A 70,015-nucleotide genomic window follows, 5' to 3' on the forward strand; every position below is an offset into this window, starting at 1 on the left:
GAGCCCCATGGGCCATGCCCAGGCTCTTAAAAAAGCTACAGCCTACGAAACTAACAGGCAGGTATGAAAAAGAAAGGACAAAAAACAAAAGATATGCTAGGATAAAAATAAGGAATGGATAGTGATTCTTTCAAAAAACAGTACTGATATATTCATTGACACACAAAAAATTGTTCACACAGGGACTCACCCACGAACTCAACTATTACATTTTCTACTGCTACTCCAAAATACTACTGCGGTAGCTCGACGACATCGCCTGAACGTCGCCGGACATAACCACCTCCACTGGGGCCCTACCCGGTTCCGCTCCCTCGACTTCGATGAGCGCAACGGGTACCTCAAGGGCATCGCACCCATAGATGCTTAGTAGAAGAGCATGGAGCTCCTGACCTTCTCATGTAGTTGAGGCAGCTCCTAGTTAGGGACGCTGCTACCGAGGTACGGCCGCCATGGCTGGAAGAGATCTCATCAAACTTTATGGACTGGCCAACCTGAGCAGCTGTAGGTGTGGAACCCTCCATCGGCATGATCTCGAGCAACTTTCCCCCCGACAAGGCTCGCCCGATGAAGATCCACCGGAGAAAGTCCACACGCGGCTCCATCCCGAAGAAGGTCTCGCAGATGAATCCAGCACCGCCCTAGGCAGACTTTAGCTCGACATTACGCTCCAAATTCATGAAAGGATCTATAAGTCCTCCCCCTCGCTCACCCCCTCTCTCACTTAGGAATCGCTGCGGCATACAGGCACTCTCGGAGAGGAAGAGGGAGGAGAGACAATAGTTGGAGAATAGACAAAGGACTACGACAGAGAGCCCTCTCCCTCCCCCTATTTAAGGAAGAAACGCGGGAGCCAAAGAGGGGCAAAAGATCAGAGTGAAAAACTCTCTCCCTTCCCCCATTCAATGCGGAGGGGAAACGATGGGACGCACCCTGACCGATGGGACGCACGCTGGCCGATGGAACGACGCCAGGTCAGACGGAACGCCGCCTGGTGAGACGAAATGTGGCCTAGGTATGGCCCACCACTATCGCATGACCGGGCACGAAAACCAAAACATCGCCACACGCAGGCAGCTCTCCGCACCCCCAGGCGGGACTTGGAAAAAACCAAAGCAAGATCTCCACCGGGAGAGACCATTGGGCTTCCTAAGTTGATTGAACGGCTTAGAAAAACACATCGAGAGACAAGTAGGAAGCAAAGGGACGCCCCATGTAGGCCATGCCGACTCTGTCACGAACGACGAGCACGGGTCCCGATCGGATGTTTTCGACTGAAGCTTTCCAAACCCTGTCACTTAAGTCATCAAGGTAAACACTACCAACCCCCTCTATTTCTTTATAATCATTTCACACATCCATACGCGCATTCATTCCATATGCCCGTGCCTCCCGGACGATTCGGGCCCTGAATCGCCCGGGGGCTTGGGAACTAAACATCACACGTGCAGCGAAATGCATCACAATGCTCCATGTTGCATCATGAAGCGGCGGTTGCCTTATTCAACATGAGCAACCAACAAAGCCAGGGGAGAAAAACGTAGATGAGCCCCGTGCGGCCCTTGCCCAGTCTGGCAGATAGGGTCATCTCAACCTTCTCGTTCGATCCTGAACCTCTTGCCAAGTCCACAGAATCTCCATCGAGGGGAGGCCGTTAGGCCACCTGGGTCGGTCTCCAAAACGACCCAGGCATCTGCCAGGTTGCAGGTAAAGGAGCAGTGGAATGTCACAAGAGGGCTATGCTGACCCCATCATGAACAACGGACCTAGATTCCACTCAATCATACCCATTAGCGAACTCACCAAGCGCGTCACTCGAGCCCGAGCGATCTGGACAAGCGACAAAACTCAGCCTCTCCGGTTGTGAGGAACCGAGGATGGAGTAACGCACACAAAACTCACACCGACCCCTACTAAGACACAAAACGCCTGGGTCTGCGACCCCGAACTTGCCCATCTGGCTATGCTCTGAATGTGCTCAAAAACTACCCAGGTCTACGACCCAGAACTCGCCCCATCCGGCTATGCTCCGACTGCGCTCCAAAAACACCCGGGCCTGCGACCCCAAACTCGCCCCATCCGACTATGCTCCAACTGCACTCCAACAACACCTGGGTCTACGACCCCAAACTCGCCCCATCAGGATCCACGAGCTCTGGCTCGCCCGATCCCAAACTAACTAACTAACTGCCTTAGTTGCGTGGGCCGCACCGAGGCCAGGATCCACGACTCTGACTCGCCTGATCCCACGACGCGCACCAACGCTAGGGTCCACAAGCTCTATCTCGTTCGATCCCTAAAAGAGTAACTATCTCGCCCGATCCCACGGCGCGCATCGACGCTAGGATCCACGAGCTCCGTCTCACCCGATCCCTAAAACAACTAAACCGCCTCAGCTGCACAACGATACCTTGGTTAAACAAAACTCTATCTCGACTGAAGAACATGCACACACGCCCGCTAACAAACACCCCCCAGATGGTTCTGCCCGAACCGCCCGGGAGCTCGGGGGCTACACCCGTGGGTGCGCTCACGCACACCCACCGACGAAACGAAAATCTCCCCCGCTAGCAACACGAAAAACCCCCCAGACGGTTCTACCCGAACCGCCCGGGGGCTCGGGTGCTACACCCGCGGGTGCGCTTGCGCGCACCCGCCATCGAGGCAAAAATCCCCCAGACGATTCTGCCCGAATCGTCCAGGGGCTTGGGGGCTCCTGTTGGGTTCATAAATCTAACGAGGAGAATATGAATTATGGTTTCAGGATGACTCTAGGGAGGAGGGTACATGGCCGTATATATAGGGGGTAGCGTCAATTCTGGACCCTCGGATCAAACCGATTTAAAAGGACGGCGTAGATGCAATCTAGGAGGCGGTGGAGAACCGACATTTAAAGCGGAGGCTAACCAGTGGGCCCCATAGGCCGTCCCGCCTAACAGTGACTGGTGGGCCCTATCTTCGGTGGTTTGCCCTCTGGAGCCTTCTAGAGTCTTCCTGCGTCGGTTTCGTTGCGGATAAACATGATTTGCTTTGACGAATAGGTCCACCTTAATGGTTTTCTGATTAAACCCTGCCGAAAACATAGATTTACCAAAACTCGTGGAATTTATTAGTTGAAACCCCTAGACCTATGTTTGGTGATGGAATTAAGTATATATGCATGTTATATTGATGGTTTATAATTGATGTTAATGATCGTCAACAGGATGCAACCTTACCTAGATCTAGATGAGGGCGACGACGAATGTCCCCACGCTGCGAAGAGATCCAGTGACGTAGCAGGTGCAGATCTCGCCCTGACATCTCCGATCTCCTCGGCAAGCGATTTCAATCCCCAGCGGCGAGAGCAGAAGCAGCTAGGGTAGTGCAGGCTAGTGGAGCATCTCACATCTATCCCTAATAATAAAGAAGCAAAATTTCTCTCCACCTTTTTTTGATCTGTCCATTTTTTTTTTTGTCCGTCTCCCTCTAACTACCGGACAATGGAGAATTTCTTCCATTCGGACTTATATGATTATCACAGCTCTTTGTCTAATGTGATACGAAGTTTGATTTCAAAACGTATTGGGCCGTGTATATGTTACCCGAACTCATAAGCCACCAAATAGATTTCCTCTCATGCTAAATAACTTGAATAGGAGTCTTTAAGGCAAATAGTAAAAGATAATAAGAGTTTAAATCTGCATGTGTAGTTTTTCTCTAGGCACGTAGGCCAGCCCCTACTGTGACTCGCACCAGGAAGTGACAAACTCTGACTTGGACTCCTCTACGTGATGGACTAAGCAAATAAACTACGTGACCAACTCAAAACCAGCCACTTACGTGTACATGGCATGCAAGAATAGAAACAATAATATAAACCGGCAAGGATACTGATCACGATATTTAGGCTTTCTAAACAAATAAAGCCAAAACACAGATCGGACTGCAGCTTCCTTAACCTGCTTGATTGACATCGATCTCATCATTCACGAGAAGGCACACATGAAAAAAAAATGATGATATATTTATGTGTAAATATTTTTGTGCCTTACAATAGAGAAAAAATACCTATCAAGGTTACAGTTTAATTCAATATAAACTTGATAGGATATCGTCATATTATTGCCAATAATAACTTATAGAATATTATTATACTATTGGCAATATTAATGGCTCTAGCACCAGAGCAAGCGAAGCCACGTCAAATGAGATCGTAGGGAGGAACGCTTCTACACTCTCATACATGGAGCCAAAACGGTTTTGGTTACCAGAGTCGGAGCGCCAAACGTTGGCTCTGCCTGAAGGCCTTCGACTCCGGTTCCAACTCTAATAACAAGCACTTGGCACATAGCCGTACCAAATACGTGCACCCTTATATTATGGATGATATAGTGATCAAAGAATAACTTACGGCTACTAAATTTTCTAGAAAGGATAAAAAATATATATATATTTAATATTTTCTATTAAAGTTTCATAGTTTTTTCTCTCCTGTCGCAACGTATTAATATATTTGCTATAATTTGCTATAATATTAAACTGGCAAAATTTCTGCAAACTTTAAATTTTCGTCCAACATAATCCGTGTTCTGTCCGCATTACCAGCGCCCTATTCGTGCCTTTTTTTCTATTTCAATCTCTGCTTTTTTTTCCTTCTCCGGCCCGTACATGTTCCGTATTGTCCATCGGGTGTATCATCCTGGATGTGCTGCCCCGCTCATGCACGGTGGTGTCCGTGATTGCCTCTTCCGTGATTTTATTTTGTTTTTTCTTTTCTAATAAAGTACTATGTTTTTCTTATATAAAGATAAAGGTAAAAATAAATACAGTATTATGTTTGAAATTATGAACCTTAATAAAATTGTTAGTTTTAATTAAATATAAATCATTACTATAATATGAATCAGTCAATGGTCTAACCAATTAAATCGTAAACTAAAATATTAAGCAAATTTTCATTCAATCTAATCAAAATAAATATTCCTTCAAGTTATCTGCATATCAGTGCAAATCTTTAGGTTATCCGCATATACCAGTGCAACTCACGACAAGTGCTGACATGTGAAAATCGAGACACGATGATGACCAACCCATGTCGACTTTAATAAGATATTAAAATTACATATTTTTATGGATTTTCAAAATAAGTCACTGAACTTTGATATCTAACTCTACCAACACATGGATAGTATGAAAACTAAAGTTATGATACATTTGCGAGTAAATATTTTAATGCCCCACAACAAAAGAAAAAACCCTATCTAGGTTGTAATTAAATTCAATACATAATTAATACAACATTGTCATATTATTGTCAATATTAACTTATATTGTATGGATACAATGGTCATCATACAATAAATAAAGTATAGCTTTAAAATTTTATAAAAAGAATAATACATAAATATTTAACATTGGCATCCTTGTTTCTATTAACAAACCCGTTCGTTTGTAATTGTTGCAGCAACCACTCACGGCATCAAGTCACCTGTACAAATTAAATTGTCATGGCCGCTGCAGCTGTGCAGCAAGCTAAAGCAAACAAGTCGAACTTTTTTTCTCCCGACGCACGGGCATATTTGATAGTAATTTATATGTGATGTGAGTAATTGGGTCCTATGGAGAGCGGAGGTCATGCCATGGGCCGGGCTGGAGAGGTCGACCGCCCTCAGCTTGGGGCCATGGGCCCGGGGCAGATTGATGGGCGAAAGAAGGATTGTATGGGCGTGCTGCTCTCTTGGTAGGCTAGAATTTTTTTAATATCAACACATGGCTCTACGACCTTTCAATTGAAACAGCTGGCTCAGCTCGATCGTGAGCAACCATATTAGTTACACATACCGGGAGGACGTGTCACCAGACACATGATGCACCACGGGTCCCAACTCATACCTAGCCTCGCTAGTTCATGCGCAGACTTATTTTAGACTCGATGAATCAACAAGACTTCATGATGACTAAAATGCTCATGTAATAGATAACAAATATCTTTGGACAGAAGGCCATTGGCCGCCAAATCCATGGATGATGACTGGAGACTGGAGAGCCTATCAAAGCAGAGAGGAGTCCATTTCTAGAATTTTGGAAATCCCCATACTCATTGCCGTATCGATTGCCTTCAGGCCGGCAATGGTCTCTGCCTAGGGCATCGTGAATCAATAGCCAACCTGCACCCGTAGCCACCGCCTCACCAGAATGATCTCTGATGACAAAACCCTGCCACCATAGAGTTTGGGCTGGGCTGCCTGCGTAGCGCTACGCAGGACTGGCTCCACGGCCTACCGACATTGCCCACTACCAACTAAATCTTTGGCTTGCTCTTCTCTGCTTCTTTAGGACCATCTTGTTTGCGCACTGAAAGAAACAAACAAACTAGTTCATACAGTTTTTTCATGTATCCTTTTTCCTACGTGTGATTTAGATACTTTGTACTTATATTTCCCATGCACGGAACCTATTACCATATTACGGCTATTGGTATTTGGTAGTGATACACCAGGTGTGTAACGTGCTCACAATGTTGGATGACTACAACTGACCGCAATTTTCCCCCTCTTTTTTTTTTTTTTGACCTTTTGAACTGTGGGGAATCTTATTTATATTAGTTCTGCTTCTTCTGGACTCTGTGCACCTAATGTACTTATCTTTTGGTATATATAAAAACTATAAAAGGTCCCCTTCTTCCCAAAACTTGGACCTTGAGCATTTCTTCTGAAAGAGAAAGAAAACCAGAAATCTGGCCTTGGTCAAGTGGAATCATATGGAACCAACCACAACAATCAATTTGCTGCACGCGGAAATTTACATCCCCCTTCAGTCCAGCCAACGTGACTCTACAAACTACAATACAATACACCGCCATCCTTTCCATCCCAAACTGCCTGAAATTCAGTTGCATCCATGTTTTCTACTATCTTACAACAAGAACGAAGACGTATACCACCAGAAGACGATCGACTGGGGTCCAGGTCAGCTTGTGGGAGAAAAAAAAAGAACCAGAGAGTCCCCGGCCAATCTGCGTGCTTGTGTTGTCACTTTGCCTAGTCAGGTGGGAAACAACCATTGCATATGCACAAATTTCCCAGAGGTAATTCTAGGGAGTGTTCCTGAGCTGATTGATGATCATCACCGGTAACTATCTCTTGCCTTCTACAAACTATAAAGCCTGCCTGGTGATTACTAGGTCGGCGAGTTATCTCGCAATTTGGCCCTGGCGAAAAATACTCCTGCTAATAGACCTGCATGCATTGTGAAGTGTCCGAGATCGTTAGTGGTATAGGGTACAAAAAAGAAATAGTAACAATAGATTTAGCCTCGTTTGTAAATATAACCTACCAAACAGAATGCTCAAAGAATTCTGCATGCTTGTACGAACGTTGAAGAGAACGATTCCAGCAATGGAAAGAGGGATCTTGTTTAAGGAGCCCACAATGCTGTATCAGAAGCAATATTGGCATCAAGAAAGTAAAAAACAGATGAAGATAGAGAGGACAAGCAGCAATCTTTTAGACGAGTTCAGTGGCAACCCTTTATGGATTCACATTTAAGCAAAGCTGGAAAAGTTTTATATGGAAACCTATCTTGTTCACATGTATATTTCAAATATCAAATGCATTAGGTACCTATATGTTGTTGCACTTGTCTGATGAAGAAACCACATGGAAGTAAAGCTGATTCCAAGCCCCAAAACTCCACTGGCAGTGATGACCAGCCAAAACTCAGGCATCCTTAAGAGAGGTCTGCAGATTCAGATGCAAATACAAGATGGAGTGAACGTGTAAATTTTCAGAAGAAGCCTAACTAATGGAGTAATTAAAGGTTCAACCATAGAAGATACATCAATTAGTGGTTACAGTTTCCATTTCTTATCTTTTGAATGGACTGACAGGAGCTCTGCCTTTCATTTAAGAAGGGAATGAAAAGTTTATGTACAGTTTCCGTTTCTTATCTCTGGATATGCTTTCCTATCCAGTTTTCAGAAGTGGTAACAATACATGTCCCACCAGACTCGTATCATGTTTACATGTCTAAATGTGGTTTGCAGAACAAGAAAGGGCAGAAGAGACTGCATGACAAGTCATTGAAAAATGATTATTGATATATAAATGGAGATCGCAGCAGTTTGTGTGTAGTACCATAGGCTTATGATAAAAAAAGGGCGTACCCAGTGCAGAGAGCTCCCGCTCTGTGCGGGGTCTGGGGAAGGGTGTTAGTGGCAAGCCTTACCCTCGCCTGTGCAATGCGAGGAGACCGCGACTCGAACCCGGGACCTTCCGGTCACATGCGGTAAGACTCTACCGCTTGCACCAGGTCCCATAGGTTTATGATAGAAAAATAAAAAAAAATAGTGAAGATTGAATCAATAGCTTACGTCTCCAAAAGATACTCCACTTCATTCAAACCAAGCACAAGGATAATTCCCAATGGCAGTGAAAGAACATTATTCAGCAACACCATTGAAAGCTCATTCAAATTCCCAGACTTGGTGGCTTGCTTAGCACTGTCCATTACATGCCGCAGTGTAAGCTGAAAGGAAAAGCTAATTAGTTGAAATAAATGTTTAATACCTTTGCAACTAAATGCACTAGTCTTGTAAACTGAAGTGCCAATCTAAGGGGCTGGAAATAATAACTAAAATCATTTGGCTGGACTGAAAATTCAATAGCTGACTGCATGTACTAAACTATTAATCAGCTTGTCATTTGTACTTCGGAAAGCAATACCGAATATGACGCCGTCAGAAAACAGTTTAAGGTCTGCCAGATATATCCAACAGCATGGAATGACAGATCCGTTATTCCTCCCGCAACTGCAGAGATTATCTGCACAGACGTATCAATGGCTCAGGTGTTGAAGGGTCAATACATAATTATTGAGTCAAAATTTCACAGATTATTAGATATTTGGGAGGGAGCAGGTGAATCAGGCAATCAACTAGTAGCATGTGTACTGAAAGTTATTTGGTGGAAAACACTTGAGAAGGAAATGAACTCCTCGTTCCTCGAGCTTTTCTAGCATATGAATATGACATACCATCAACATAAGAGCAATCCAAACTTGAGTACCATGCTGCTTCTTGAAAAAATAAGTTTCCCCAGAAGCAGTCAGGACATTGGCGACATTCTTCAATATAGTCAGCATTGCAACATTAATGTACTTCAAACTGAAAAGTAAAGAAAAATATTAAGAAATGAAGTAAATAAGTTTATAAAAGGCTTCCAATTTCAGTCCGAACTTCCTTGCTACAAGTACAAGGTTGAGTGAGGAACTGAGAATCGTTCACAGCTAATATGGAAAACATCAATACAAAATGTTCAACAAAACTACCAAAAAGGTTCAGGTTCATTATTGTACAAGGCACTAAATGAACCCTGAATAGAGCAGATTCATGAGACAGGCAACACATTTTCCAAAATTTAAAATCAACCAACTGTTAGCCAAATGAAATTCCTTGGTATTTTTTCAAAGAGAAATAGCCTAAGCATTTTAACCCAGAATATATCGAACTTCAATACTGATTGTAAAAACCACCATTACTACTTATGTGATCTGTATTTCTAGACTGGAAGGTGAGAAAACACTAGATGCATTCATAGTCCTTACCCTGAAGAGGGTAAACTCAAGTGCATAGAAAAATAAAATGACTGCTTAAAGCCAAGAAACAATTTGATACTCCATCAACAAATAATAAATCAGGTGTACAGATCTAAAAATAGCACAGCAAACAGTACTCAGACCAAACTGACGCTGAAGATCTGCTACATACCTAAACATGCTTGTGATCAGCATTGCAACAAAGATGATATTCACAGGTAACCAAACTTTGATTAGATTCCATGTCAGTGGTTCAGTTGGAACAGCACCGGACAGGGATAGTGTAGAAACTATGGTCACTGATACAATGTTCTGCAGTAACAGAACATGGAAAAGATGCTTTAAGGCAGGAACACAACTGTGTTGCATGAGAATTGGAAAGTAAGCACTAGTACTATACCTGGTATAACATCAAAAATACTGGAGCATTGAAACCATAGCCAGATAGAACAAATTTGTTGACTAAGATCATGCTGCATGATGATATACAGTAAGCCAGACCAGATAGGAAAGCCTGATTCTGAATCTTTGGGAGTCCGAGTGACTGTATAGAGCTCTCCCTTTCTTTTGAGGCCTTACCATCTTCCAAGTCATTGTCATCAACACAGAAGGACCTTGTCAACGATCTGGAGAACATGATACTCCATTATTATCCAGAAACATAGCAGATTGTGTTAACTTCCAGAGCAGTTGCTGCGGAGACATTTCATTAGATACTTAGATAAACAAGGTCGTGTTTGTGAATGTTTTTTTTTCTTTCAGTTATAACTATCTGTGGAGACATTTTCATTCAGATAGAGAAGATCAGTGTTTATGGAGTTATTGCGAGTTTCTAAGTTTTAACCAATTATCTATGATGAAGTAAACAGATGGGAAGGAAAAAGAGAGAGAAAAGAACAAATCACACCAATCAAGGGTCGCATACATGCCTGTTTCCAATTTCTCTCCTCACGGGACTTGCAAGTGCAGTGAACCCTGCATTCTGATTCCGAAATAGACTCTTTTCACCATTCATGAGAGGGCTACTTACACTCCCTGGTACATTTCTCCTAGGAGAGGCCTCAGAATCTGCAGGAACGTCTAACTGAAAGACTCTACAGGACAAAAGAGAATGGTTGTAAGTTGTAATCAATAGTAATCGAATTTGTTTGCAGGAAGCCTGCATCATCACACAGTGTTGTGTTAACATTGAACCATATTAGCTATGATATTGAAACTAAAATTTGAACATAAGGATCAAGTCAAACCAAAATTTGAACATAAGGATCAAGCCAAATAATGAAACAGCTGACTATGATCCCAGGAATTATCTATGTGCTTCAACTCTGAATCACCAAGCTATTTCTAAAGCCAGGTTATTTATACAAAAGCAATAGGTGTGCACACGATTTCCATGTATATGGGCGGTTCAAGCTGTTTATTGCTGAAACTAAAAGGAGGCATGAGCATGATCCATTTCCATTTTGCTAGTCACTGACTTTCAATCCACTAATTTACCAGATTTGGATGATGACTCCGATGTTACTCTCATTAAGCAACATGGCTAAAACATTCTTAACTGCAGTCATTAACCTCAAGTTGTCAACAATTAGTGGTAATCTATTACCAAAACAGTTAGTAGTAACCTCAAGCGAAACATTTGGTAGTAAGGTAAAGATGCAGACAATTACTGTAGTAGTAACCTTGAGTTCAGAGCAGTTAGTAAACAGTTAGTAGTAAGCTGATTCCATGTATCCCACAGTCCAATTTGACTACAGTTATTACAAGTGTATCAGAAATCGAAGCCAGTAGCTTCATCTGTTTCAGTTACTACTATCAGAGGACCAGGTACGGGACTGTACGATGCCATGAAACAAAGCTGAAACGTGCAAGAGCAAGCAACTTGTGAGCGGCCACTGGTCAGCACAGCTGCAATTGATTGTCGTTTTCTGTGGGGAGGTAGAATCTATTTGCACCACCTGATGGCTGAGGTGAACCCGAGATCACCCACCCGGAACTAAATTTGACCCGCTGCCTATTCCTTTTGCTTCCAGTAAAACAGCGGCAAGCACGGAGTGAATCAATCAACAGGTAAACACACGAGACGAGCTGTCCGAGTCCCAAGCAGAGCAAGCGGAGGCGAGCGAGGAGCGAACCAGCAGGCTCCCCCAGCTGCAACGGAACCAGCAGCGGCCCGAGGCAAACCAAATTTCCTGATCGGAAGCAACGCGCGGAAAGGGGCGCACGGGGGCTTGGGCTACGAGACGAGGCACGGGCGCCGCGAGAGGTTGAGCTGAAGGCCTAGCAAGCTGGCGGGGAAGGAAGGGCCGGGCCGCGTGGTGGTGAGGGGAGGGAAGGAGGGAGGTCGATCGGGTGCTGACCTGGAGCCCATGGCGGCGGGGCTTTGCCGGCGTGGGAGGCGCCCCCCGTGGCGCGTGCGACGGCTCAGGACGGCGGCGCCGGGGAGGTGGTCGACGAAATGTCGCGGCGGGCCGGAGGCGTGGAGGCGCCCGGAACGGGCAGCGGGGGCCAGGCGACGACTCGGAACTAACGGAGCCGCTTCACCTGTTCCCTTCGCCTCCCTTCGCCTTGGAATGCTGGTCCTAGTAGTACTCTCCGAGAGGACGGCTCTGACTGGACGCGGGTCCCACCTGGCGGGGGCTCCTCTCCAGCTCAGCTCAACTCGCTGGCTGACTGGCCCGCCCAGGCTTCGGCCGTTCGGTTGCTGGGGGTCAACTCGCGGGTAGCGAGCAGTCCAGCCGCTGAGTCGTAGGGCCAACAAGTGTGCTGGCCCACGTGGCATTGAGGTGGAGAGGCGTAGCCCTGCTTCAGCTGCTGGGGCTTCGTACGAAAAATCCATCGGTTTGACCACAACCAAATAATCCAATCCACACATGGCATTCGCAGGCAGCCTTTGCGTGACTGATGTTCGACCGTGCTTGCTTCCCCTTCCTCTCGAATTTGAACCGTTCTTCTATTTTGCACGGATGCTACTGTTGCGTCCGTGCTTCGTTTTGATCCAATCTGATGTGGTTTTGGTTCTTGGACAGCAGGTACATTGTGGAATGTGGAGGTGTACAGATACAGTACTTCCAAGAAGAAATGCTCGTTTTCAAAGGACAAAGGAGTGTATTTCTAACTATTGTAGTGCTAGGTTAAACCACCTTTTAGTTTACAATTTTTTAACAAAAGTAGTTTAATATTTGTTACATTAACATAAATATAATTTGGGCCGCGTTTAGTTCGCCGAAGTTGCCGTCGCCTGGTTTACTGTAGGTACAGTAGCATTTTATTTTTATTTGATAATAATTGTCCAATCGTTGACTAATTAGGCTCAAAATGTTCGTCTCGCAAAGTACGATCAAACTGTGCAATTAGTTTTTGATTTCATCAACATTTAGTACTCCATGCATGTACCGTAAATTTGATGTGACGGGAAATCTTCTTTTTGTATAGTGCCAAAGTTTGTTTGGTGAAATTAAACATGGCCTTGATTCATCGTAAGAATATGTTATTACAGTACATGTATATTTGTTTCGTTTGTCTAGGAATGTTATTATTAATATCTAGGACGGAGATAAGGACTTCGACACACACCTATCGAGGCTCCACTCCACTCCGGCTCAGCTTGTAGCCCTGGTACTGAGTTGTGGGTTAAAAAAAGTGTTTGGCCCATGTGGCATTGATGAAAAAAATGAGCCGGATTAACGGACATAGCCATTTGCTTGGTCCACTGGGCTTAGAACGAAATTCATTAGTTTGGCCACGAAACAATAACTTAACATGGCAATCTTTGCCAGAAAAACACACTTTGTCTATGCATTTTTTTCTACCTTCTATCTTTGAATTGTTTATCTTGTTCCTACGAAAGCATCGACAAATAACGTAGGCTGATATCCACGTCCCTGATCTTGCCCCAAAAACATGATACACGTAGGCCAAGATAGATTTAGGTGGTTTTAAGCATACAACTCTCAACGCAAGCCTTGACTCATCATTTCTCCTTTCTCTTAAAGTGATTCTTCTCTCTTTGTTTTTTCTTGCAGCTATAGCTTCACCGACGGTTCTGGAAGAAACGCTGAAACTCCATAGAACCATCGTCTTGTCGCATCTCTCCTTCGAGTGGTAACCAAGCCTATATGACTACTGGGCTATAAATCGCGTCGATGTGATGAGCCCACTCATAGTACAAAAAGCTATTGTTGTGGCTGGTCCATGGTGCATTTTTGGCCCAACTTAATGTGTTCTTTTATTTATGGTTGCAACCAACAGGTATATTGTGGAATGTGGGGGTATATGTGTCCTAGCACTTTCAACAAATACAAAATACGTATATATATAGGTGGAGTGACCATGGGATCTTCCATGTTTGACCTACAATATTTTACATTTAATTTGTTGTTGTTATATGTGTGCCTTCCTTGGTATGATCCGGATAATTGGATGACGGTGGACATGATGTCACTGTTTCTTTTATTCACAATCATATCCATGGCAAGGCAAGAAAACTATTCACTCCGTCCTATTTTTTGATAACCCACTCGGTCCTTTTGAATCTCCCATCTGCCGTCCCACACAAATTTGTCATGTTCGCTTGAATTTATCAGCCTGGCTTATCAGCCAGTCATGATACAACGTTTTTCTCTCACAACAAATCAGTTTCAGCCGGCTTATCAGCCGCAAAAACATTAACCGAACATCACAATATTTTTTTATTGGTCATGTTGTTTTCACAAAGCTGATGGATATCGGTTATATTGTCTAAAAGAATAATGTACTAGTAGTGTATACATGTTTTCAAACTCTGTTGACTTTTTTAATCTAAACTCTGGTGACTTATAGAAGAATGTTGCAAGGTACTCTCTTCGTCCAAAAAAAAATGCTCGTCTTTTGAGGAATCAAATACTTTTAAGTCTAGTCAAATTTATAGGAAAAAATTATGGAATGTCTTTTCATAATTACCCGATTTAAAGACACAAATGTGAATACTATTTATTGTAAACTTGATCAAACTTGAACTACTTTAACAAACAAGCATGAATACTGTAGTTATATCTTTTTTCGGACAGAGGTAATAATAGATAAATAGCTTTACTGCCTTCAGTACGAAAGCGAACCTAGGGCAAAAGGAGCGGCTGATAAAAAAACAATGTGGAAAATGAGTTATCCTCGTTGATCAATTCGTGTGTGCACGAATAATATCACGGTAACCAACCTTTAAGATTATTATATATAGTATGCTCTAAGATTTAGGTTGTCAATTTAAAATTTTACTTGACCCAAAGTGAAAGAGTCTGAGCAGACCAGAGAATTTACCAAATTTCTTCACCGTTTTTTCTTCTTCTTTTTTTCCTAAAAAAAAAGAGTGCTTCTCAATGCTACTTGGGCCACATCGCGTACATGGTACATGGCCCGATCCGTCTGTGCCTTCCTGCCGCTGGATCGAGAAAAAAAAAGCAACTCGGTTCCAATCGAACCGTCTGACGCCCGCCGCCGCACGCGCACTCCGCCGCCGGCCCTAGCCCCCAAATCGAAACCGTCCCATTCCGTCGGGGCCGGGTGGGTCCCCAATCCCTGTTCTTCTTCCTCCTCCACGCTCCCGTCTCCGCCGTGCTAGGAACTTCCAACTCCCAAGCCCAGCAGCGTGTCTAGGGTTAGGGTCGCCCCTCCGCTCCTCCCTCGCTTCGCTCGTGTCCGGCAGGTGGCATCGCCGCCGCCGGAAGAGATGTCGCGGACGCTGGTGCAGCCGGTGGGGCAGAAGCGCCTCACCAACGTGGCGGTGGTGCGGCTGCGGAAGCACGGCCAGCGCTTCGAGATCGCCTGCTTCCCCAACAAGGTGCTCTCCTGGCGATCCCTCGTCGAGAAGGACATCGACGAGGTGCTCCAGTCCCACACCGTCTACTCCAACGTCTCCAAGGGCGTCCTCGCCAAGTCCAAGGACCTCACCAAGGCCTTCGGCACCGACGACCAGACCCAAATCTGCATCGAGGTAGGGTGGCTGTCCATCCCCTTTCCAACCCCCATTCAATCCAGATCCCGCAATCCTCCGTGCTAGACGCGCTCCTCGTTGTTGCTTCTGCTTCTTCAGATTCTGGAGAAAGGGGAGCTCCAGGTCTCCGGCAAGGAGAGGGAAGCGCAGCTCTCCAGCCAGTTCCGCGACATCGCCACCATCGTCATGGAGAAGACCATCAACCCGGAGACCCGCCGCCCCTACACCATCACCATGATCGAGCGCCTCATGCACGAGATACACTTCGCCGTCGACCCAAACCTCACCTCCAAGGAACAGGTACGTTACGTACCTAAGAGGACATCTGATGCCTTGTTGAGAGATAATGAGTTAATGACCACTACTGGAGTAGAACATTCTGGATTTCTGGTGGCTGTTTTGTTATTCTCCTTTGTGCTAGAATCTGTATCCATCATCTGTGGGGTGTAGCATATTCGTTGGAGATAAGTTATTAGCCTATATAATTGCTGGCATGGCCTCGTCACCAATCATCTCTAGACTACAATTGGAATCCATCATCACTATAGAAATTTTCGTGTTTAGTGTTCAGGCCTGACAATTGGCTGGATGTAAAAAAGATAGGTGACTTCCTATTTTCTATAGAATTGGTAATGCTGTGATATTGCTAATCGGTCAGGCTACTGATTATATTTAGTAGAGGTTTGTGTAGCACTGCACAATTCTGTATAAAATTTCTTGTTTCGTGTTTAGGCCTGACAATTGGCTGGACCTAAAAAGGTAGGTGCCTTCCTATTTTTTTTTATTATAGAATCGGTAACACTGCAATATTGCTAATAGGTCAGGCGACGTTGAGCTACTGATTGAGTTTGGGTGTTTAGTTCTATAGAACACTGAATTCATCATCATACATACGTACTGTAGGCTGTTACTCTTATCTATTTTTTCACTAACTAACCATTTTTCTGTTTTTTTATACTAACTTACTAAGATTAAAACAAGGAAATGATGCTGTGAATTTGTTTCACATTTTTCTCAGTGGAGTTGCAACTTATAACCTTTAGCCTTGATATATGTCCTGAACTCCTGATTTCTGGTGGTAATGTTTTCTGGTGATACTGCCTTTTAGTAGTAGCAGTTTGTGTAGCACAATTCTGTACAGAAATTTCTCTTCAGTGTTTAGGCCTAACAATTGGCTGGATGCAATTTTTTTATGGAATTTGGAATGCTGCAATATTGCTAATAGGATGGGCGGACGATTGAGTTTTTGTTTTAGGTTTACAACACTGAATTCATCATCATACACAGCATAAAGGATAGCATAGCTATAGTTTACATGGTCATTAATTTTGTACCTAACAAGCTAATACATCTTGATTTTGAATTTGTATATTTCAATGAATGATTATTGGCTGCATGTTTATATAGCATAGTAGTTAAAAACTTGTCAACTTTACCTGCATATAGAACGTGATGATTGTTGTAAAGCTACTTTGGCTAGTTAAAGTTTCTTTATCTACCATCTTACTCTATTTTTCTTATGTTTCTAAAAGTTATCAAGAAGCTCAAAGAGCATATAGAGTTTGGACAGTTAGAGACTTGCGTCAATGCACAATCAGCATGCCACATTAGCATATAGAGTGGGTTAGGACCCGTTTGGACCTAGATTATACCCAAAGCCAAGTTCATGGACCCAGAAATAGCATTTGAGAGTAGAGGGACCTAGGTGACACCTCTTGCCAAGTTGAAGGACTGGCCATAAATTTTCCTCTTATTTATATATATATAGTGTTTTGTGTGGTATATGTTAGCGTGTTCTGTGTGCATGATGCATGGATGGTTTGTGTAGTGCTGCTACCAACGACACTAGGCTAACTACCATTGGTTGCCGTGCCTGTGCATGTACTATCATTGGTGTTGTGCACCTATGTAACACGCCAGGGAGGTGCCGTATCCCGTATCGGATACGTATCTGATACGGACACGCGTCCGATACGTGATGGATACGTATCTGAAGAGTATCCGATTTTTTATTAATTTCGCGAATATTGAGTACGTCGGCCGATACGTATCTGCCCATTCGATACGGCCCAGCCCAACAAACACTCGCGCACTCCCTTCCTCTGTCCCCAACGCCAGCCCCCGATGCCCGCACTCCCGCACTTCGCGCCGCCTCCAGCGAACACGCGCGGTGATGCCTCGTCCTGCTCGCCGGCTGCCGGCGACGAGCCTCTGCCCCCGCTCGTCGGCGACGAGCCTCCGCCTCTTCTTGCTGGCCGCCGGCAACGTCTCTGTCCCCGCGACATGGATCCAGGCGTCCAACGACCTCCCGTGAGTTCATCCCCTTCCCCGTTCTCGATCTACTATATTTCTGCAGTTCATGACTTATTGTTGCTTGATTTCTTTGGTCCGCACTTCCTCTTCCTCTGTCCATTCTCGATCTACTCTGCTTTTGCATTTCTTAATTTCTTGTTGATTTTCTTTGTATGCAGTGGATGGCGTCTGGCGTCTCCAAATATGAGTAGATGGCTTCTCCTTTTTCCGTTCTCGATCTACTCTGCAGCTTGATGTTGTGGAATGTGGATGAGAGTGAAACAAATGAGGAAATAGGGAGTTGATGCGAGCCTGAATGCCATTTATTAATAGTAAAACGAATAATAGGACTTAAGTAGTTAAGTAGACTGCAATGTTTTATTGTTATTAGTTTTAATATGCATTATTATCTTTTTAATTTTAAAATAGTAAAACGTATCCGCGTATCGGATTTTTTAGAAAATTGCCGTATCCGCATATCCGTATCCTCCCGATACCGATACGCGTATCCGTATCCGTGCTGCATAGTTGTGCACATACGGATCTGAAGTTCCAATGATCCGTCTCCATCGGCCGCCGTGGTAGTGCAATCGTGTGTCCCTTGTTGACAAAAGGTGGCAGCGGCACTGCTGCTGTTTAATATAATTAGGATAGCGAGATGGTGATGAAATTCGCTGTGGTTGTCAAGTTGGTACTGCCTTAGTCACTTTAGTTACTGATTACCTGTCTCTCTCTCTCTCTTGGTTCTAAAGGCATGGTTCGTATGTACAATACATAATCATTTTAGTAATACTAGGTTGAATTGCTTTTATTTTATTTTGCAGATTAATTAGATTGCTTGCACTCTATATATCAATCGATCGGTTCCTTTTCTTCTTATGCAGTGTGCCTTTAAAACATTAGCAGTGGAATCTTCCACAAACTCAGACACAATGTTGCCTGTCACCTACGGCCAAAGCATCTGACATGACGATAGCTACATGGCTTTGCCACATAGAGTCACTGCCAGAGGAGCCGTCGCCTTACCTTTGGTAGTTCCTGACATCATGATGTCACACAAAGGACCAGCCGAGTTGTCTATGCAATTTTTTGTTTCGGGCACGGTGACGCCAGGCAACAAAAAGCAAAAAAAGGAGGCTTCCAAGTTGTACTACAAACAACTAGAGGCCATTGCAAAGCTGAGTCAAATAAAATCAATGAGAAAAAATAACTCGGTTGTCAAATGACTGCTTTCACATAAGTTTGATACTTTGATTGCATGTTCAGCCGACCTAGTAATGGTGGCATGTGATCTATCCAGCGTGATGCCGGTTCCTAAACTTTTGCACAATACTGGTCTAATAACCACATTTGATTTGGGCAAAATAACTAAGGTGTTTCTAACACTTGAACGGACCCACCCACTCACTAGATTTGAAAGGGCACTTACAATCCGTAGATTAGCTTTTGGAAAGCATGGCATGGGCGAAAGGTTCATCATTATATAACTCACTGATTATTGCCAAGCCGGATCTTGAACCAGAAATAAATAGACATGGCCTTTTGGACATGTTGAGGGCTTGCCTGCTACAACACCATCGAAAAAACGTAGCAGGCAAGCCCTCAATATGTTGAATATTCTGAAGAGATGTCATTGGTCGATCCAAAAGGCCATGGCTATTTATTTTTCGTCAAGATCTGGCTTGACAACAATCAGTGAGTTATACAATGAACCTTTCACCTATGCCATGCTTTACAAAAGCTGTTCTACGGATTGTAAATGTCTTCTCAAATCTGGTGAACCTTAGTTATTTTTCTCAAATCAAATGCGTTTATTAGACTAGTATTGTCCCGAAGATTAGGAACGGATAGATCATGTGTCGACATTACTATGCCGGTTGAATATGCAATCAAACTAAGGCGGAAGTAGTCATTTGATAGCAACCGAGTTATTTTTTTCTCACTGATTTTCTTTGACTCAGCTTTGAAGTAGTACAACTTGGAAGCCTCCTTTTGGCCTTTTGTTGTGGTCAAATGACTACTTTCGCCTTAGTTCGATTGTAGTCCTAACTCGCTCTGTACGCTGATGTGGCACACTGACTGTGGATTGACTTAAGTCTCTGCTTTGGGTATCTACTTTGTGGCACGCTGTGTAAGTTAAACCTACTTTGGTCTTGTAGGCTCTAAAAGTTATCAAGAAGCTCATAGAGCACTTCCCCATAAAGCGTGCACCACTGAGGGTGCGGTTCACTGCACCAAAACCCAATTTTCCAGGCCTTATGGAGAAGATTGGCGAATGGAATGCTACCATCATTTCAAAGGATGAATTGAGCACTCAGCCTTCTGTTGTAAGTCTACTGGTTCTTGTTTTCTGTGGTTATTCCTACATCACATATTGTGAATTGGTGTGGTTGTTCCTACATCACATGATTGTGAATTGGTAATTTGGTATGGAATTTGTACTCAGAGTTCCCTTTTTCACTTGAGCAATTTCGAAAAAAATAGGAACAGAATGTCATAGAGGATAAAAGGTTCTTTTTTTTTGTGTGTGTGGGCAGGGGCGGGGTTAAGCATACACAATGTCATAGAGGGTAAAAGGTTTTTGATATCATGTGTGGTCTGTATCACATAGCTTGAGGCTTGGTCAATGATGCCTAGTCAAATGTGTAAAAAATTTCATGGGCTCCAGTTTGTGTGGGAGGTGTCTGCTGCCTGATCGTAGAAAGAATAGATGGATATTAGAAGCGGGAGCCTGATCGTAATACACTGTTCCTTGCATGATGAACTTAGCATTGAAGTCTACTTAGCCTATTTTAGTGTTTCTATTTTTTGGTGGTGCTGATTTAATCATTTGCTGAAACCAAAATTCTTCTCAGGGCTGAACCTTATTATCGTTGTTGTAGTACATGTAACTGTGGATAATGTTTTACAGGTATGTGAGATCGAGCCATCTCTTTTGCACTCGTGTGAGGAGCGGTTGAAGGATGTGCAAGGGAGGGTCGAAGTGTTGTCTGTCTCAGCACACGCAGAAAGTGGCCCATCTGTGGGGCAACATGACAGTGTCGAAGTGCCACAAGCAGCTCCTGTGAAGGAACCTGATGCTGTTGCTCAGATAAGTGAGACAATGCAGAAACAGAGCATTTCTACTGAAAGCCAGGGCAATGCACAAGGCAAGCAGCAGAGAAGGTGCAAGGAGTGTGATGTGCTCGTGGAGGACAAGCTATACAGAGAGCACTGCAAGAGTGGGTGGCACAAGCACAACTACACGCGCCACAAGAATGGGCTCCCGCCTCTCAGCCAAGAGGAGTGCAGTGTGGAGATGGAATTGGCCGACTCCAAGAAGGACCTTAAAGACTACGATTTCTGATGAGGTTAGCTGGAAGTTCTTCTGACATGCGATCCTGTGTTCGGGCACTAATGCTGTCTGTCTAATGCTTCCCTATGATCCATCTTATCCAGGATGATTAACAATGGGTGCACAGGGCATGAAGTTGTTGCCAGTCTGTTTTTTGTTTCTGAGGAAGTGAGGAGTGAGGGCACATGGTCGTTTTCTGATGCTGTATAGTGAAGCAGTGAACCTAGTTTTTATGAGATGCAAGGAATTGCTAGAATGAGATGGTTTAGCCACATCGTTGAACTGCAACCAACTTTGGGAGTACAACCTGGCTGTCTGGATGGCTTTGTTTAGTAGCTGAGTGAACTTGGTAGTGGCACCTGGGTGCTCGTTGGGCGTTGGTTGTTCTTTAACGACATCCTATGAGGCTAGAAACTTTGCTTGTTATGATGGATCCAGTTAGTTAATACGACTTATCTGCATCCTTTCTGTTTGTTTTGGCTTGTGATAGCGCTGCCTACCTTTTGTTGTTGCTACACGTTCAGTTCATTTGAGATGGCGAATAGGAATTGCTAGAAACATGTGGCGGCTAGGTACCTCTTTTGTACCTGGAAGAAAACTTGTCGGATGGTTTGCCGTTTGGGATTGCGAAAGGAAATTTACATTGGTTGGACGTGTGCTGTAGTTCCTTTTTTGAATTCTGGAGGAATCTGGATGGTTTGGAGGAATGTTGGATGAATTTGTGAGAAAAAAATACGGTTTCGGATGAAAAAAATAAGTGGATCAAGTCGGGTTTAAGGGCATGCGAACGGGGCCTAAATGCAAGGTGTTCGGTACTGGCAAAAAAAAAGGAAAAAAAAAGTTTCATACACCCTAATATGGCTGTCTATATATATTTTTTTAGTTAAATGCACCAAAGGTCCATTAACTTATGAGGATGTTTCGGTTGGGTCCATCAACTTTCAAAGTGGCTTTTGGATCCATAAACTTTGTATGTGGCTTTTGGATCCATAAACTTTGTATGACGTATTACTTAGGTACATACTTCTTCACGTGGCTTTTTATGCTGATGTGGCAGGATGACTAAGCTGTGCATTTTGTCAAACAGCACGGGCACGTCCGCCCACGCGCTCTCCAGGATGGAGTTCCAGCCCGCCCACGCGCTTTCCAGGATGGAGTTCTAGCCGCAGTGCGTGAGGAAGCCGTCGACGGCGGCGTGGGAGAGCACCTCCACCTGGCAGCACCACGGGACCACGAGCCCCCCGCCCCGTCGCGGCGCCGGAAAACCCCTCGGGCAGCTGGTCCGGGTCATCGGAGCTGACGATGTCCGGACGCATCACCCACAGGAAGCGGGCGCCGCTGGCCAGCACACCGCCCGCGATCTCGTGCAGCTCCTGCTTGGTCACGTGCGCGTAGCTGTCGAAGGAGATGTAGAGCACGGAGCCAGGTGGCTCCGCGTCCAGCCACCGGGAGCGGTCGGACTCGGCCGACGTGGCCACAGCGCTGCGCGCGAACCCCGCCGGGAAGATGGGGCCCACGGCGTAGAAGGGCCTGTCGGCGCGCAGCGCGGTGATGGTGGACGGCCCCAGCTCCTCCACGGTGTTGCACAGGACGTAGTCGCCGCCGCGGGCCTCGTCGAACGCCTTGAAGATGATGCGGTGCACCACGGAGGTGGTGTCCGTCTCCTGCAGGTAAGACATGAGCTCGCTCGGCTCGATGGACGCCACGCCCGGGATGTAGGTGATCGTGTCCTTGCGAGGCTCTGCAGATGATGCCCGCTGCGTCTAAAGTGGCCGTTCTGGGTGAGCAAGTCGATGTGATAGTAGAGGTTGAAGATGAGCGCCGGTTCGGTCCAGAACGAGACGTACGCGACGCCGAGGCGCCTGGCCAGCGTGGCGGGCCACACGAAGAAGGTGTCGGCGACCAGGAACGTGGCGCCCCGGGTCCACGACGACGCGGCGGAGCAGCTGCTCGACGTGCGCGGGCAGCGCGTGGAACAGCGCGCCCATGAGGTGCAGCGACCGGTCGAACCCCACGGGGAGGCCGTCGCTCACCAGCTCGTACGACACGTCGTCGCCCAGCAGCAGCCCCTCCTGTCGTCGTGGTGCAGCGACCGGTCGAACCCCACGGCGAGACGCAGCACCAGGTGCACCACGGGGATGATGTGGCCCTGCAGCGGGTACGCCACCACCACCGCGTGCGGCTTGCCGCCGCCATGCCTCGCCGTCTCTACTACGCCGGCGGCCCCTTGCGCCATTTCGTACGTCGTCCTAGCGTAGCGACTAGGGAAGTAGGGAGCGACACGTGCTCCGCGAGGCCGTGGAGGTTGCGTCCGAGAGCGACGCGGCGCGGCGGCACATGGTGGTGGACACCGGTGTGCTCCGTGGCGGAGGTGGTTCGGTTGCAGCCCCGCGGTGCTGGAGCAGCTGCGGCCGGGGCTCTTCCGCGTCCCGCCACCCGCCGTTGAGCCACGCGCCCGCCCTGTCGGCCCATGCCCCATCCGCCGACGAGTAGGTGTGCACCGCGCGAACCGAGTCCATGTCGTCGAGACAGAACTGGAGCAGGTGGACACACGTGCAGCGACAACGACGCCGACTCCGCGGCGGCGGCGCCGTCGAAGAGCAGGTAGGTGAGCGCCCTCCCAGAGACGTTGACGAACCGTCGGGTGGTCTTCTTCACCTCCGGGAGCGTGGCGGGTCTGTGGGAGCGCGGGCAGGCTGCGGAGGCGGCGCGACGTGCAGGCGCGGATCCGAGTGAGGCGGTATGGACACAGGACGACGCGGACGTCCCGGGGCAGGGGCAGGGGCAGGAGCTTTCCTCTGTATAATGACATGCCAACGAATGTTGCTTGTGTCCTGAACGTGCGACTCTTGCAGCATGTTCATCTCAGCGCGCGCGTGCCCCGAACGTGTGCGTGGCCCTGAGCCTCCTCGTGCCCGAGCTCAGCAACGGCCCCTGGCGCGGCAAGCCACCGCGGGCGCCGCTCACGGCGGGGTACGTGTCGGCCGGGTGGACGGCGACGACGCTGTACTCGACGCGGAACTGGCACGTGATCCTCCCGAACGGCTTCGGGATCCCACAGCGTACCTGAGCACCTCCCTGGCGTCGTTGTCCTGGAGCACCCAGCCTCAGCGGCGCCTCCTCCGACAGCGGCCTGTGCACAGCGGCGCCAGCGGGTACTGCTACCTCATCGACTTCCCCGTGGAGACGCTGGTGTACGAGCCTGCTTTCGTGCCGGTGTGGGAGCGGCGGCAGTACTTGCTCGCACGCCCGCATGGCCACAACAGCGGCGGCGCCGGTGCCTACTCGTGCGTCTGGAGTCTATTAGACAAAATGCATAGCCTAGTCATCGGCATAAAAAGCTAACCTGAAGAGGCATGGACCTAAGTGATATGACATATAAAGTTTATGAACTCAAAAAACCACTTTGAAAGTTAATGGATCTAACAAAAATCTCCTCACAAGTGCATTTAACTTTTTTTAAAAAAAAAACGCAGCCATGCACAGTGTTCAATTCATATATTTATTTTATTCAATTCAATATGAATTCAATGACGACGATAACGGTAAATCACACTATGTCCATGAATAAAAGCATTAAAAGTTAGAAAAATGATAAGCAAATAACAAGGTGAGAAATTCTATCAAAAGAGTATTTGAAAAAGAAGTTAGTTGGCAGAGCAACACATTCCCATTTAAAAAAATAGAAATTCGACGCACATGTAGTCTTTTTTTTTCTTATTGGTCTCAGTCTCACGCTCATACAGTTATACTAAGCCTCTTGTGAGCAGATTTTTCCTGGCGATCGTGCCATGTGACACGTTTTTCATTGTCGACTACAGTAATCCCATGATTATCGAAGTGACCACCACCACAGCAAGTCTTGTGAGCAGATTAGAGATTAGTAGGGCGTTGGAACACGTGCTAATGTGATGACACAACACAATTGGTAGGCTAACGCAAGAGGAGGCCGTCATCGGAGATTCGGAGCCAAGAAATGCAGTGCCAGTGTCTGCATCATTATTCATTAGAGAGAAAATGGCCAATTTATCCATCGGATTCGAGCCTTCCGTTTGCAGTATGGATCCCCACCACCACCACCGCTCGCCGGAATACAACTCCCTCCTCCTCGCCGGCCCGCGCCTGGGCCCTCTGAAGCAAGCCCACGCGCGCCTCGTCGTCTCCGGCCACGCCCGCTCCTTGCCGCTCACCACCAAGCTAGCCACGCTGGCGGTCGCGGCGGGCGCCGCCTCCTACGCTGGGCTCCTCGCCGCCTCCCACCCGGCGCCCGACTCCTTCCTCTTCTGCTCCCTCACGCGCGCCGCCGCGCGCCGCGGCCTCCCCGCCGCCGCCCTCGCCTTCTACCGCTGCCTCCTCGCCGCCGCGCTCCCTTTCTCCAGCTTCGCCTTCACCGCCGCCGCCAAGGCCTGCGCGGACCTGTCCGCGCTCCGCGCCGGCATGGGCGTGCACGCCCACGCCGTCCTCCTCGGGTTCGGCTCCGACCGGTTCGTGCAGACGGCGCTCGTCGTGCTCTACTCCAAGTGCGGCAAGCTGGACGTTGCGCGCAAGCTGTTCGACACGATTCGTGACAGGAGCGTGGTCGCTTGGAACGCGATGATTTCAGGGTACGAGCAGAACGGGCTTGCGGGCTGGGCGATTGAGGTGTATAGGGAGATGCAGGTGGCCGGGGAGGCTCCTGATTCCGCGACGTTTGTGGCCACGCTCTCTGCCTGTGCGCAGGCTGGCGCTCTGGACTTGGGGCGTGAAGTGGAGAGACTCATTGTTTCTGAAAGGATGGAGATGAATGTGGTTCTTGGTGCTGCGCTTGTGAACATGTACGCCAGGTGTGGGCTTGTGAACAAGGCTCGTGAGTGGTTCGACGTGCTCCAGGAACGCAATGTGGTTACGTGGACCTCCATGATTGCAGGATACGGCATGCACGGACATGGCGGTGAGGCAGTCAAGCTATTCGATTTGATGAGACAGCAAGGGCCACTACCCAATGATGTCACTTTTGTTGCAGTCCTATCTGCGTGCGCGCATGCTGGATTGGTCAGTGAAGGTCGAGATGCTTTTGCTTCTATGAAGAGTGTCTACGGATTGGTCCCTCGTGCTGAGCACTATTGCTCTATGGTTGATATGTATGGAAGGGCGGGACTTCTTGACGACGCGATGCAGTTTATACACCACTCTATACCCGGAGAGCCTGGGCCTGAAGTTTGGACAGCTATGCTTGGTGCATGCAAGATGCACAAGAATTTCAGTCTTGGAGTGGAGGTTGCTCAGCGACTGATTGCCATCGAGCCTGAGAATCCATCCCACCATGTGCTGCTTTCTAATATATACGCTCTATCTGGTAAAATGAACCATGTCGAGAAGGTGAGGAATACAATGATCAAGAGAAGATTGAAGAAGCCAATAGGATATAGCTTGATTGAGATTGCTGGTGTTGCTCATTTGTTTCGCATGGGTGAGAAGTCTCACCCCAAAACTCCAGAGATTTATCAATATCTGGAGAAACTGATCCATAGGATTACTGATGCTGGTTATGCGCCTGAAACTGACTCGGTGCTGCATGAGTTGGAAGAAGAGGAAAGGGAGTTTGCATTAAGATACCATGGTGAAAAACTGGCCGTAGCCTTTGGACTCATGATGACCTCTGGGTGCACCGCCCCAATCAGGATAATAAAAAACCTGCGTATATGTGGGGATTGTCATCTAGCTATCAAATATATGTCAGCCGTGGAGAATCGAGAGATAATTGTCAGAGATATGCACCGGTTTCACCATTTCAAAGCTGGAAAGTGTTCCTGTCAGGAATATTGGTGACGAGCCCTCCTCCGTCGTAAGCTAAAATTTGCAGTTATGATTACAGTATTGAGTTTCGATGTATATGGATGATGCGTTACAGCTGACAATTATCAAGAATCTTTATAAGCTATATAAGGCATGTGGTTTTCAAAGTGTTTGAAAGTTTTTAGTTAGTCATTCCCACAGGGTATGGCCTACAGTAATACATATATCGATAATAAACCTTGGTAGTAGTCATGTTGGTGGTAATACTTTATATGCGGAGGATGCTGATGACTTGTAATGCTTCAGCTTAACCTTTTCCGGTTTTCCCCATAATAACTTGCCATTTTGTTGTTTCTAGCAGTAGTAAAGTTAAATTACAGTGCTAATCTCTGGCTACATATGTTCTACAGCGTTTCCATTTTTATGAAGTCCCCTCCCCTCCCCTCCCCTCCCTCCCCTTGTAACCCCAAACCGACCGATCTTTGTATTCAGTCTTAGCGTATTGTTTTGCAGATGATGTGAAGTTCTTGGTTGTTTTGCAGTCTAAGTGATTACCAATATGCAGGCTGATAAAAGTTTCTTGGTTGTTTTGCAGTCTGCAGTGGTCAAAGTGATTACCAATATGCAGGCTGATAAAAGTTTCTACTGATGGAGTTCCATTTCTTATTTCTGCTAGTGTCGAACTTGCTGAAATGCTGGTAAGACTATACTTTGTCCTTTTACAGGAAAATATTCTTTACAGTTATCCTCAAAAGTGATGGGCTGCATAGTGACTTTATGCTGACAAATGCTGATGCAGAAATTGATTATTTTCTGCGGCCTTATTAAAGATCCGGCGCCAGTGGCTACTGCTAGAAAGTCAGAACATGTGTATTGGCTAGTAATGTCACAGAAAGGATGGCGTCTAATGGGAGCCAAGCATTTGAAACCATGCATGCTTATGGAGCCAAGAACACGCAGATTGTTCCATATGGTCAAGGTTCTGCTTTAGTGAATCAGTTTCCTTTGCAAACCAGTTGGCAACCATCTATTCAGTTTGAGAGAGTTGTGTTGCAGAAAAGGCCTGAGGAGCAGCGAATGCAAGATCTTGTGGTATGACCTTCCAATTCCAGTTTGTTAAACTAATATTATCTTTTTTTACTTCTTATTTTCTTAATATAATGATGTGCAGCTCTCCTACGTGTTCGAGAAAAAAAAAACTAATATTAACTTCTATAAATCTTTGTTGTTGTGCTTATTCTACTATATGTGTACCATGATGAAAGACTTTGCATTCCAACTCTTAACTCGTGTTTCTCATTCTAGGCTGCTAGCATAACGGAGAAGAGAGCAGAAACACAAATGTTCCTTTCACTTCCTCCGGAGAAAAAGCGAAGGAGATCAGACCTCAGTTTGCTGATGCTCGACTCATTTGTCCCTAAACAAAGAAGAAAAGGTAACACAGGTCTAGCAGCAGCTGATTTGTCATTGGATTTACAACAAACTGCTACATCACCAGAACCTGACATGGCTATAGAGGAAGAAGAGACATAAAAATGAAAGTGATGATCTTGAGGATTATTGGAAAGATTTTGCATTGGCTGTTGAAAGCACAAAGGTATGAGTGTGAACCACAGAATTTGATTTATTTTGCAGCACCACATGAAAATCTTCAACTTTTTCCCCAGTTGACTGCTAGTTCTGCTTGTGAGTACATGTTGTATCATCTTTTTTTGAAGACTGAACACTGATCTCTATGGAGCATTTTCTTGCTAATACATTATATTTTGCCTGCTTGCTGGCAAGAAATACACTCGATTTTCAATGTAAGGTCAAGTCAACCATTTGTAAATGCAAGTAAACAAAAGATCCCAAGAACTTTGTGGCTGTTGGTATTGTGGTAATTAATTTTCGGGCACGACTACACCTTGATTACAATTGTGACTTGTATTGTGAAATGATAATTCCCAAGAAAAGGGGGTATCTCATTATACAAGAGCTAAGTGTTTAAATAATGCACTGAGATTCATTAGCTGAAGGGCGGGCCTGGTGCAAGCGGTAGAGTCTTACCGCCTGTGAGCGGAAGGTCCCAGGTTCGAGTCGCGGTCTCCTCGCATTGCACAGGCGAGGGTAAGGCTTGCCACTGACACCCTTCCCTGTGGTAGTTAATTTTAATTCTTTAGTTCTACTTCATGCACCTTATAGTTTCAAGTTTTGAACTCCTGTGCTGTTAGCCTGTCTGCTCATTTCTTTTATCGAAAACTCAGGAGAGCTGCTATCTGCTCATTTCATGTGATATGCACTAGTTCCATACTCGTTCACATTAGTCCTTCCAATACTCTTTACAGTTTTAAATTTTGAACACTTTGTTAGCTTATCTTCCTATTCTACTTGATATGCACAAGTTCTGTAGTCTGCCTTGATAATTTGGTTATCCTCACCTTGTATGCACATGGAAAGGTTGTGAATATAAACTATCGAGAATATCAAAACCATTACCGTCGACAATACCAACTAATATCAAACAATAGAAAACTATTGGGATTTAACTCTAAAAAATAAAAAATCTGTATTTTTTCATAGTTTTTTAAATAAATGTTTGCTTGCAGATTAACCTTGACATTAGGGCATTTTGCTGGAAGCCTGAGACTACAGGAGGGCTTGTGTTTTTTATTTTTCTCCCCTGAATAACTTGCTAACTTAGGGGGGGGGGTGCTATTATCTCTTTGATCTGGTTATTACTGTTTACTATTTAGCAATCGGGGATATTTTACCCTTTGTCTCTTGTTTGGGTGATGGTTGTTACTGTGTATGATATAGTGGCTGTCCTTTCGTCGATGTTATGGCTTTACTGTCGAGATGTACATGAGTTATGACATAATATACAACATGCTAGTATTGGCTCAGGAGCAACTGTTTGGCAACTTCATAAAGTAACTTCAGTTTTATTTTATAATCATGAAGTTCAAACTTCATGCATGTAAAGTCTGAATAGAATTGGAGAAAGCGAGTGATTATCATGACTACTTTTTTTTTCAGCCTTCAAGGAGAAACAAATTGCTATGGAGGACATTCAAAGGATGCTGATGAGATAGACTGTGGTACTGTTAAACTGTCTGAAGATTTCATAATTGCAGATGTTGCTATTCATCCTAGACATGCTCAGACAATGAAACTGCATCAGTTGGAAGGTTTCAACTTTTTGGTTAAGAATTTGTTTGGAGACAAGCCTGGAGGTTGCATTCTTGCTCATGCCCCAAGTTCAGGGAAAACATTTATGCTTATAAGCTTCATTCAGAGCTTCATGGCAAGGTATCCATCTGCAAGGCCCCTTGTTGTGCTGCCCAAGAAAGAAATTCAAAGATGGCAAGTGCAGGATATACCATTGTATGATTTCTACTCTGTTAAGGCTGACAAAAGAGTAGAACAGTTGCAAATCCTCAAATCTTGGGAAGACAAGATGAGTATACTGTTTCTTGGATACAAGCAGTTCTCCACAATTGTCACTGATGATGGGGGCAGCAACGACACTGCTGCATGTCGGGACAGGCTGCTTAAGGTTCCCAACCTTCTGATACTTGACGAGGGTCATACACATAGAAATTGGGAGACTGATGTACTAGAATCGCTAAATGGAGTGGAAACACCACACAAAGTGGTTCTTTCAGGTACACTTTTCCAGAATCACGTTGAGGAAGTATTTAATATCTTGAATCTTGTTCGCCCAAAGTTTCTCAGGATGGAATCATCCTGTCCTATTGCCAGACTTATAATGAGTCAAGTTGAGATATCTGGTAGAGGTTCAAAAGGGTTTGTTGATGCCGCATTCACTGAGGCAGTTGAAGGAACCTTGTTGAATGATGAAAACTTCAAGAGAAAAGTACATGTTATTAGAGGTCAAGGATGTGCTTCACTATTATAAGGGTGATATCTTAGATGAACTGCCTGGCTTAGTAGATTTCAGCGTGTTTTTGAAGCTCACACCCAAGCAGAAAGACATTATTTGCAACAAGTTGGAAACTCATGATAGATTCAAAAGAAGTGCAGTAGGGAGTGCACTGTACATTCATCCTTGTCTTTCACAACTTTCAGAGGTTAATGCTGAGAACATGGCTAACACCTTGAGAGATGATTTTGTTGATAGTCTGCTGGATTCTATCAATGTGAAAGATGGTGTGAAGGCCAATTTTTTCATGAATATCCGGTCACTTGCTAATTCTGCAGGAGAGAAAGTACTTGCTTTCAGTCAATGAGATTTTTTTGAAAGGCTACTGGTTAAGATGAAGGGCTGGCATGTGGGGAAAGAGATTTTTATGATCTCTGGTGATACTAGTCAAGAAGACAGAAGTGGCAGTGGACCATTTTAACAACTCTGCTGATGCAAAAGTTCTGTTTGGTTCTATCAAGGCATGTGGAGAGGGCATCTCCCTCATCGGTGCATCGAGAGTTGTCATTCTGGATGTACACCTGAACCCATCTGTCACCGGTCAAGCTATTGGGCGTGCATTCAGGCCCGGACAGCGGAAGAAGGTGTTTGTATACAGGCTTGTAGCTGCCGATTCTTATGAGGAAAAGGTCCATGAGACAGCATTCAAGAAAGAAGTCATACTGAAGTTGTGGTTTGAATGGAGCTTGGTCAAGTTGATATTGATGACTCTGGGGACGAACTATTGGATACTAAAGCAATCCGCCAGGATATCAAAGCGCTGTATAGAAGGTGAACCCCCCTCCTTTTTTTTCCTCGAATACACAGGAGAACTGCGTCTCATTGCATTAAGAAGAGTTGTAAAATACAACACGCACACCACCCACATACCCCTTAACTTTAACCCCCCTTCCCTTTCTCAATTACAATATCGTTTTGCATGCTAGTAGCCTCATCTAGTGTCTTTGTAGGTAGGTAACAAGCTTTGTGGCCACTGGACACCATGTAAATATTGCAGTGCTGATCGTTGAGCTGATCCTTGACCTGAAGTAAGAGGGTTTTTCCTGTACAATCGTGCTTCAAATTACATCATGAAGACAATGCTCCCCGTTCCGTTTCATTTTACGATACAAGTGTCTTCTTTAACAGATACTGTTCTCTCTGCAGGGTGTTGCAGTGGCTACATTGCGCGGTGACAGATCTGAGTTTGCTCTAAACTAGGACTTTCCGTTACTGTCATTTCAAGCTATATCTGTGGAATGGCTTCTTTTCTTTGTAGTATGTGACAACTTGGGTCAGCAGTCAGCTGATCCTCGACTCATTTCTGGACTCTTAGGCTAAGTTTCTGAGGATTAACTTCTATGGTGTTTAGCCTTAAGTAAATATTCCGTTCGCAATAATGACAACCACCCAGTAAACCTAATGGTTGTCTCTTGTCTTTGTGCTCTGGTCTTGATCAGAGTTGGATTAATTCTTGTAGTCAATTTGCAGTATCTTCTCTGTTTTTATGTTATTATTTTATGACTTTATTATCCTATATTACACAGTTGTACATATTCTGTACCTATATGCTCTGACTGCTGTTTTTGACGTGGTATCAGCTATGAATACTTTGTGCTCGCAACATTTCATTTCTGTTTCTAGGTATTAAGGTCCAAACCTTACGAGCTTTGTGATCTTATAAGTCTAAACTCTCTATTATGGCCCTGTCTGAGGCCAAAGGTTTGACACAGCTTGCATTGGGTTGAGTTCGTGCTCAGTGCTGGAAGTAGTCGTCGTTTATTTTTTTTCAGTTTGTAATTTGAAGCACTATCATGAGTTCGTTGTTTTTATGTTTCTATCATGAAGGCTTTCTACTGCTTTGATTGGGTATTTTACCTGGATCTTTGTTCTTAATGCAACGATATGCAGTTCTCCCATGCACTTGAGAAAACTTTGTGATGCTATTCTAATTCGCTGTTACAATTTCACCAAGGCTGAACTATATACTGCTGTAATCATTGTAGGTCATTTGCTTTTTTTTTTCTGTTAGACTGTATTACTGGTCCTTACTAAGACCCCACATTTTTTGTAATCATCAGAATGGCTTTGACCCATCCGCTGCATTCTGATTTATTTATTTTGCGAAACCTGATTTTAATATTTATGATATAATGGAGCTAATAGTTATACTGCTCTTTATCTTCAAAATAATAAACTTTTGCCAACTATCCAGACAACAGTCCCAACTATAGGAGCAATCATATATGTTCTTTTGATGTCACATTGAAGCTAAGAAAGTATGTTTGACAAGTATACCTAGTGCAGAGAGCTTCCGCTCTGTGCGCGGTCTAGGGAAGGATGTCAGTGGCAAGTCTTACCTTCGCCTGTGCAATGCGAGGAGACCACGACTCGAACCTAAGACCTTCTGGTCACTAGCGGTAAGACTCTACCACTTGCATCAGGCCCGCCCTTTAAGTTTGACAAGTAGAAAGTGAGAAGAAAAATATTTTATTGGCTAAGATAGAAATTGACCTCTAACTGCATAATAGCACAAGAAAAATATTTTATTGGCCATCTGTTGATTATCGGTTTTAACTACTTAAAAGTAATTCCAGATAATCGTAGAAATGAACTGAAATATCTGCAATGACTGCTGCTCCGTAATTTTTGTCGTAGGGCTGTATGTGTTTCACAATTGCTATGTGTTATCTGACTGACTATTCTTGTTCAGACTGATGCTGCCGAATACAGAGCATTTAAGATCAAGAGAACCGCAGGGCCTCTGGCCATTAGGCGGCTACACATCATCCCAATTGTTCGTGTGTTTTATAACTCATGTAAAATATTTGAAATATTCAAACATCTCAGCATTCATTCTAAAGATTTGCTTTGACGATTGACCTTATGTTCCTTACTCTATTTTGTGACAAAATCTGGTTAGAACATGGTTGTCTACGTGCGCGCAAATCACTAGTACCATATGGGCTCCCCAACATGGAGCTCACGCTGAGCTAGAGCCTGAGGTTCAGGTCTATCTTGCAACTCTGCGCCGCCTCCTCCTTCGTCGGCACTTCAGGGTCGCCGCTGGCGGCAGCGCCACTGTCGACGGCGGCGGACCACCGGAGCCCAGCGATCCCAGAGTCGAGGACGGCTGGGGCAGGGGCCCTCGACGAGGAGCCGTAGCCGTTAGGCGTGTAGACTGGGCGGTCGGCACCGGCGTGGCGGGTGAGCCCCGCCATAGACGGCTGCGTGTGCGCATGCGCGGCCCACCCGTGGTGCATGCCGTAGAACGGCGCCGCGGCAGAGCCCCGTCCGAACCCAAGGAACGGCGACTGCCTGCTGCCGCCGCCGGCAGAGTACGACGGCCAGGCGTGTTGGACGAAGCGGAGGTGGTGTGGCGGCAGGAACGGGTCGGTGGCGCCTCCGTACAGCCCGCGCCCCGCCATCGCAGCGACGGCGCCGCGCTTGGCGAGCGAGCGCTCGCGCTTGTGCGCGTTCTGGTGGCCACCCAGCGCCTGCGAGGTGTAGAACTTACGCTGGCAGTAGTTGCACTTGAACGAGCGCTTTGCCGGAGTCTTCTCCTCCTCCGCCACCGCCACCATTGCCTTCTCCTTACCTTTTCCCGGCGACGCTGTCTCCACGGCCTTTGCCTCCGGCGGTTCTGAGCCGAGCGCGCCGAGGAGGTCGAGCTCCTTTGCCGCCGCCGACGCTTCCTCCTCCTCCTTCCTCGGCGCCTGTACCTCCTCCTCTCCGCCCTCCACCTGCTTCACCCCCATTCCCTCAACCTCCATGGACGCGGTGCGGGAGCTCGATCCCTTGTCCATGTGAATCTCGTTTCGCTTTGCACTGGTGTGGAGTTATTATATTAGCCGGGGTTTGGTGCCTACTTATACAAGAAACACGAAGGAGAGGGTTAAATGTGGAGATAATCTAGAGGAATGCAAGTTCACCTGCCAAATTTACAGATCGCGCATGATCACAGGGTGTTAGTGGTGGAGATCACGGCCTTAATGCTCAGTAATCACACTTGTGATCTCTGTTGATCTCGCTGCTTCCTCTGTTACAACACAAGCCCCTCCTCCTCTCCCAACGTATTCGCGGCAACGGAAATTAGAATCCCGTGCCCACCTCTCCTTGGCGCGACGATCCCGCGCCTTGGCGTCGCTCCCCGATACCCCGCAATCTCCCCGACCCGCGCCTCCGGCAAACTCCCCGCGATCAGCGCTCCGTGAGAAGGAAGGCCTCCATCACCGCATCCCATCACGCGCCGCCCTCGCTCCGTGCCCTCCGGCGCTCGCTTCACCAATCAGCTCTGTCTTCTCCCCTTCACCCCCGCGTGCGCGCGCGCTCCCTTTCTCGTGCGGCAACTGCGCGACCGCGCCGACGCCGACGCCGACGCCCGACGGCAGGTGCCCAGGTCTTCGCCATTCGCCAGGCCTTGTTCCATCTTCGCCGGAGACGACCGCCCATCTGCACCCCTTTTCCGTTCCTGCCGTGCGAAACCGGGCATCCAAACCCGAACTTCAGCTATTTCGCTATTGGAAAAAAGTCTACTCCACCCTCAACTATGGAAGGTGCTACATAACCCCTCAACTATGAAACGGTCTGATTTACTCCTTGAACTTTTCAAAACCGTCTATTTTACCCCCTAGGTGGGTTTCAGCGGCGGTTTTGCTACAGTAACGACGGTTTTACTAAAGTGGCAGGGGTTTTGTCTTTTTTCTTATTTCCGCTGAATCTTGGAAAAATCATAGTAAATCACAGAAAAATCATAAAATAAAAAATTTAATTTTGTTGGACTCCACATGAGTAGATCTACACAGTGAACATATAATATAGTATGCTTTAGTACAAAGTTTTTGCTGTAGTTTTAGATTAATTGGAAAATCCAATTTTGTCTGTAATTAATTAGAATAATTCATAGCTGTAGCTTCTATGGTCCAATTGTGGTGAAATTTTTATGGTAGATTAATTATTATATGCTTAAACTATAGTAAAAATTTCGTACTCATTGGACCATGTATAACTTAGTTATAGATAAATTCCAATTAATTACAGACAAAATTGGATTTTCTAATTAATCTAAAGCTACAGCAAAAACTTTGTACTAAAGCGTACTATATTATATGTTTACTGTGTAGATCTACTCATGTGGAGTCCAACAAAATTAGATTTTCCATTTTATGATTTTTCTGTGATTTACTATGATTTTTCAAAGATTCAGCGGAAATAAGGGGAAAAGGCAAAACCTCTGCACTGTAGCAAACCCACAGTTACTGTAGTAAACCGTCGCTGAAAACCGCCTGGGGGTAAAATAGACGGTTTTGGAAAGTTCAGGGGGTAAATCAGACCGTTTCATAGTTGAGGGGGTTACGTAGACCACCCCCATAGTAGGGGGTAGAGTAGACTTTTTCCTTTCGCTATTTGTTCCCCATTTTCTATTCCATGTCATCTTATTGGTGACCCCCTGTATTTGTCAATAGGACTGTAGTTGGGATGAAGTGCAAATCCCTCTTCGTTTGGGCTGGTTTGGCTGATAAGCCATGTTTGAAAATACTGTTTGCTAATTTGATGTGAGAAAAAAATACTTTTCGTTGGCTGAAAAAGCACGGCTTATCTTGTGAACGCAGTCTTCTCTTTCAAGTTGCCCCCAAAAAAAAATCCTTCGGTTCAGTGCTAAAGTTGTTTGAGTTGCCCAAGTCGCGACTGCATCCCGATTTGGTGGTTGGTCCTTTAGGGTGTTGATGAGAAGCTGGTTAACCTCAAAGATAATGCTGTTGGTAATGCCTTTACAAGTGACTCAAAATTGATAGTGGTTTTGATGCAAAATCATGCCATTGATGAATAAATAGAGGAGCAGGATTAAAGATGTTGTATCTATTGAAATTTTTTCCTTTTGAATTTTCTTGGTGATACATGTTCTTTTCTTGCAAAGGTTCATGTTCCATTAGCCATTTTTTATGAATTATGTTTGTTTTCACAAATTACTTTTATTTATTGTCATTTGCAGGCTGTTGCAGGTTTAGCAGCAGATGGCAGGCAAATTGTTTCATAGTTGTATCGACGTGAGTGCAAAGGCTCTTTGTGTTAGTTTTTACATGAATTATGTCTTCCATCAGTTGCGTGCTCATTTTTGGACGGCATTGTTTTTACGTAGCATTAAGGAGTCTTGTGAATTTGAAATACATAATGTTTACTGACTTTACAAACTTGAACAGAAATACTTCGGTGCTCCATTGGGGATGGGAAGACAGGCTGCAAAGACGTAAGCTTACAATTGTTTTATTTTGTTATTAATGCTCTCTTTGTTTCTTGTTCTTCTGTTGCGAGTGCATAAAACACATTCAAATAAACATTTATTGCTTATTGTAACAGCATGTATAATTCCTTCCAATCACAAATAAGTGACGTTGACATGGTCTTCAGTAGTTCTTAGTGTTTCCCATATTTTTTTGAGGTCAACTTCGGGGTGTGTGTGTGTGGGGTGGGGGTGGGGGTGGGGGGGGGGGGGAATCAAAAAATCCCCACCTGATTTCCATTCCACAGATGCCTGTGACCCGGTGGGTGGAGGGGCAAAGGCCTTAAGGTTTTACATCAAGTGATCAGCAGTTGGGGGGAGGATGAGATTACATAGAAAACAAAAATCTCCAGTTACTAGCGATCACAAGGTCCTTTCTCGGGATCCTGCAGCTCCAGGACGCCGCTGCTTCCTTGCAGGTGGCAATGAGCCTGTCAGTGCTGGGTTCTAACCCCCTGAACACGACGTCGTTCCTGTGGCGCCAAATCTCCCAGCAATAGAGCAAGATCAGAGGGTGAGCCACCTTCTCGTGCACATGGGGCGGTACCTGAGTCTTCCAAAGTTCAGCGACCTTGGCGATTCCCGCCGGCCGCCATCCGATCCGTTCCCAGAAACTACGAACGAAGGAACATCCGGAGAAAATGTGATCGGCGCTTTCGTCATACATCTTGCAGATCTCGCACCGTGCATCGATATCCTGGAGGATGTGTTTGTGAACTAGGGACGTTCGGCAATGGATTCTTTCCTTGGTGAGCAGCCACCCGAAGAATTTAACTCGTGGGGGAGCGAAGTTCTTCCAGACGAACTTGAAGGATGGGCACGGGCGCTCTCCTTGCGTCGAGGCGCGGTAGATCATGCTCGAGATGAGTTTGTGGGAGTCGTCCTCGAAGAAGCTCGTCCTCTTGTCGCGGGCGTTGTTGAACCCCACGCTGTGGAGTAGCTCTTCTAGCCGCTCCAACTCAGCGGTGGCTTGAGCGGTCAGCCGTCTTTGGACGAGGTTCCGCAGCCCCGTGTCCATGACTTTCCGCACGGATGTCGCCCTCCCAAAAGTCTTCCACATTTGGCACTAAAAAAATTAAACTTTCTTATCTAGCACTAAGTTAAAATTTTCTTCCCTAGATGACACTACCATCCATTTGGGCCACTAATAATGTCAAGTGGATGATAAAATAACGTGAATGCCCTTATTTGCAGCAGAAGCATGCAGTGCCAAATAGGAAAAAAAATAAATGGACTGATTATCAAATAAGGAAATCATAAATATCACAAATATACTTGTGAACTAAAACATGGGACTTTAATAATCGAAGACCGGAAATAAATAATCAATAAATTCAAATTCTAAGGTAAGAGCAGATGCACATTAGTTTCATACACAAGCTTCACAAATGTCATCACATTATTAGCATACTTAAAAAAAAAGAGGAACCACACCTTTCACACCTCACATTAGCTACAGCCAACAAGAATCAACATAACTTAAGGTTACAGTTCAGATTGCAAATGCTTTTCTATGTGTATTCTCAGTTCCATCGACAATCTATTAGTCCAATGTGTATCTCACAATAGATTTTCGTAATGACAATATAATAATTTGAACGAAGCACTGTACGGTCAGCCACTTGATGCAACCCAATACTTGATGCGCCTCGCACTAGCAGCTCCAGGCTTTACTCTTGCATGGCATCGCCTTGCCTCAGCCCTCAGGCATTCAGGCTATCTCGATGTACACTTCCCCATTGATCGGGGCTGCAAAGAACGCAATCAGGAACGGTAACCTCCTAAGACATGTCATGAAGTCTTCCTTTCTGATCTTTTCGTCACCATCTATGTCGAACATCTTGAACAGCTCCAGCATTTGTCAAAAGGTTACATGGTCAGATGTGTATGACATCATGGTGGCGAAACCTGTAGCAGAGGGGCAATGGGGATTTTACCTTATCATCAGACGGCAGCAGCATGCTTAACCGTAGGACATCAGCTAGCTGCGTCCTGGAGATCTCAGATGCTTCACCTAGAAACCTTAGTGCTAGTGAAATATATAGAGTACCAATGCATTATAGTATCGTTGGTGTCGTCTGTAAAAATTGCGAAGCACCAAGGGAGATGTGAAATTCAATCGAATTAAGGTCCATACCCGAGGGAACGTAATCGATTCCTTAATGCTTAAATCGAAGTAGTGAAATATCTGGAAAAGGAGTTAGAAGTTCAGCAAAGAGGGAAATCCATTTAAGCTAATAGCATTTGTAGATACTGCGTCAGTACCTTCTTGCACAGAGGACTGCAATCCAGACCAAAATGAGCCCAAAAATCTTCTGCTTTCACACGTCCACTGCAATGTTTAAATGGCGTTATCTATCAAGTAACCAAGAAATAATAGAATAACATAGACTTAGTAAAGCATGACGGTTGGTTGTGATAAAGGAATTGGCACACTGCATACAAGTACATTAATGCAAAACTTGAGCAGTTCAACTGCAAATAGAAAACTCAACTTATTAGGGGCATATTTCTTTTTAGAGGGATGTCAGATGGTCAAGCAAAAAAGGGTCAGAGCAAGTGTTCGGGAATTCATAGTTATGCATAGCCAGCCTTGTTACCTTTCCAGCTTCTACCGCTCGTGCCTGGCCTCTGCGTGACGAACCATGGTCTAGGGACGCTGCCCGGCGACCTGTGCGCCAGGATCTGCGGCCGCCGCGCCGCGAGCTGGCCAGAGCGCCGGTACGCGAGCCCGCCCCGCCGCGGCTTGGCTCCACCGGGTGAGGCCCCCCGCCTGAGGACGTGCGCAGCTGGTGCTGGGCGCCGCCGGCCGCGGGATCCTCTGCTCCATCATCCTCTCCTCCTTCCATCGATCTAGGGTTTGGTTTTTTTACGGAGAAGAACGTCCAGGGAGACAGGAACACTCGGGGCAGTTGGAGTCGGGGAGAGAAATTTTGCCTGTGCGATTACAAGAGGGTTATTTTGGTCATATTGGAAAAAAAACTGACACGGTACTAACATTCTACTAACAGATGAATGGATAAAATGAACGGTAGTGCCATTTAGGGAAAGAAATTTAAACTTGATGTCAAATAAGAAAGTTTAATTTTTTCGTGCCAAATAAGAAAGACTGATTTGTTTCAGTGCCAAATAGATAATTCTCCCTATAAACATAGGTTTTAGTTGAAAGACACAATGTCTAAGGTATACTCTCTCCGTCCCATTGAGTTTGTCGTTGGAAAACCGTGCCCCCCTCACAATCCCGGTTCCCGAGCGACAAACTCAATGGGACGGAGGGAGTACAGAAGACACCTTAGCTGATTTTTGTGCTGACAATTTAATTCTCTTTGTTGTGCTGTTCAATGCTCACATGTTTCTTCCTTTGTCAAAAACTTATAGATGGACTAATTTGTAATTTGGTAATGTAAACTACAAATTACCCTGGATGATCCCAATTTTACAATGCAGAGAAGATGTGGCATACGAAGTTTGTGTCCTGCGTGAAGGCGATGAGCTGGGCCATCTCAATATGGGACTGGTCGCTAAACCAGTTCAATATGCACCAATAATGGACCTCCTCTAAAGAAGAAAAGATTTGTGGATGCATGACAATTCATGAGGCATTATAACTCTCTGACTTTATGTTAGCCAAGACAATACATTAGTGTAGTGTGCTGGATTATCATTGTCATTGTTAGAATCAGGTAATAACCAAGGGAAAAATTTCTCAGGTAGCAAGCCCTTGCAAATCTTTACAACTAAAACGACCCATATTAATTAGTATCTTGAAGGAAGCAGAGACTTATATCTAGATAACTATATCTACGGCTGAGGATTGTTGAATCTGTTCCAAAAATAACTAATAATTATTTTCATGTATCTGTTTTGGTCTTTTGTATGATGTTAGATGCTTCAGCGGTTCAGCCTTGAATCTGAATGGTCCTAACTCCGAACTTCAATTTTAATTCCACATTATCATAGAAATGAACTGAAATATCTGCAATGACTGCTGCTCCGTAATTTTTGTCGTAGGGCTTTGCCAGATATATGTGTTTCACAATTGCTATGTTTCAAAGGTATCTGTGTTATCTGACTGGCTATTCTTGTTCAGACTGATGCTGCCGAATAGTGGGCATTAGCTATGGATGATGCAGATAATGTAAGCATACATATTCTTGATATCCATTTCAGAGGAGGATCTTATCTGAAAACCCATCCTTACAAACGGAACATGAGAAAGAAGATTTTGCACCAAAGTTGATAAGAGGGATATAATAGGACATGTTGGAAATCTACCATGGGATATAACAGTACATATGTTGGAAGTCTACCATGGATATAATAGCTGATGATATGAAAAAGCTCTTTTCTGATTGCAAATTTTTTGTCCATCCGATCTGGAACTGACAAGGAGACAGATGATTCAAAAGGTCATGTGGATATTGAGTTTTCTGATGGCACATCTCTTGATGTTCTCTTATATGGAGATTTGGCATCTTGTCCATTGTATAGAACAGTCCTTTCCAGTAGAATTACTTGTTTGCACTTTTGCAGTGGTAAATTTGTTGGAGAAAGCTGTTGAACAGATTCAGGCTGTCGTAGCAGTTGTGCAGCAGACAAGCCCGACAGCTTGAATGTTTGTTTCAGCTGAAAATATTATTTATCCAGAATAGAAGCAGTTATACGCTACGTTTTTTCCCATACCAAAATCTAAATGTGCAATATCCATACCCTACCCAATTAGCATGCTGCATGGGTGTAACACCCCAGATGTTTATCACCAGTTAAGCAATGGGTTTAAACTCTAACATGACATGTTAAGTGGTGATGAAGATGTCAAGGTCAAACCTATGGAAATGAGCCCCAACCTAAACTCGGATATTGCACCCTTGCTTTACATATAGCTAGGTCTTTTCAAGATATACGCTTGGTTGGTGTTCACTACCGGACTCCTGTAGTTTGCCGAGTGTCCGAAACACTCGGCAAAACACATAAAACACTCGGCAAATGGTTCGCCGAGTGTAACACTCGGCGAACAGCACTCGCCAAAAACAGTGACGGCAAAGCCAACTTTGCCGAGTGTCTTTTATCGGGAGTGCCCGACACTCGGTAAAGTTGAAACCGAAAAAATCCCGAAAAAATGGGATTTTTACCCCAAAAAAATAAAATTTTTTTTATCAATGGAGGCCCCCACCGACCAGCGCCCACCCATCTCCGACATTTTTCGCGTGAATTTCATGGCCACGCGGCCGACGCGATTCGAACCCGAGACCTCCCGTTGTACACGTACCTCATCTACCACTACACCACACTCTAACTTGTGTCTGGATTCCGTTTTAGTTCCCAATATATTATACTAAACCGAGTGTAAATTGCATATTTGAGGCCCTAAACGAATTCAAATAAAAAAGTTGTAAACTACAAAGTTTCATAACTTTTCGAGATCTACACTTTTAGTTTAGGAAGTTTTTCCATCCGAGGTCGTTTACAAAATTTGAATTTTAAAATTTTGAAATTCAAACACAGTTTTGCATGACAAGATGTTTTCAAATCAAAAAGTTGTAAACTACAAAGTTTCATAACTTTTCGAGATCTACACTTTTAGTTTAGAAAGTTTTTCCATCCGAGGTCGTTTACAAAATTTGAATTTTAAAATTTTAAAATTCAAACACAGTTTTGCATGACAAGATGTTTTCAAATCAAAAAGTTGTCAACTACAAAGTTTCATAACTTTTCGAGATCTACACTTTTAGTTTAGGAAGTTTTTCCATCCGAGATCGTTTACAAAATTTGAATTTTAAAATTTTGAAATTCAAACACAGTTTTGCATGACAAAATGTTTTTAAATCAAAAAGTTGCCAACTACAAAGTTTCATAACTTTTCGAGATCTACAAAGTTTATTTTGGTTGTTTGATCATCTGTTCATCCGACATGGTCGTTCTAACATTGTTCACAAATCTTATATATCTCTATTGTAGTTTCATAAACTACCAGAGACATATGTTAGATTTATGAACAAATTTATTTTCACTTTGTCGTATGAAGAAAAGACCAAAACAAACATTGTACATCTTGATGAGTTATACAACTTTGTAGTTGAAAACTTTTTGATTTGAATTAATTTACTGCTTCAAAATATGCTTTGAAATTTTTTTTGCCGAGTGTAAAAAAAATAACACTCGGCAAAGAAGCTCTTTGCCGAGTGTCAAAAAAAACACTCGGCAAAGAGCTTCTTTGCCGAGTGTCAAAAAAAATACTCGGCAAAGAGTCTCTTTGCCGAGTGTTAAAAAAAACACTCGGCAAATAGCCTCTTTGCCGAGTGTCAAAAAAACACTCGGCAAAGGCTTCTTTGCCGAGTGCCCGAAAAAGAACACTCGGCAAAGCACGTGACACTCGGCAACTTAGGCGTTTCCGGTAGTGGTTATTGGAATATCTTCATATGTCTCACATCAATACCCATCTATATGGATCACTGGAAAAGTTTTATGAAGTTTGGAATAAAAAAGTCACATGAAATGATAAGTCATATCTTTGCATGAATTGCTTTATCAAGTGGATGGAAACCTATGAAGTCAACCAAACCTTGGTACCTTGCTCAAACAACTCTACTTGCACTCATGAACAAAAGTTATGAAGGGTTCATGTTGAGCAGGTGGCCAGAAAATGCTCCAATGGATCAAAAAGGATAATTTAAGCTTCATCGTGATCCTACTTTGGTCAAAGTAGAACAGTAGGTTCTATACCAGTTTTGAGGTTGGACCTTAAATGAAAGTTGTAGTCCATATCATGTAGAACAAACTTGGTTTTTGGACTAAGAGCTAGATCAGCTTGGAAGTAAGTCAAATCGAGGTCACAAGATCGAATTTGCTGTTGTTTTCAGCACTTAAAATTATTCCAAGTCTGGAATTCATTGTCATTAGGTTGGCATGCCGCGTTCTTGAGTTTTTATTAAGCATCATGCTTTGACCCAAAAATAGAAGTTGGAGATATTTCATTAGAGAAGAGCATGTAAAAAGTTGGGTCAAGTTTGATCATGTTTTGACCAACAAATTGGAGTCCTAACCGAGCAAGGCTTAATCCTTATTAAGTTGTTGACAGTGGCATTTTAGGAGCCAATTATCCGCTAATCTACTGCCCTAATGACCTTGGTAACTAAATGAAATATGTAGAGCAAGCCAAGGTGAGCAAACTTTGTTTTTAGCCCAATGTCCAATTCGAACCCGAGCCGGCCCAAATCGGCTCCCCACCTTGCCTACACTGCCGCCACGTGTTCGATGAAATGACGTCGTGGCCGCCATGCACCGGAGCGCGCCCGACATGGCCGACGCGCGTCCAACCTCCATGCCACGCGCCGCCTCTCGCCCTGTTGCTCCATAACCGAGCGCCTGTGTATCTCCATGCCTCCCTCACTCGCTTCCGCTCACCCTGGCGCTTTTCCTCTGCGCGCACGCACGCCAGAGCGCGGCCGCCATGGACGCCGCCACCGAGCTCCACAGCCACCACCCTCCACTCATCTGCGGCGCGAGCCAAGAGCCTCAGCGCCCTCGCCTTCACCTGCCGTGCACGTCGAACCCCTTAGCCACCTCCCTTCCTCGCCTGTGCTGTTCGTCCTCGGAGCCGCTGACGTCGCCGCCGCTGGCTGCCGTGGCCGCGCCGCCACAAGCCGCCTCGGGCCGAGCTGGGTAGCCCTATGGGTGCGCGCAGGCCCCCTAGTCCTCCCCGCCACTCCACGGCCGTCGTCGACGACCACGGCCGCCGGAGCCACGAGCTGGCCGCTCCCCTGCGCTGCCATCCTGAGGAGGAAGACGATGGACCTTGCACGGCAATAAGGGAAAAAGCAGGGGGTTATGTGAAGAACTAGTGACTCCAGTGAACAGTGCCAAAAAGGATCCATTTGTTCATGTTTAATTTGTGTTTTCCGCAGGGACCCCGATGCAAGATTTCAATTTCCTTTTTCTCTGGTTTTTATAGATTTGAATGCTCCACTTTGAAAATTCGTAGTAATTTGTAGAAAAATCGTAAAATAGTAAATGGGGACTTTTTGGAATTCTTGTGAAATTCTCTGTGCACTAGATCAATAATATTACATATTTTAGTTTAAAGGTTTAGCTTTAAAAATAGATTTATGCAGTTAGGTTCTTAATGCTAGTCATGTCTTGTCTTTTTTTATAACTGCAGTTATTTTACTCAAATAAATGTGAAATTTTTATGGAGTGTTACTGATGTGATTAGTGATGTCTGGTAAAAATTTTAGTATTTTAGGCTTGATAGTTTAAGATCTATAAAAATAACAAATTACCTGTATTGCCTTACCCCTATTCTGAATAGGTCTGCAAGATTAAATTAATTGGCTTAGTTAAGTTATGAATCATGACTTTGTGATAATACATGAGTTGTAGTACTTTTATTAAGATTTTCAAAAAGCTAAATATCATTATTTTTGGTTAAGTAGATCTTGAGTTATACTTGCTTAAATATCAGTGGCTGTTTCTGCCCAAACTCTGACAGGGTTACCTTGTTGGTATTGTGGAGCCTTTTTAATAGTAGAATTAGATTTAGGTGTTTACAACAAAGTTGTTTAGAATTTGATAAGCTTTCTAAAAAGTCTAGAACCACATTTATTGGACATGTATAACTCCAATTATAGCTGTTTAAATTGGCATATCAGTTTCTATCTATGTTTTGGACAGAGATGCAATTATTGAATTAATTGACCCTTCTAACTGTAGAATCATTTTAATATGAGAATAAGAAAGTTGTAGGTAACTTCCTAAGCTTTTCAAAAAGTTATGGTTCATGTTTGTTGGAGATCTAGAACTCTAGTTATGCTTCTCTGAAGTTCCTATCAGTTTTCTGTACCACTGCTGTTGGATTGCATTTGTAGTTTTGCTTGTGCAATTATTTTTGTGGTGTAAATGATGTTTGCTATAGTTGTAGTGAATACAAAAGTTATAGCAAATTCCATGGTCTTGCTTGTGTTCAAATTGTAAGGCCATAGGCCTGATAATGTAGGAGTTACATGACTTTTAAGTCTCCTGTCAGGTTTTGATTGTATTCTGAGCAGATCTGAAAGATGCTAGTGTTTGATCTAGTTAGGATTTGAATGAGCTTTTGGTGATAATAACAACGTTGTAGATAATTTATGTATCTAGCTGATGTTAAAATTTAGTGGTATTTGGTCTTGTGGTTTGTGAGTTATGCTTGTTAAAAGTTAGATTTCAGAAATGGCTGCTCTCTGTCAATTGTGGACCAGTTTCTGTAAATGTATAATTTCGACCTACTTAACTTTTGAATCATGCTATGATGATTATAGATGAAATGTAGATAATTTCATAAGATTTTCAGAATGTCTTCTTGTAAGTCACTCCAGTTGTAGCTAAATCTTGTAGCTGCTGTTTGCATGTCCAGAAATTGACAGATTCCAATTATAGTTGTTTGCTTGTATATTGCTAAGTGTGGCTCACACCTTTGATGATGGTTGAGTTAGAGTACCTGAGATCTTGGGAAACTTGTGTCATGCTTGGTGTTGTCGTCTTCTTTGCTATCGTGGGATGATAAATTGTGCGATATTTAAAGTAGGCAATGCGAAGTGCTTGTGCATGTTAATGTAACCTTGTGCTTGTCTTACTTACTGCATGCAATGCATTGTCTATTGCACTTCCATGTATTCATACACTTGCATATTGCATCTCATCTATGTACGCTAGATGCGCCACGTGAAGGATGCGATGTTGGAGCCAAACCCGAAGACAGCGTTTGATGGATCTATCCTGAAGATGGAAGGACTAAGCAAGTGCTAGGACCTGAGATGTCACCAGGACGGTACAAGCTAACTGAACTGACTTGTGTTGGAGCCCAGGCAAGCCCCAGAGCATATTAAGCCTCCTAATTTTCAAAATACAGTTAAAGTATTATTGTTACATATATATATTATTGCATTAAGTTTAGGTGTTGGATGCAAACACTTGCTGCATTGGTTATCCAATCCTTGTCCAGATATTGATACCCTGAATCCTATGTAGCTCAGACTCGTGTAGTGCTTAGCCCTGCTTAAACGCGGTAGAAGTCAGGTGATTTCCTGTCACTTGCGAGATATAGGGACATACATATGGCACGGTTGGCTATATTTGCTATCGTGGAAAAGAACCTGTCTTAATTTGAAATGAAGACCGGGCGGAGGCTTGCCGGTTTGTAGTGACTCCGTCTGTGTCGCTTAAGGACTGAATCTTGGAGCCTATCCTGTTCATGTTGAACGCATGCCTCTCTCTTAGTTGGTCGTGTCCGAAGACCGACCACGAAGCTGAGTAGCTCACCTCAGGCCGGGAGTCGATAAGTATAAAGTACGTCTCGGAAGAGAGCCGTAGGCGTGAGTACAAGGGCAGGTGATTTAAAAGTCATGATTGTCCTGGCAGAAGGGAAATCCTTGAGAGTGCTGGCACTGATCGAACCCGCGAATTTGGTTCCTGAGTTGTCCCAAAGGTGACCCATGGCTACCCTTGTAAAATATGCCAGGGTGAGAGTTAGGAATATCCCCTCAGCTGAGTTGTAATTCGATTCGAGTCGCCGTCTCTCCCGGTTAGTGCGAACTTGACGGGCTTATCTCCAAAGTAGATACACTAAATAACATAATGGTTCAGGAAAGATGATATGATGATGACATCCTTATTATACCTGCTATGGTTAATATTGATTGCTCCTAATAAGTGAGTGCTCTAGTATAGGTGCAAATCTAGTGGACAGGTAAATGATGATAAACTTGATGCGAAGTTTAAATTGGTCACTATATTTATAAGCTCTTTTATGCAACTGTGTCCAGCTAGCCCACCTTATAAGCCTTGCATGACCCTTGGTGTCATTTATTCTGGTTTTGACGGGTAAGTCTAGCTGAGTACCTTCTCGTACTCAGGGTTTATCCCACCATGTTGCAGGTGAAGTTCTCGGCCTGTGAAGATGGTGGCTAACCGTCGGTGGCTCGGTGATTCTATAGTTACTTCTCATCTATATGCTTTTGTCGAATGATGTCACTTATGCTAGCAATGTATTTGGAACATATATTAATGTAATCTTTTGAAAGCTATGTTGTTTTCACTAATCGATTTTGAAACCCAAACTGGTACTTTTAATTATGAACACAGTTGTAATATCATTTCCGCTGCAACCCTGTGTATGTGATGTGTATTTGCTTAATCACGCGATCTTGATTGTGATGTTGATTTACCGAGGTCTTTCAGGACACTCGGCGGACTACCGGGTTTATATGAGTGAAAGTATGCGTGTGTCAACAGGTTAGCGGGGACAGTCGTACTTGATCTTATATAAATTGGGCGGTTCTGTTACAATGGGTATGGATTTGGGCGTGGTTCTGGATGTCCAGCGGCCGCTAACTGAGACTGCTGCTACTACTGAAGAAACAAACTGGGACCTGTCACTTGTGTACAGTCTGCTGCTGTGAACTCTTCCAAGCAAATCAGCTGTTGGGTTTTACTATATATATCTTCTGTGGTGATGTGATATGGCTACGTGGTAGCTGATGTAATTCTTGCCGCCCTTGTGGAAATTGTCTATGTGAATAAATGATTTATTTTCGAGAGCTTTCTGTGCTTCAAGTGCTGTAAATATCTTTTTGTTAAGCTAGTACAATGAGCGTACGTGTGAAGCCGTGTAGTATAATACATACAGTAACGAGTAACCTAGTATTCCAAATTGTGGATAACTCTTATAGTAAATAAAGATTCCAAAAAAGTACAATAATGCTTCGGCTAGGGCGTCCGTCCCATATCGGTCCGTCCGGAGCGGACCAGCCCACAGCCTGCTCCCGCATAAAGAGTTCCTAACAAAAAGAAATAAAATAGAGTTACACTCCGTTCCCCATTTCGCATCGGCCGCTGAGGGCGCCTCCACCGCACAGCCACCCTTCGCTCGCCTTCTCCGCCGCTGCGGTCGCGACCCTCCCCCACTCCATGGCGGCTCGAGCAAGCCGTTGGCGCGCGGCTGGCGGGCTCAAGTAAGCCGCTGACCCTCCCCTACCCCGGCCGCTGGCGCCCTCTTCAGGTCCAGCGGGGTCTCCTCTCCCTCGGGCGACGACGGGCATGGCAGGGGCGTGTGGGTGCGCACCATCCAGCGCAGCGCCGATCCCCCTCGCCCGTCGCGGAAGGGGAAGCAGGTGAGGCTGGCGCATACGCCCCCATCCACGTACCTCGCGTTGTCGGCACGAAAGGGAGGCCTGCGCTACCCTAGTTACCCACCAGGTATGTCATGGCCGCGCGGCGATGCTGTGTTTCAAGTGTTTCTGTACGCTTTTTTCAGACATGCTGCAAGCCTATGTTTCAATTGTTTCAGTTATTTCAGATGTATGTTTCAATTGTTTCATGCGGATGTTGTAAAAGTAGATCGGAATATTGTATATGTTGCAATAATTGTACACGTATGTTGCAAGCATCTATCCCAATGTTTCATCTGTTTTTTTGTACACGTATATTGCAGGTGTTTCAGACGCATGTCTCAAGTGTTTCATCTAGCTTCTTTTGTATGTTGCATCTGGATGTTGCAAAAGTAGATCGGGATCTTGCACATGTTGTAATGGTGTTTCAACTTTATGTTACAAATGTTTTATCTGTTTTAGACATATGTTGCAAATGTTTCATCCATATGTTGCAAAAGTAGATTGGGTGTTGCATGGCGTGACCGGTGGCTGTCACTACTGCTGGGGCGCAGTCGTGGGTCAACCCACGTGGGTTTCCCCATGTGGGGTGCAGGGTGGGCGCGGGTCCTGGGACGGGATGCAGGACGTGGGAGCGGCGCAGTTGTTGGAGCCGTGTCTGGACGCGACGTCTCGTCCGCACATCCGGACGCTAGGCCTTCCGAAAAAAAGTACGAAACAGTACTGAAACACAGTTGACATTCGTCTTGTTCGCTTGGACTGTTTATCGGTCATGGTACAATATTTTTCTTTCACAACCAAAATAGTATCAGTTGGCTTATCAGCCATAGGAACCATCAGTTGAACATGACGATTGTCTGCATACTATCTTGCTTGGATCCGATTTTGAAGAGAACTGGGGAGTACTAAATTTAACTCCCCTATCAGTGATGTTAATTTGAGTAAATTGGATACGTATGAAATATCGGATTCCGAACAAAAGTACTGAAGTTTCAGCTTATAAAATATTATATTCAAAATCTTACGGCTGAAGACCATTTTACTAGTCCTACGGTCATTAATTTTTTTTAGGGGAGGGCAAAATATTTAAATGCGACTCTAGCATGCTGTTTGTTAATCATGTAAGCGTGAGTTTTAGCCCATCCAGATCAATAGCGTGTGGGTCTATTGGAATGGATGGGCTACGAACACATCCCAACTCTCCAGTGTCCCGGTCCTTATATGCCTGGTCGGCTGGCCCTTATTGAACTCTAGTATTATGGAATCAAATGAAAGAGAAAAATACATAGGTCTTTTAACTTGACGAGAGGTGTCATCTAGGTCCTTATACATTTGAATGTTAATTCTGGCATTAACTTGGATTCCAGTGTCATATGGGTTCAAACCCGCTCTAGCTATTGACGTGGCATGTTGACGGTATGCTGACTTGGCTCCTACATATGGGACCCACGTGTCAGGTGAAATATATTTTTATTTTATATTTTTTCTTGTCACTTTTTTCTCCCTCTCCTATCTCACCCGCAAAAACACGCACGCCGGCACGGCACGAGTGGCGATGGCGGGCGGGCAACGTGGTCCTCCGGCGAGGCTGCACTGGCGGGTAGCGTCGTTTCCGCCTGCTCCACCGCGCCCGCCTGGTCGAGGGTGGCAGCGCGGCGTTTGGCGCGGTCGATGGCGGCGGCGCGTGCTACCATCGACAGTGGCGGGCTAGAGACTTGGTCGACGGCGGCGGAGGAATTGACCCAGATGGATGGATCAACGATGATCAGATCCGGGGGGCCGCGGATCAGATGCATGCGCTAGCTCTCGCAATTATTTGCCGCCCGGCCGGCGCTGTCGCCGTCTCCATGTACGCTCGCTGCGGACCACCGTCCGGCTCCGGCCGGCCGTCTCCACGTGCGTGCGTGATGGCTGTTCTTGTGCAGTACCCAGATCAATCAGGATTCAGGAAAGGATCAACTGGTGTTTCACCTGCCTGATTGCGTTGGATAATGAATGACGTATTGACGTTGCTGAGGCTTGGGAGAAGACCGGTCTTCACTGCCGCCGGAGCGACCGCCGTAGAGGCAGCAGCCGGACGAGGCGAGGCCGACAGGGAGCGGAGCGCGTCGTCCTCGGCGTCGTCGGCCGCCGCCGCGTTCGCAGCCAACATCGACGCCGTAGCTGTATGTGCGCAGCACCCACACGACGGCGTCGCGTCTTCTCCGGCAGGCGGCAGAGGTCCTGACGGCGAGCGCGCGGGCCTCCAGGAGGTGCGGCTCCGGCGCTACGGTGGAGGCCGAAAGCGAAGCGGCGGCGCGGGCTCCTCGAGCGCGCTCTGCTCCTCTCGCTGCTGCCCAGGAGCGGGACCAGCACCCCCGCCGCTTCTGACGCCAGGATGGACGCCGCCGCGAACGATCTTGAGCCGCAGCGCCCTGCGCGCGTCCTCCTCCCTGATCACCGCCGCCACGCCGCTGCAGTCGCACGCCGCGGCAGCGTCGCTCGCGGGCGCAGCTGCCGATGCCGATGCCGCGTCGACCCCGGGTGTCATCACCAGAACGACGATTAGCAGGATAGCGAGCCTTGCTAGCGACGAGGAAGAGGAGCCCGAGCTCGCGCGGCGTCCATGGCGTGTCGTGGACGTGCGCGTGCGCGTGCGCATGTGCCTGGCGAGGGAGAGAAAGGGAGGGAGGGAGTCGGCGCTGCGCGCGCGTCGTGCTGGAGGCAGCAGCGTGGCCGGGGGGAGGCGGCTGCCGGCGTCGGGAACCCGCTGGAGCCGGTCTTCCGCGCGTGACGAAAGAGAAGAACGGAAGGGAGAGAATGACCTGACAAGTGGGCCCCATATATATAGAGGATGTATAGTCAGGGTGCATGTCAACGTATAGAGTGGGTAAAAAACCCGTTTGGACCTAAACGACATCTAAGACAAGTTTATGGACCTAGAAATTGCATTTGAAGAGTACATGGATCTATATTACACCTCGAGCCAAGTTAAGGGACCGGCCATAAATTTTTCTCAAAATCAAATATATATACAAAAGACAAGAAGCTAGTCTACACGGAAAATTGACTTTCCTATGCCTTGGAAATGTTGCATGGAATGGAATCAAATAGACGTGTGAAGTTTCCCTATAAACTTTTCCAACTTTGCTATTGTTAACACCCTGAACTTTTGGCAAATCTTAATCCCCAACTAAGGTGGTGTTTGGTTGCCCCTTCTAAATTTTAGTCGATGTCCCATCGAATGTTTGGACATATGCATTAAGTATTAAATATAGACTAATTACGAAACTAATTGCATAGTTTGTGACTAATTTGCGAGACGAATCTTTTAAGCATAATTAGTCCATGATTTGACAATGTGGTGCTACAGTAAATATGTGCTAATGACAGATTGATTCGGCTTAAAAAATTCGTCTCGTGGAGTACTGACGGATTATGTAATTTCTTTTTTTATTAGTATCCAAACACCTCATACAACATCCTCCCGACACACCTCCTAAATTTTAGTCACTGGAACCAAACACCACCTAAGCAGCTAAACATCGGTAACATAACAAATAAACTACAAACAAGTATTATGACTTCTGCCTGCTCCATATATATAAGCTTTGTAGCTTGTAGCAAAGCATGAGAAATGGGTGGTCATCAACTCAAACGCTCCCAGGGTTACCTCTCCTGGAAATTCGTGTAGATGCATTGTAGTTTGTGATGAAAGGCTCGTTGAGTCGAGGTATTGTAGCTTGTAAATTCACGGTAGCTGGATCGAAGGGGGGATGTACATTTCCGCGTGCAGCAAAGCTGATTGTTGTTTTTGGTTCCATCCGAGTCCACTTGAGCCTGGCCAGATTCCTGGCTTTCTTTCATAAGAAATGCCCCAAGATCCTAGACGTGGATCAAACGAACGGTGATCATTCCACTGAGCAAACTTTGGAAAGATGTAGTTAGCAATTCAGCATAGGAGTAAATGTTTGAAAAAAATATGATCAGCTTAGTAAGCAAAAACTGGAGAGCAAATCAGCAGGAACCAACTTCCAGAATAATTTTTTTTTCCAGAAACAATAAAAATGAAATAAAAATCCAGAAACAAAAATAAGGAAAAAGCCCGGAGAAAAAATTAAAAAAAAAACTCAGAAACCAAGAAATGAAAAAATTTGCGGTGAGCGTGGATCGAACACGCGACCTTCAGATCTTCAGTCTGACGCTCTCCCAACTGAGCTATCCCCGCTTTAGCTGTTTAAGTCGAACATGTCTATTCTAATATCAAAAATAGTCATCCACCTTTTAAGTCAGTTTAGTGTCCAGTACTCAGTACATTACACCCCTGTTGTACATATAAGTACTGAATATGGTAGTAGATTGCACGAATGGGAAACATATAAGTACTGAATATCTAAATGACATGTAGTAAAAGGGATACATGGAATTTCTTTAATGTATTAATTGATTTATTATTATTATTTGCTGTGCACATACATGGTGTTTCTAACCCCACTCCAAAAACAGAAGACTAAAGTTAAAATCCCGAGTTTGTCTGTATAATCTCAAAAACCTATGTCATATGCTTCATGGAACACCAATATGAACACCCTCTATTTCAAGTATTCCTGTATCATCCACTCTCAAAACTTCTGACAACTGTAATCTGTGCAACTGCTCAAAGAAATCCACACCATGACGAAGATCCATTTTTCCTGAACTCTTCACAAGGTGCAGGAAAAACTTCATGCGCCTCTCCATACACGGACTCGCAATGCCACCTGTCCTGCCGCCGTATGCCTCTTAAGCTAAAGTTTCTGAAGCAGATCCCTTCATAAACTGCACCAGGCACTGCCTCCAGCATTGGTGCTCGCTGCAGGTCTACACCGACAACGTCACTGATAAGCACATTGCTGATCCTTGGTAGTGCGGTTCGGTCATAGTTGTCATCAGAATGGTCATCTGCACCTCGACTGAATCTTATTGGTACCTTGACCACCTCCATCGTCACATTGGCTATGGTGATGTTGGTTATGTACCCACCCCGCCCTACATCAGTCTTGAGCCTCACGGCTTGCGCAGAGTTCCAAACGTGGAGGTCACGGACAAGCACATTAGATATGCCTCCTGACATCTCGCTACCAAAACCTACACCTGAGCATGTCGGAGTTGTGCCTGAAACCCTCTGAATGACGATGTTTGTACTCGGTTTGCCAAGAGAGATCCCGTACTGATCCCAACCACTCTTGACAGCAACAAGATCATCTCCGCTTTCGATGTAGCAGTCTTCAATGCAAACTTCCGAGCTCGAGTCTGCCATTGTTCAGCAAGAGAGCTGTCAGTAAAGAGTTCATCCTTTGCAAAACAGATTCACTAGTGGCGAATTTAAAATATATCTAGTTGTTAAAAATCCCAAACATATAGAAAACCATGATGATAAAACTGCATTTGGCTTGGCTAATTCTCAGAAAGACAAAAACAGTACGACGCTAATGAAAGTAACAGCACAAACCTGGATCGATGCCATCTGTGTTTGGAGCATTCAGGGGAGCCAGTATGGTCAAATCCTTCATCACCACGTTGCTGGCAAATAAATAGCAAATATTCATTTTCCCAGAACTTCATTTACATAGAATGAAAATGTTCCTATTAGGAAATGCAGCGGAATCAGCTTGGTAAACTGACCTGCAGTAGACCGGGTGTACTGTCCAGAAAGGGGAGTTGCGCAGTGTGATACTGGACACTAGGATGTTGGTTGAGTTCACAAGCTCGATGAGATGGCCTCTTGTGTGGTTCAAAGTTCGGTTCCACCATAGCTCCCACCACATATTTCCTTGGCCATCTATGGTCCCGTTGCTACCTGATATTTGTGAAGTGCATTTTCAAGTTATACATCAACACTAATTCTTGAGATGATATGGACCAAGACTAAAATTCAAGCCTATGCCATTACCAAAAAAAGGCTCAATTTTGTTTTACTCAAATTTTGATTTATTAACTTAATGAGGCAATTTTTTATTTATTAATCAATCATGAAAGTAGACATAGCTAAGAATTTGTCATACCAGTAATCACAACATCATTTAAGCCCTCTCCATGAATGAGGCTGATATGGCGTGGTCCTAACCGTTCCCTTCCACGCCCATAAGATGGCAAAGGGGCAATGAGAGGCCACTCTTCTGGATCCTGCATATCATAGTCCAACTTGCTACTCAATACTCTATGCAGTTTTGTAATGAGCATACACAACTATGAAGTGCTGGACATTCGCCTACTTTAATGTGAAGACATCAATATTCAATCTAGAATCCAGTGCATGGTCCCCTTGAAGACTGTTTCCCCATGCTATCATGTTGGTATTATAAAGCCATCATGTTGGCATTATAATGACCTGATGAGTCTACAGTACTGTACAAATCATGCAGCTGTGTCTTTCTATGTGAATGTTGCTTGCCTTGGTTGACACAAATGAAATAACAAAATGGGCATAGATTGGCGCGCACAATATTTTGGACCTGGCATTAGCTGTAAAGGACGCAAGATGGCTTACAATTATCAATGTGTTCCAACTGAAGCTCACAAGTTCCCAGCAAATTCCTCTCAATTATACTCCACTTTATAGAACTATGCAATTGTTACTAGTTGGAAACTCAACATGATTTCTCTAATGATATCAAAGGTGATTGCAGTATTGCACTGTGGACAACATGTGAAGGGTGTAATGGCCCTAAATTAAACATCTTGATTATGGTTTCATTCCCATCTAGCTAGTACTTGTTTGTTTTGTTGGAAAGTACCTGTAGCAGGAGAATTGAACAGCTACGTTCTCAATTATGCTAGTTCCTTTGCAACCAATTCCTACTGAACCTCCTCACATGGATCGTGAATACACAGTACTATCACAGTTCCTCCCTTTCTAGCAAATTAATCTGCCCAATCCTGAACAGTCAACACATATTATTCTGCCTAGTCCGTACATGTTGTCACACTGGCATGACATGTCTATCTCTACCGGATGGACCAAAAACAGGGATTATTGGCTCCTGCACAAAGCTCCAAACCAGAGATTTTCTGACCCTCTATTGGCTTTAGCACAAACAGATAAGACCGAGGTGGAAGCAATGTAAAGTACTACAAGGAGGTATCAACTGGGACCAACAGCCCAACACCAGTCCAGGTCGAAGCAGCAGTGGGGACAAAGCAAAGGCACACAAACTGCTTTGCCTAAAAGCTAGGCTAAAAAATATCGTTCGCTGATTTATTATGAGAGAAAAACCCTGAGTAAGCCAAGGAACAGGGCTTCACAAGGAACCACAGAGACTCAGAGAGAGACCCAGGCCGTCCAAGTCCAAGCATGTGACTCCAATACATCACCTCCACTGGCTGTATCTTTTTCTTTATTGCCGCCACGGATCATGGCATGTGACACAGTGACAGCACAAGCGCCGAATCTACTAGTTTGACGACGCGCAGTTCGACGAGAATATGGAGCCAAATCCCAATGTACTACTCGCTCGGTAAAAAAAAAAAAATTCTAGCCTTGAACCCGAACATATCTAGAATTGCGTTTTTTTAAGGATGGAGGAACTATACTCCTAACTACGAGGTTATGAACGAAACCCCTCTTATGATCAGATTTTGGAGCACAGAAGTGAAAATGGAAATATCTGAACCACCAATGTAACGAAATTTGCTGTCCATGCATGGCAACTGAACAAAATCACGCATTTGTGCGCATGCTTGAGCAGAAATGCTAAGCAAAATTCAAACCACTCGTAAAGCGAAGCCGATGCACATAATTGTCGTATAAGAAAAAGCACGAATTGAATCGAACCGAAGAAGAATTGCGCAAGCAATGAATGAATTCGTGACCTGGGAGCCGAGGATGACCGCGCCGCGGTGCAGGAAGAGGGTGAAGCGGCTGGTGAGGTTGAAGCTGCCCGTGAGCCACCTCCCGGGGGGCACGTCAAGCCTAGCCCCTCTCCCACCGGCCCTCGCGTCCAGCTCCGCGACGGCGCGCCGGAACGCCGCGGTGTTGGGCGTGGCGCCGTCGCCCACGGCCCCGAACTCCTCCACGGACGCCGCGACCGCGCGCGCCGGCCCCGCGCCCGCGTAGAACCCCGCGCAGCTGTCTCCGGGCGCGGGCGCGTCGTGGGGGCGAGGGCGAGGAGGGGCGATCGGGAGGAGCCTGGCGGGTATCAGGCGCCCCGAAGCGAAGGAGGCGGGGACGCGCGTGAGGGCCAGGTAGGAGGCCGCGGCGAGCAGGGACAGGATGACGAGGAGAGGCGCCGGGCGTGGCCATGGGAGCGGGAGAGGGAGAGGCAGCGGCGAGGCGTCGTGGTCGTCGGCGGCGTGGGCGGCCTTGGTGGCGTGCGCCATGGCGGGGCGACGCGCATCGCTTTGCTTTTTGGACACGCCCGAAAGAAGGAGAGAAAAAGAGGCGTGTCCGAAACAAATGGCTTTTCTGTTCTTTCGCACAAATTGCGTAAGCGTGTCGGGCCCCGACAACAAACGGATGGAACGGCACGGCCCGGCCCAACCAGGTGGTCGTTCTGGCTAACCGATGGGTTGTCGTTGTTGGGCTGGGTCTGGACAATCGTTTGTGTAGGCTGACCATTTCTTCGACTGGGCCGTGATGAGGCCCACTCCGGTTTTGAGATTGTCTCGTGAGGCCCACCTCCGAGAGAAATTTACCGCCGCTGTGGCCTATATGGGTTCTACCGAGCATTTCCAACTAGTTTTCCCCCTCCCGACCCGGGAATCTTCCCTGCCGACCCCCCGGCGCACTACAGGTTTTTCTTCCGTGAATATGGGAATTCTACGAGCGCGGCGCACCAGCAAATCTGGCCCATGCACCCTACGAGCGAGCGAGCAACTCCGTTCCCCGACGTCCGTCAGGTACGCAAGTTTTATCTTCTTTTCTTTTTTATTTATTACTAGCCAATGTCCGTCGGTTGCTACGGGTGAAAAAACTATGTTAATTCAATTTATTAAATTGGGCAATGCAAATTTCGTATTCATTCCACCATAGAAAATATGTGTCGGAAGTAGAGTGCTTAAGGAAAAAAAACATAGATTCAATTTATCCGGCTAGTGATAGAAACGATAGATTTGCAAGAAAATACACTCTTTCTTTCGTTATTTTGATTTATCTGCCAATAGCGATAAAATAAATGCACTGCACTTCTCACCCTTTTCACAGCACCAAATTGTTCAGTCATTTTAACAAACACGTAGCAGGTAGAATGTGGCTTACACTGCGCGTAATACTACTGTCCATTTCATTGAACTGGGCAATGGAGTTTGAAGCCTCCAGGACATTTCAGTCCTCTAGCACAATCTAGTTAAACACAGATCTAATCATCTAAGCCTCTGAACACCATCACGTTGAAAAGAATTTAGTTGGATGGAACATTACCATTTCAATTTCAAATGAAAATGGTGAATAGGGTTGGGGCGGCAGCCGGTACTGACTAGGTTCCTGCTGCCGATGGGGGCGAGGCCGGAGGAAGTTGTGTCGGGCAAGGACGGGTCTGGAGAGAGCTGCGTCTTTTTCTCACCCCTGTGGAAAGTGGTGGGACCCCGCCGGTTTCGCCGTCGCCGTCGCTGCCACGAGGTGGAGGAGGCAGAGAGGCGGGTGCTGGCTTGTCGTTACTTGGGCTCAACGAACCGTTACTTGGGCTCTAGCTTTGTGGGCTATGATTTTGGGCTGCCATATGAGCTTTGGTAAGATATTCCTGTCGTAGCCCCCGGAGTTGTCGAACGCAATGAGCTCAACCCGCAAAAAGAAGCAACGAACGGCACATGGTCAGGCCTACTCTTCTCTGGAAGATAGTATCCCATAATACTCTTTTTAATTCATAGTGACTGTCGACGACAAGTGCAGAGAAGCAAGGAGAGAACGCCTTGTATCCAAGATAAGATGATTTGATTTAAGTAGTAGTGCGATAGCAGCAAGATCTGCAATCTGCAAGGATAAGCCTCCTATTCAGATCTGCAATCTGCAAGGATATTAAATTGGAATTAACAAATCGATCACAACAAGAAGGATTAGTGAATTGAGATGGAAACAAGCAAACACGGATGAGCAACACAGATGACAGACGGGGGGCTAGGCGCTCTTGATCAGGAAAAACAAGCAACACGAGTGAGCAAGAGATTTGCCTACGGATCGACAACAAACTAAATGAAAAACACACGAATGGATTGATGGTGCTGTAATCGGTAATCCTAATTCAGATTTCAGAGGAGGTATGGACTGTTCGTTGTCGACTCAGCGCACGAGAACAGAGGCGTCGCTCGAGTTGGATAAGCCCGCCCGCCCGGCGGAGGCAGCGCACACGGCCTAGAGGCAGATACGCGCGGGCCTGGCAGGGCCACCGTCGCCGGGGCCACCGAGCGTGCTGGCCTGGCCGCGCCGCCGTCGATGGCCTGTCGTGCACCAGCTCGTCGGCGACAGGAAGTGGATGAGCGGACTAGTGTTCTGTATGCGAAGACAAACTGGCTAGATGAGGACGAAGATGCAGTCAGCCATGATTTGTGCCTACGTATATACTCGACCCACCGTCTCTCAGATCCGTTTTCCACGCTAATTATCCGGACACCCGCTCGTACGCTGATTTTTAAATTCACGTATATACGCATACTGCGCGTACCGACGGTAGGTACAAACGGGTCAAGTTTTTTTTAACCCGTTAGCTGCGGTAACAGACCAGCCAGCCTCTCATGTGTGCCGAGGGAGTAACTACTCCCAAGGAGTAAGAATATGGTGCATTATATATATATATATATATATATATATATATATATATATATATATATATATATATATATATATATTTATTTATGGAGTAGTTATTTTCATAATCAATAAATCACGTTGCGTATGTGTATATACTCATTTATCAGTTTGAGTATGTTGACATACTAATATTAAGATACTCCAGATTTTTACTATGTGAAAAAAATCAAAAGAGCACATATTTTTTAATATATTATATAATACTATGATAGTAGCATATAAAATAAGTATAACCATATACTCTAAGTATATATACATACTTGTCATATATAGTACCATAGATGGTCTAGTATGATGATATACTCCATCTATATACACTTCGTCGGGCCATATACGCCCTAAATCTAGAGATATACACATGTGAGTAACTATTACCTGGGAGTAGGAAATAATTTCCATATATATTCGGTAATGCTCTTTATTAATTCGGTAATGCTCTCTTAGCATCCGTCCGACTGGACCAGAGGTACCCGCCTGCTCCAGCGCCTCGTGCCTCGTGCGCCCCACCCACGCCTCATGCCTCGCGCCGTGCGCTGCTCTCGCCTCGTGTCGCTCTCCGCACAGCCGAGGTCCGACCTCCGCGCCGTGGCATCGAGCTCTGTGTTGGCGTCAAGCTCCGCGTCAACGAGCGTCCATTAGGGGGCAGCAAGTAGATGAGCACATGTTGCAACCATATGTTTCATGTGTTTCAGATGTATGTCGCATATGTTTCATTTAGATATTGCAAAAGTAGATCTAGTGTTTCATATGTTGCAAGTGTATGTTTTCAATGTTTCAGCTGATTCAAACGTATGTTGCAAGTATTTTATCTCGATGTTGCATATGTTGCACTGGCTATATACGTATGTTCAAGTGTATGTTTCAAATGTTTCAGCTGTTTCAAACGTATGTTGCAAGTATTTTATCGGGATGTTGCATATGTTGCAATGCCCATACACATATGTTGCAAGCGTATGTTGTAAATGTTTCATCTGTTTTGGACGTATATTGCAGCAAATGTTTTATGTTGCAAGTGTTTCATGAGCAGGCGTGGCAAAGGGGTGCAGAGTGGTCCCCTCGGGCATAGCGGTCCCCACATGCGCACGGGAAGCAAATTGAGCACCGAGCACAAAGTTGTCGCCCTGTTCGTTTGGCTGTAGCCTGTCGTAAACGATCGTAAATTTCCAGCTAGAACAATATTTTTCTCTCATATAAACCAGTCAGCAGCACTTCTTCACGAACCAGCAACGATATGAACTAGCCAACCGAACAGGCTGTGTATCCATGAGCATGGCAGCAGGCGTGGAGCACGAAGCTGCATCCATAGATAGGTAGCTATCGCAGAGCACGAGGGAAAGCAAAGCACAAAACTGCATCTATCAAGTAGAGCACGAAAAAGTTGCATCCATAGATGTCTTTGGCGTATCGTTATTAAAAATGGACAGGCAGCAGGGGCAGGTGTGGGTAGGACGGCTGTGGCCGGACGTCAGTCTCTCCGTTATTAATTAGTACGAGCGCTCCCCGTTCGGCTGGTACGAAAAATGCACTGTTTATTCTGAAAAAATATTGTTCTAACTAAAATATTGTGAGAGAAAAATACTGTTCCGACTGAAAAAAGAAGCTGAATAAGCCGGCTTCTTGTTCAGCCGAACGGCACTATGTGAAACAGAACAGGTTAAAGTTGTATGAGTGGCTAAATCCAGTTTTAGTACTGTACGGTGAAGGCAAATCGACCTCCGTACGGAATATATTTTGACACTCATAGTACAAATGATGATTTCTCCCTAAAATGAGATAGGAACAGGGGGACGTTTCTCATGGTCCTGAACTCGGCAAGCCGGTAACGAACTCCGTGTGTACCACCAAATCCTGACAAAAAAAAAAAAAAAAAAAAAAAAACCAGTCAAAATCCTCCGTCAAATTCAAGATTCTTACATCATTGGGGGGAAGAGCTAATATAAGTCGCTGTAAGCAAATAACACCAGACATCATATTCTCCTCGAGAGGAATTGCATATATATATAAGATCCTTAGAATACTAGCTAGGCTCATGGCTAGTGACAAGATGTATTTAACTGGCAGATGGTGATCGGTGACACATGTGTAGATTCAACCTAGCATTATAATGTCCCGTTCGGATGGTATGGTTCGGAAGAAATTTGGAGGGTTTGGAAAAATTCTGAAGAAATTTGTGAGAGAAAAATACTGTTCCGAATAAAAAAAAAGCAGATCAAACCGGGTTTAAGGGCACGCGAACAGGGCCATTACCTGATTCCTAAATTGAAGGACAATCACTCATTTTAAAAATCATTGTATATATATTTTTATATATTAAACTAGAAGTATATCCCAGGTTGCTGCGGCGATGCGGGATACTTAGGGCCCGTTTGGCACGGCTCGCAGCGGCTCCGGCTTTTCTGACGCGAACACTGTAGCAACACTGTAGCGCAAAGCCGGTTTTCTCTCTCTTCTTCTCCTCCTCTCACTGACACGCGCACTGTTCATCAAAGCCGCACAAGCCGATTTTTCTGCCTTGCCCCCGCGCGCTACAGTTTTGCTACAGTGAGACAGAAAGTAGGAGAGAGAAAATCGGCTTTTTGCTACATCGGCTTTTTTGCTACAGTGTTGCTACAGTGTTTTGTCAGATAAGCCGAAGCTGGTTGAAGCCGTGCCAAACGGGCCCTTAGAAATATTTTGTACGTGACACCTTACGCATTGCAACATTATTTTCTTATGAATAAAACTGCTGCATTATGAAAGAATATAATAAAAAGGTATTAGAATATTATATTAAACTATAGGAAAACGTAACGGTCAAACAAATATTATGGTATCCATATGCCATGTATATCTATCCATAATACTTAAATTGCAAAATTTCAGCCAAAATTTTCGTCTGGCCTCTCCCCTCTCCGTACCACTCCGAAATCAACTAGATCATCCGGTACCCCAAATCTATAATGAAGTTTTTCCAAATATGCAAGCAAGACAAGGGACCAAACCGAGACTGAATCAAAATCAGCGCATCCATCCAAATCCAAACCCAAATCCCTTCAGGAAGACAACGACTTATAATATCAAATTAATAAATTTGTTGTTTTTTCTACCGACCTCCACAGCAATCACCAAAAATCAACTAAAATCGATTCCTTCTCCATCCATACACGAATCGGTCGAAGACGAAATCAAAGAAAGAATTGAATCAACAAAATCAGAGAAATAATTGAAGAGGACATCCTGTGATATTCGAGGCCGAGCCGTCCATCAAAATCGAGGGGACGGAGTTGTCCTCGTCCGACAGCGTCGCGCTCCATCAGCGCTTCTCCTACCTCTGGTCTTCTCCATCGCGTGGACCTCGCCCTCCGTTCTTCTACTGCCTGTATGCGACCTGCAGCGCTAGACAGCCGCCTTAACGGGTCAAGGCCTGAACCTGGCGGAGCATGCAGCAGTGGCAGGAACCATCAGAGCAGTGCATCGCTAGACAGCCGCACAACGCCAGTGTGTCAGATCAAAACAATAAAAAAACTAAAAAACAAAAAGAAAACCCAAAAAAAAATCAACAGAGCCACCATCGGCCCCATCCAGAAGCTACCGAGGGCTACGTGACCCATCCTGACGTAATAAAATGGCTGCCGTACTGGAGAACTCCCTGGCCTCCGCATAGTTGTCCACCACTGCCACTGATCTATATTTATAGGGGTATTTTGGTAATTTTTCATTCATTTTGGTTGCCGCGACCCATCTCAGAAATACAAATATTTCAGGATAGATCGCATATTTTAGGACAGAGGGAGCAGATAAGAAGATACCAGGTGGGGCCCACTACCTCTTGGTAAGGTTGTGAGTTAACGGAGAGTTTTCTGAGTTAACGGGCTCCATTTTATCCCTGTCGATCAATCAAAGCAAACAAAAAACAGAGCTCATCCGTGCGGTGAGTTTGCATCTGGTGTGAATCAAAAAAAAAGTTTGCATCCGGTGGCTTATTTCTTTACGAAATGATATATACCTATCCTTATTCCTTCCATAATATTAGATTAAGAAGAGTTTTTTCATTTGGTCCTTTTTTCTCGGATTTTCTTGATACCACTCCATCGCTTTTTTTCTTCCTGTGTTTTTCGCTTAACCGTCTTCTCATTAGCTCAGTATACAGTCTGTGCGCGTCCATGTTAAGCCCATGAATCTCACAAACATTAAAAACAATTAATAAATACAATGTTATGGGTCTTTGAACAGATAAAAAACAAAAATTCTAAAGTTATGATTAGAAACAAAACTTATCTATATTATAAAACCTAGATTAACAGATGATCCAGCCAATCAAACAGTTAAATAGTGCAGACATTTGATAGCTTTTTTCTCCCGTCGTAATGTGCAACCATATATAATATTAAATAATGCAAATTTCTTCCACTAGATTTTGGTCCATCACACACTCTCTGCCTATTCGTGTGTCCCTCCACTTTTCGTGGCATAAGAGTTCAAGCTGGGTTTATTAAGAGCAGTAGTATGCGATAAATTAAAAATTGGAGACCTAATTATATTAGTGTCCGGTCGGTGACACAAACTCATCAGCTATACTCATGCAATTTAGATACCGCATGTCCCAACCACGATAAAAGTCTGATTTCAAAACATATTGGCCCCGTTCGGCTTGCTGAGTTCTGGCTGAAACTGGCTGAAAACACTGTTCTGGCTGAATTCTTTGAGAGAAAAACACTGTTCCGGCTGAAAAAACAAGCTGAATAGTGCCGTTTTCTGGGTAAGCCGAACAGGGCCATTAAAATTGATGGCGTAGGATATAAATCCCGTTGCAACGCACGTGCATGTTTGTCAGTATTGATATATATTGAAAATAGTAATTATATTTAAAATGAGTTTGCACTTAGGCCCCGTTCGCTGGTTTGAAACTTGGCTGAAACTGGCTGAAAAACATTGTTCTGACTAAATTGTTGTGAGAGAAAAATACTGCTCCGGCTGAAAAACAAGTCGAATATGGGTAAGCCGAACAGGGCCAGTGGGAATCGATTGGTAGCCTCCAGTGAAATAGTATAAATTGCACAGTCTAATAGAAAGTTACGCGATAAGAATCTGCAAGGAAAAGATTGTCACCTATATGAATAGTTTGAGGTAATTAGAGTAAGGCAGTAAGCAGCACGTACCACAAACATCAGAATATTAGTAAGCTTGTGCTTAGTAGAATAATACGGAACAATTCGCTGCATGCTGCACCCAATTCTGACGATTTGCTAGCTAGCCTGCGGTGCTAATCAAAAGGGAAGCAAGTCAGAGTCAGTCTACTCCCCCGTCTCGCCTGTCTCTCTACTCTATTGCTGGTCTCCATTTCTTCAACCTTCGAGCATCTTTCTTCTGCTCGTGCAGCTCCTTCTAGACTCCGTCGCCACTGGTGACTTGGTGAGCGGCGAGCAGCTACAGGCGGCAGGGGAAGACGCCCCACTCACCATGGCCGCAGAGCATGTGCGTACCGCGCCATGGCCTTGAGATCGATGGATGCTTCCTTGGCGCTGACGGGCCGAGGCAGCATCATATGGAGGGCTCAGCTGCGAGTGCTACTTTCTCGAGGTGTGGCGTGGGGATGAGATGTCGCACAACTATGCAAGTGGTATATATATGAACCTTGAGGAAAATTAAGAGATGCAACTTCTTGTATATTTTTGGTTGGAACAATACACACTCCAATGGTTCTGAAGCATTTCAATCACTGTGGATGGGAGAGGAAGAGAGAGGTGATGACAGTTTCTTAGACCTTAATGATATCAATCAATGGATTTGTTGGGCACGTGAAGAGGTAGGACTGGAGACGATCGGACATCGCGTATGCAGGGTTGAGTGGATGAAAAAATTAGTGGCGGGATCACAGGAGGAGAACATGCGTGGCTCGAAGAAAGTGGATGACGTGGCTTAAGGATATGTTAGAGAAATAAGTTAGTGTGATTTTGCTTTATAGGCCTGTTCGTTTGACTGAAATTGACTAAAAAAATAATTAAATTTGAAATATTGTGAAAGAAAAATACTGAACCGAATAAGGCGACTTTTAAGGTAAGCCGAACGGGTCCATAAGAATATAGGATCTGAGAGCGAGGAATGCGACCACAGGACTACTGACAGATGTGGACCGGCAAACCGATTGGGCGGCATTATTGTAGCACGTGAACCACGCGTGTATGCATCAGTGAAAGCGATACTTGTGCGTGTGTGTGAGAGAGAGAGATTTTACTGGGCTATATATTACTACTACAACGGACGAAGGCCCAAAGCTAGGTTTTTGGGCCCGAAAAAGTCCAATAATGGACTGAGGCATTCATGGCTACTGTAGACCGATTCCACCCATGTGTTCTACTAATCGTCCCTAGTTGTTGCTAAAAAAAACTAATCGTCCCTAGTGTACCCTTAAAAAAAATCGCCCCGAGAAAAACAAACTTGGAAAAATTGTAGATGTATGGATTATGTTCAACATATATATATGGCTTGTTTGGCACAGCTCACAATAACTTCATGAGTTGCTATGAGGTGTTTTTTTTTGTCAAACACTCATTTTCAAAATAGCCTTATGGGTGAAGCTGTTGTTCTCCTCCTCTCACAAAAAAATAAGTTGAGATGAAGCTTAAAATAATAATTTATCTCAACTCTCTCTCTCTCATGAGTTGTTGATGAAGCTATTCTGCCAAATATTTTTCCAAAGCAGCTCAAATTCAATAAAAAGCTACTTATCATATAGGAAATAGAAGACTATTATGGAGCCGTTCGGCTGATGGAAACAGAATAGCTTGGTATAGACGGAAACTTGTCATATAGGAAACAGAAGAACATTATGGAGCTGTTCGGCTACTTGTCATATATATATAGGAAAAGAAGAACATTTGTAGATATAGACGGATAGAATGAGGAAAGAACAAGCCATGGATAGATGCGCATGCGCTTGGTTTTCATCGATACCAAGCCATGGATAGAGTGCAGTGCAGAGATACGGCCGGCTGTCCTGCAGTCACTGTCGAGTGTCGAGTAGCAGTATTCATCGATTCTAACGTATCCCCTGTCCACCAGACTTCCGTATCCCTACTCCCAAGAGGTAAAAAAAAAAAAGCAACCATCAAGCATGCCACCAGCTTAGGGCACGTGCTCTTCTGTCTTCTTCCAGATTAAAATACTTTAACTAATTAATTAATTATATTTTTTCAACAATACTTCCTGTCTGTTTAAAAGACGACCAACCTTAAATTTTACTTTGGACCACGTTCAGTGTACTATCATCGTATAGAGTGTGATACTCGTTTAAATCCAGATGGAGATGGAGACAGAGATGGCTAGTCAGCACTTAGTTGTTTCCGATTCTCCCAACACTTTTTTTGGGACCGTCAATCTCCTCATCCAACGGCTCATGCTCATTCTTCCTCCTCCCGACGCCCAATGTTCTTCTGCCTCCTCGCCCCTGCCGCCACCCACCTCCCCGCCTTGGTCGCCTTCTTTCCCTCCCCCTCCTTCCACGACGACCTCCGACCATGGCACCCTCGTCCCGACCTAGCCCGGCAACCTCCACCATCGCCAGGACCCCTAACCGCTTGGTCGTCGTCCCCACCGTCTGGCTGGCCTATCTCCCCCGAACTCAATCCCTTCTAAGCCCGTCGAAATTGGATAAGAAGAGAGGGAGAGTCGGAGAGAGAGGACGCTGAACTTATTACCCGACGTCGTCGAGGTCATCGTCTCTGACGCCGACGACCTCCTTGCCAGAACCCTAGGTGGTGGCTTCTTCCTCTCCTCGCGGGTACGGGTGCGGGCACAGGTGTGGTGTGGCAGAAGCGCCTAATCTAATGCCTCCTAGGAGTGCTCGTCTTCCATTAGACACTAAGCACCCCAAAGGAGAACACCAAATTACTCGGTCCCGTCGAGCACACCCCAGGGGAGAACCTGAAAATCCACATTTTTCCATCAGGATCACAAATGAGAGAATAAAGCTTACATCATTCTTAACCATTTCTTACATCACTTTTAATACAACATCAGAGTACAATATTTATTATTATAACATCGGAATGTAATCATATTATCAGAGTTATAAATAATTTAATTAAACAACGGAATATAAACATGTGATCAGAATTACAACAAAAATAAATATCTAATCATGACATGATGAAGTATTGATATATAAACTACGACAACAGATTATGAAACTTTCATTTATAAAAGCATTTGGTGAGAGTTATAAATAAAAAATATGATCGCAGCATAAAAGAATCCTCGCTGAGCCCACCAGGAGATATCCACACACAAGGGTCAGCCCTAACATCCACCTGTCACCTATAACAGGGAAAATAAAACCATAAGTACTCAATTATACTCAGCAAGACTTACCCGACAGGAGGAAAGAAAAGACTCCAAGGATATGCAAGGCTATCTGGCTTGTTGATTTATTGCATTAGCATTACTAAGCGTGTGTCCTTATATTCGATTTTTATTAATAGCCGCATTGGTTCATTAACTAACCATTCTATGTAAGCACCTGTGCTACTTTCAAGCAGGTGGTAAGCAATCAAATTTTCCTTTTTCTATCTTTCATCTTTCATCTTCAGTTCTTACTACGGCGCTAGAGGTAAGACAAGTCGTACCGACTCGGCGGTGATTCGTAAACCAATGTGCCCAGCTGGGTGCCCCCAAAACACACGCCCCGCTTGTACCCCGAGCACAAGCAGGACCAACCCATCACCCTTCTATCCTAGGTGTCTAGGTCCCCGTCCAAACTAGGACTCCAAGCTCCGCCCCTGAGTCCCAAACTCTGTGCGGTGCAAGGACCTCCTAACCCAAAAACCACCTTATCAGTCGGTCCGGAAAGAGCCAGATCCACGATAAGAGAGCAACAAGTCTTTCAAGCACCCATACCCAAGTATGTGCTTGGGACAATAGATCTGTGACTTGCCTCACATCTATTGCAATGGTCGATCGTTAACCGACATAAATAGGGAAAGAAGTGTAACCAGGCTATGCCCCGCGTCTGCGGCGACACAACCTCTTACACCCACCAATACACAAACCATATCCCTACCCGGTCACCATTTTTCCTTTCCACCATTTATATTTTCCAAGTGATAATAATACAGTAATATATTTTTATCTCTCGCGAGTGACAGGCAATCACTCGACTTCTACTGGAGTCCTATAGCATAGCATTCTACACGATCTTGTCATACTAGTAAGACTCATAGGATAAAGATATATATATGTAAGTGGGTTTCATTCAACTCCTTAAAACTTAATGCACAAATATAATTTAAACTGTAGAAAAGTAGGGGTTATGCACTGTGGCTTGCTTGGGTAAGATATATATATTAAAAGTTAGTATTTGTATCTTCAGATCATCCACCATCAACTGAATAGAAAACAACATGCATCATCTCCTAGAAAGAATACCATTACACCATATTCGGATTCCCAACCATCCTTCAATTGATCCGTTGATTCATCATCGTACCTATATGATATGTAATGCGATGCAATGCAAGAAGTAATTAATCAACTGCAACCGTGATTCGTAAAATACGATTTACGCCTCTCAAGTTAACGAGCTAGTTCTAACGACAATCATACTTATCTACGTATCGATGTTGTCGAATAAGGCGTTATTTTCCAACAAATATTTTAGTGATATAAACCCAAGTTATTTCTTTATTTTATTCTATCAATTTAATCATTATTCGAAATAGGGCATCATTATCTATTTAGCAAACTAATTATACCGGAGCTACAAAAATTATAGTGAGTAACTAATATTACTAGGAGCCTACAATAAAAATTTTAGATCCAACACTATTACCAATTTATCACAACAATTCCTATAAGTTATCTTTTTACAATATTAAGTACCGTAAATTAATTATATAGCTTCCAAGAATATTATCAAACTATGTGAACAAAATATACTAACAGGTAGATCATAATTTTAGGAGATTAACAAAATTGGTTTGGCATTTTTATGATTTTTCTATGATTTACTAT

General features: G+C 44.9%; 6 protein-coding genes, 1 long non-coding RNA gene, 1 other non-coding gene and 2 pseudogenes across 12 annotated transcripts; 4 read left to right on the plus strand and 6 right to left on the minus strand.

Annotated features, from left to right (window-relative positions):
* Positions 1-6,090: 6,090 nt before the first annotated feature.
* Positions 6,091-12,130, minus strand: LOC136472593 (GDP-mannose transporter GONST1-like). 3 transcript variants are annotated; one of them, XM_066470293.1, is made up of 10 exons: positions 11,937-12,130; positions 10,506-10,660; positions 9,977-10,202; positions 9,749-9,888; positions 9,016-9,145; positions 8,706-8,804; positions 8,354-8,508; positions 7,605-7,721; positions 7,318-7,415; positions 6,092-7,220 (listed from the first exon to the last, which is right to left on the minus strand). In XM_066470293.1, the coding sequence occupies exons 2-10, from the start codon at positions 10,589-10,591 to the stop codon at positions 7,162-7,164; spliced, it is 1,110 nt and encodes a 369-aa protein (XP_066326390.1). In that variant the 5' UTR covers positions 10,592-10,660; positions 11,937-12,130; the 3' UTR covers positions 6,092-7,161. The 3 variants fall into 3 exon arrangements, with proteins under 3 accessions (XP_066326391.1, XP_066326390.1, XP_066326389.1); XM_066470292.1 differs by having other exon boundaries at positions 6,093-7,220; positions 10,506-10,670; XM_066470294.1 differs by lacking the exon at positions 11,937-12,130 and having other exon boundaries at positions 6,091-7,220; positions 9,977-10,269; positions 10,506-10,644.
* A 2,882-nt stretch (positions 12,131-15,012) lies between these two features.
* On the plus strand, positions 15,013-21,642 carry LOC136476684 (uncharacterized). Its single transcript, XM_066474612.1, has 5 exons — positions 15,013-15,544; positions 15,644-15,844; positions 19,996-20,163; positions 20,748-21,186; positions 21,275-21,642. The coding sequence occupies exons 1-4, from the start codon at positions 15,281-15,283 to the stop codon at positions 21,180-21,182; spliced, it is 1,068 nt and encodes a 355-aa protein (XP_066330709.1). The 5' UTR covers positions 15,013-15,280; the 3' UTR covers positions 21,183-21,186; positions 21,275-21,642.
* Positions 21,643-22,094: 452 nt separating this feature from the next.
* LOC136472594 (UDP-glycosyltransferase 86A2-like) lies at positions 22,095-23,406 on the minus strand (annotated as a pseudogene).
* Positions 23,407-25,195: 1,789 nt separating this feature from the next.
* On the plus strand, positions 25,196-27,947 carry LOC136476686 (pentatricopeptide repeat-containing protein At2g33760-like). 3 transcript variants are annotated; one of them, XM_066474615.1, is made up of 3 exons: positions 25,196-27,011; positions 27,541-27,643; positions 27,745-27,947. In XM_066474615.1, exon 1 carries the CDS (start codon positions 25,230-25,232, stop codon positions 26,976-26,978), a length of 1,749 nt encoding a protein of 582 aa, XP_066330712.1. In that variant the 5' UTR covers positions 25,196-25,229; the 3' UTR covers positions 26,979-27,011; positions 27,541-27,643; positions 27,745-27,947. The 3 variants fall into 3 exon arrangements, with proteins under 3 accessions (XP_066330712.1, XP_066330711.1, XP_066330713.1); XM_066474614.1 differs by having other exon boundaries at positions 25,196-26,994; XM_066474616.1 differs by having other exon boundaries at positions 25,196-26,994; positions 27,776-27,947.
* A 390-nt stretch (positions 27,948-28,337) lies between these two features.
* LOC136476685 (protein CHROMATIN REMODELING 35-like) lies at positions 28,338-32,464 on the plus strand (annotated as a pseudogene).
* A 1,378-nt stretch (positions 32,465-33,842) lies between these two features.
* LOC136469391 (uncharacterized) lies at positions 33,843-35,249 on the minus strand. The gene has a single exon (XM_066467601.1). The coding sequence runs from the start codon at positions 34,653-34,655 to the stop codon at positions 33,843-33,845; it is 813 nt and encodes a 270-aa protein (XP_066323698.1). The 5' UTR covers positions 34,656-35,249.
* Positions 35,250-37,457: 2,208 nt separating this feature from the next.
* Positions 37,458-38,147, minus strand: LOC136469392 (uncharacterized). The gene has a single exon (XM_066467602.1). The coding sequence runs from the start codon at positions 38,145-38,147 to the stop codon at positions 37,458-37,460; it is 690 nt and encodes a 229-aa protein (XP_066323699.1).
* A 2,435-nt stretch (positions 38,148-40,582) lies between these two features.
* Positions 40,583-41,837, plus strand: LOC136472595 (uncharacterized). Its single transcript, XR_010762392.1, has 3 exons — positions 40,583-40,812; positions 41,220-41,267; positions 41,300-41,837. It is a non-coding gene; the product is annotated as an uncharacterized lncRNA (long non-coding RNA).
* Positions 41,838-53,403: 11,566 nt separating this feature from the next.
* Positions 53,404-53,476, minus strand: TRNAF-GAA (transfer RNA phenylalanine (anticodon GAA)). Its single transcript has one exon. It is a non-coding gene; the product is annotated as a tRNA-Phe (tRNA).
* Positions 53,477-53,660: 184 nt separating this feature from the next.
* Positions 53,661-57,659, minus strand: LOC136472596 (probable polygalacturonase). Its single transcript, XM_066470296.1, has 5 exons — positions 57,100-57,659; positions 55,293-55,413; positions 54,913-55,087; positions 54,740-54,810; positions 53,661-54,540 (listed from the first exon to the last, which is right to left on the minus strand). Exons 1-5 carry the CDS (start codon positions 57,604-57,606, stop codon positions 53,906-53,908), a joined length of 1,509 nt encoding a protein of 502 aa, XP_066326393.1. The 5' UTR covers positions 57,607-57,659; the 3' UTR covers positions 53,661-53,905.
* Between the last annotated feature and the right edge of the window lie 12,356 nt (positions 57,660-70,015).

The sequence above is a fragment of the Miscanthus floridulus genome, chromosome 8 (genome assembly GCF_019320115.1).
Source record: "Miscanthus floridulus cultivar M001 chromosome 8, ASM1932011v1, whole genome shotgun sequence".
Lineage (NCBI taxonomy): Eukaryota > Viridiplantae > Streptophyta > Magnoliopsida > Poales > Poaceae > Miscanthus > Miscanthus floridulus.

What these genes read in the sequence shown, in the direction of transcription:
- LOC136472593 (XM_066470292.1), bottom strand. An exon ending in AGGAGAGAAATTGGAAACAG is followed by an intron (nt 10,203 to 10,505) that starts GCATGTATGCGA and finishes CATGTTCTCCAG; the next exon opens with ATCGTTGACAAGGTCCTTCT. An exon ending in GTGGAGTATCTTTTGGAGAC is followed by an intron (nt 7,722 to 8,353) that starts GTAAGCTATTGA and finishes CTGAATCTGCAG; the next exon opens with ACCTCTCTTAAGGATGCCTG.
- LOC136476684 (XM_066474612.1), top strand. Translation starts at nt 15,281, where the DNA reads ATGTCGCGGACGCTGGTGCAGCCGGTGGGGCAGAAGCGCCTCACCAAC. An exon ending in AGACCCAAATCTGCATCGAG is followed by an intron (nt 15,545 to 15,643) that starts GTAGGGTGGCTG and finishes CTGCTTCTTCAG; the next exon opens with ATTCTGGAGAAAGGGGAGCT. An exon ending in TGAGCACTCAGCCTTCTGTT is followed by an intron (nt 20,164 to 20,747) that starts GTAAGTCTACTG and finishes AATGTTTTACAG; the next exon opens with GTATGTGAGATCGAGCCATC.
- LOC136476686 (XM_066474615.1), top strand. Translation starts at nt 25,230, where the DNA reads ATGGATCCCCACCACCACCACCGCTCGCCGGAATACAACTCCCTCCTC.
- LOC136469391 (XM_066467601.1), bottom strand. Translation starts at nt 34,655, where the DNA reads ATGGACAAGGGATCGAGCTCCCGCACCGCGTCCATGGAGGTTGAGGGA.
- LOC136469392 (XM_066467602.1), bottom strand. Translation starts at nt 38,147, where the DNA reads ATGGACACGGGGCTGCGGAACCTCGTCCAAAGACGGCTGACCGCTCAA.
- LOC136472596 (XM_066470296.1), bottom strand. Translation starts at nt 57,606, where the DNA reads ATGGCGCACGCCACCAAGGCCGCCCACGCCGCCGACGACCACGACGCC. An exon ending in AAATGATGTTGTGATTACTG is followed by an intron (nt 55,088 to 55,292) that starts GTATGACAAATT and finishes CACAAATATCAG; the next exon opens with GTAGCAACGGGACCATAGAT. An exon ending in GTACACCCGGTCTACTGCAG is followed by an intron (nt 54,811 to 54,912) that starts GTCAGTTTACCA and finishes TTTATTTGCCAG; the next exon opens with CAACGTGGTGATGAAGGATT.